General features: G+C 42.1%; 2 protein-coding genes and 1 long non-coding RNA gene across 10 annotated transcripts in view; 2 read left to right on the forward strand and 1 right to left on the reverse strand.

The window, feature by feature from the left end:
- LOC115586478 (uncharacterized) overlaps nucleotides 1–1,161 on the reverse strand; it is an 8,825-nt gene extending 7,664 nt beyond the window's left edge. The window contains exon 1 of the long non-coding RNA XR_003984882.1: nucleotides 1,085–1,161. This is a non-coding gene — a long non-coding RNA (uncharacterized LOC115586478). The remainder of the gene's footprint in view (nucleotides 1–1,084) is intronic.
- Nucleotides 1–14,297, forward strand: part of hipk2 (homeodomain interacting protein kinase 2) — a 75,399-nt gene extending 61,102 nt beyond the window's left edge. The window contains exons 8-15 of one of the 5 annotated variants that reach the window (XM_030425573.1): nucleotides 553–778; nucleotides 1,418–1,539; nucleotides 4,411–4,541; nucleotides 5,505–5,687; nucleotides 5,817–6,140; nucleotides 6,290–6,534; nucleotides 6,778–6,935; nucleotides 7,967–14,297. In XM_030425573.1, the coding sequence (XP_030281433.1) occupies nucleotides 553–778; nucleotides 1,418–1,539; nucleotides 4,411–4,541; nucleotides 5,505–5,687; nucleotides 5,817–6,140; nucleotides 6,290–6,534; nucleotides 6,778–6,935; nucleotides 7,967–8,431 (1,854 nt within the window). In that variant the 3' untranslated portion in view covers nucleotides 8,432–14,297. The remainder of the gene's footprint in view (nucleotides 1–552; nucleotides 779–1,417; nucleotides 1,540–4,410; nucleotides 4,542–5,504; nucleotides 5,688–5,816; nucleotides 6,141–6,289; nucleotides 6,535–6,777; nucleotides 6,936–7,966) is intronic. The other 4 variants (XM_030425576.1, XM_030425574.1, XM_030425577.1 and 1 more) reach the window with 4 other exon arrangements.
- A 2,895-nt stretch (nucleotides 14,298–17,192) lies between these two features.
- On the forward strand, nucleotides 17,193–59,146 carry si:ch211-1e14.1 (UPF0606 protein KIAA1549). 4 transcript variants are annotated; one of them, XM_030426289.1, is made up of 24 exons: nucleotides 17,193–17,211; nucleotides 17,836–18,126; nucleotides 32,908–35,058; nucleotides 35,173–35,261; nucleotides 35,890–36,049; nucleotides 36,151–36,281; nucleotides 37,555–37,747; nucleotides 37,889–37,948; nucleotides 38,049–38,194; nucleotides 42,571–42,748; nucleotides 43,665–43,849; nucleotides 45,591–45,767; nucleotides 46,399–46,671; nucleotides 47,759–47,994; nucleotides 48,978–49,114; nucleotides 50,051–50,065; nucleotides 50,495–50,700; nucleotides 51,889–52,118; nucleotides 52,230–52,374; nucleotides 52,474–52,797; nucleotides 54,506–54,558; nucleotides 55,110–55,258; nucleotides 55,897–56,051; nucleotides 56,806–59,146. In XM_030426289.1, the coding sequence occupies exons 2-24, from the start codon at nucleotides 17,994–17,996 to the stop codon at nucleotides 57,043–57,045; spliced, it is 5,766 nt and encodes a 1,921-aa protein (XP_030282149.1). In that variant the 5' UTR covers nucleotides 17,193–17,211; nucleotides 17,836–17,993; the 3' UTR covers nucleotides 57,046–59,146. The 4 variants fall into 4 exon arrangements, with proteins under 4 accessions (XP_030282149.1, XP_030282150.1, XP_030282151.1 ...); XM_030426290.1 differs by lacking the exon at nucleotides 45,591–45,767; XM_030426291.1 differs by lacking the exons at nucleotides 45,591–45,767; nucleotides 46,399–46,671.
- Nucleotides 59,147–62,688: the final 3,542 nt, after the last annotated feature.

Consider the following 62,688-nt stretch of genomic DNA (forward strand, 5'->3'; position numbering starts at 1 on the left):
AGATGTATCTGTTTAGTTTATTGTTGCTAAATTGTGTGCTAAGACGTGTAATGCATCAGTATATTCACGTAAAGGAAATTATTATACAATTATACCTCATTATAGTTGTCTAAATAATTTTGTCAGTAAATCTTATATATGGTACATATTTCCAAAATCTCAGTCTAAACGCGCTCTGGTGGCATTTTGTTCATTGCTGGTTGATTATACTAGGAATTGCATAATTGATTACATCTCTCCCTCACATTCTTTCTCTCCCTCTAATTAATCAAATCAACAGTCTGCATATTTCAAGACACTTTCGAATCAGTCGTCAGATTCCCTTATTCATCCATCGTCTCTCATGAATGATGGATGCCCCGCTATCCGTCTACCTTCTCTTGATCTGCATCTTTTCCGTGTGCATTATTTCGCAAGAGTATTTTTATCTTTCTGTTTTTACCATGCCTGTTGTTCAACCCCTTCCCCTCCTTGGAGCACTTCCACTTCCCTGTCATTCCCATCAGTACCTCCACTCTCATGATTTTTATTTTGGTCCCACCATTCCTTTAGGCCACCAACCTGGCTCCCTCCTCCACCAACAATGCCACCCTTTCCTTTGCAAGTCCTGATGTCTCCATACTAAACTACCAATCTGCACTCTACCAGCCCTCCGCTGCCTCCATGGCAGCCGTGGCCCAGAGGAGCATGCCCCTGCAGCCGGGTGCTCCTCAGCTCTGTGCCGCCCGGCCTGACCCCTTCCAGCAGGCTCTCATCGTCTGCCCACCTGGCTTCCAAGGTAAGGACGTCTGACCAGTCCAGTCAGTATGCATTAGTGTGAACGGAGAGAGCGGGATTTTGTGGTCATCTGTGCACAACACAAGTTCTCCTGCACCTGCACTAGAGCACAATTAAACAGCGGCACATGCAGCACTGGAGTGGGTCCAAGTTCCTACAGTCCTCCCGATTTTTTCCTAGCTTTTTTGTCTTTTCGTTTTGCAGCCACAGCCCCAGAGGCAGTGTCAATCGCAGCATAAAAACCGTGATTCAGAGATAGCTTGATGAGGCAATTAATCATTTGAATGGAAATTTGTGTAATACTTACTCACTTTTGTCTCCGCTTTTGTTTGCACTGGGAGGGCAGAAGAGCTCTAAGGCATAGCTCTGTTTGTTTATTTATTCTATCTGCGGAATGGGCGATAAAAAAGAACTTCCATTATTAGAAAAACTGTATTTATACCATTGCCATGACTACTGTTTTTGTTTTTCTAAGTAGCGTTGCCATGTTCGAAACATAGCAGCAAAGCTCTGACATCTGTTGAATGCAGATAAATCAGCGACATATTACACATTATCTGATGTCAGAATTCTGCAGATGGCATGATGTTGACTTAATTTGTTGATGTCCTCCGTGTGTGTGTGCGTTATCTGTGAACAGGGCTGCAGGCGTCCCCCTCCAAGCACACCAGTTACGCTGTGCGGATGGAGAATGCTGTTCCCATAGTGACCCAGGCCCCTGGTGCACAGCCTCTTCAGATCCAGCCTGGCCTGCTCACACAGGTAGGAAGACATTCAAGTATCATGGAGATTGAACTAATAGAGTTTCCTTGACAATAACACAGCCTGTCAGACTCGGAACTGTGTGCACTCAAACAAAGTTCTCTGCATCCCCCCCCTTTTTTTTTCATAAGCCTCAGCTAAGAATAGTGTCTATCGATGGAGGCTGGAAATCACTCAATGTTCGTGACCCTGCCCCTGCTGGCAGCTGTTTTTTATTTTTTTTTCCTGAGTGCATTCAGGCCAAGCTCTCCTGTGCATTACTCCCTGCCTCTCCGTCTCTCTCTCTCTCTCTCTCTTTCTCCTCTCACTCTCTCCCCTTGCTCGCTCTCTCTCTGCTGCCCCGCTCTCCTGGAGGCTGAGGCTGCCACGGTCTGATGCACACAAAGGCAGGAGCCTTTCACACAGAGAGGGCCTTCACTGGGGCCTGCACAGTGGAGCCGGGGCTTTAGTATACAGTTGTTGGAAGTAACAGAAAGTGACTGTGCATCACTCCCTCTGCACGCACACGCACATGCGCGCGCACACACACACACACACACACACACACTGTAGACCACTTCCATCGCCACACCACCTCGTTCCCTATGGAAATTTCCATGAAGGCTTTAAATATCCCTGAGAATCCAGGGAGTTTGAAGCACTCCCTTATCTCCAGTTAATCATGCAGTAGGCAGGCGTGCAGGCAGTAAAGCTCCGTGTGTGCGTATGCGTGTGTATTTGTGTGCGCGCGCCTGTGTTTCTATGGTGGGTTAATCTGTCAGATACCAAATGGTGATTAGCTCCAGGGCTGCTTCCAAGTCAGGCGCTCCAAATTACAGGCCTCAGAGGATCCTGGGAGGTCAGGGGAAGCTTGGATGAAGCTCTCTGCATGACCACAGAATTCACAACACCACCAGATCCATCGATATGATGGATCTATCAGAGGCAAAATAAGATAGAACATCTTTATGAATATAATATTTCTCTAGGTGTGACTCAAACATTGCTGCCATGCTCTGCAGGTATTCACCTCTGTGTGCACACATGTTAAACAAAGACAGGCAATAGTTAACACAAGCAGATGGTTTATATAGGCCAGCGAGCAGCACACCTAATAACTGGGTGTGTGGTGCGTGTGTGTTTATTCCTTTACTGTGGGAGGTCTCACTGGCTTGGCTTACTCGTTGTTTGCCTCCTGGTTGCATTCTTTCCACCTGCGTCTTCAACCCACCCACCGCTCACTATTGCCCGTCCACCTTTTGCCCACCTCGGACCCATGCGAGTTTAGCCCCGAGCTCCCTGGGCGTGCAGAGATGGGGGCAGAGTGAAGGAGGCTCCGAGCAGGGAGGCAGGCAAACCAGCAGGACCTTTATCTGGAGCAGGAATGCAGAAAATGTGGAAACAATTGGGGAGTGAGAGCTGGGGCTTTCAAAGCCCGGAGGTGACAAAGGGTTTTCACCCTGGGAGTGTAGGTCGAGGTGGGAGGCGGTGGGCCGCTGATAGTGATGGTAGGCTCAGAGTAGAAAGAAAACGGCCTCTTAACTGGGTTACCATTTCAGGGCAGACAGGCTGGTTACACAACGCAGACGCCTAGCGAGAGAGGCATGTAGAGTGCCAGGAATGGAGATAGAGCGAGCAGGAGGTGGAGGAGCAGGAGATGGATGGATGTATTAGAGTCCCTTAATGGCATGTTGATAAAAGGCCTTGGATGTGGTCTTAGATGTAAAGACCATCACCAGCACCACAATGTTCCATTAGAGATGTCAGTCATCAGCGGAGAGACAAGGCAGCTCTGCTGGCCTCCAGATGCCCCCCCTGCAGCACTTCAACCACAGGGGTGGCTGGTTTGGACTTTGCAATGTGCCTCAGACAAAAACGATTCAACTTCCACAAGCCTGCAGCCGGAATACAGAAGAGAACAGCTACTTTGTGTCAGAATATAATGGAAACAGACAGAGCAAAGCAAAGACGTGAATACAAAGAGAAAGGTTAAGATCAAGCTGAAAGATAAAGGTAAAGTAAAGTTACAGTACCACATACACAGACTATATGCTTGCATTCTCTCTCTCTCTCTCTCTCTCTCTCTCTCTCTCTCTCCCTCTCTCGCCCATCCTTCTCCCCTCCCTCTATTTAAACCTGTGTGCGCCGCAGCACATACTGATGCCGTTGTAAATAGATGTGCAAATGGTATTAAAGGAACAATTCATTAGCCCCGACATTAAAGTGCTAATCAATAGAGCTGCATTAAACTATTAGGGTTACACACACAGGAACACACAAACACGCTCGGGCATGCATGCGCGCACACTCATCCTGGCACATCTTGGGGCATATTATGCCTGATACTCCTCCTGTTCTGCATCAGACATACAAAGTAGCCTCTTTCACAGCAGACTGAATGGGCCTCACGGATTTAATTAGAACATAGGTTGATTTGACTCAAGTCGAACACATAATCGCACACACACACACAAATGCGCTCATGCACACACTCATACACACACAGATAAAGAAAGCAGCCCCTGTACATCTTTATTAAGTCCTGGTCTTATCTCTTTTGTCGATGGATGTCTCCTTGAAGCCGACGGAGTTTCATTTTTTTTCATGCCCACTATTACGCACTTTTGCAAACACACTGTAATTCATCACAACACCTTTAAAGTTATCAGCCGAGCTCGATGAGTTCCCCTGGTTCATGCATTCATAATGTTTCAGTTGGAAGACGCAAGAATGAATTCATCAGATTACTCACAAGTAACAGTGTTAATAAAATTCATGGTTTGGCTGCTTATAGCTCACTGTTTTTTCCCTCCTCTCTTTGTCCTTCCACCTCCACCCACCCCACCCCCCCCCCCCCCCCCCCCCCCCCCCCCCCGTGTCCTCCTTCCTCAGCAGGCCTGGCCCAGCGGCACCCAGCAGATCCTGCTGCCTCCAGCGTGGCAGCAGCTCACCCACACCTCAGTCCAGCACGCCACTGTCATCCCCGACTCCATGAGCAGCACGCAGCCTCTCGCCAACTGGAGGTGAACGACACTGCTCCCTTCATTGCACCTGCCCTCGTCGCCTATGTTTGCGGTTTTTCGAACCCACCTTTTCGTCGCACCGCAATATCGGCTGGATAAATAAATCTGATAGGCTGACATATTTCATTTTGGAAGCTTCAAAAATAAAGCACTTTGTGAAATGAAGTTTTCACACATAACATCGGGGGCAGGTCTATATTACAGCTGAGATAAATTGATTTCAAAGGCCAGCGGTGGTTTTATAGGTCAAAATGTGTTATAGGAAGATGGTCCCACATAAGACTGATTGACCGAGAAGCCTGTGCCTCCCTGACAGCTCGTCCTTTATCTCCAGTCAATCACGGTCCCCACGTGAGCGCTGCTGGTGCTCTTATAAGCAGATTCCCCAAAGGGAGACGGTATATATGTACATGTAGAGACATCATGTCGAGTCGAGGCTGTCACTGTGATGACATCGATAAATGGAAGGATAGATGGGAGAGGAGGGCGTTCTGCAGGGAGATGGGGAAGATGCAGGTATATAATGTGTATGTGAACGGCTGCCGGGGCCATGTTTGCTCAGACTCATTTTGAGATGTCCATCTGTGACCATACGCCCCCCGCCCCCCCTTCCTTTCCCTCCCTCCCTTCCCGTCCAGTGGCAGCCCTGTTGTCCTCTGAGAGACGATTGGGAAAGTGTCGCACTTCCTCTGCAGAGCTATCGCTCCGCAGCTGCTGGTGTCAGCTCCTCTGCCCTCCCTCTTTGCTCTCTCCCACACTTGTTCACTCTCCTCCTCTAGAAAAGTTAGATGCTGCCACCCGCTGGCCTCGGCGGGAAATACTTACCCTCGCTCTGTTCTTTTCTCACCAATGTTGGGTCTGATTATCCTGTCGTATCAGTGTATATATCAGTATCTCACGCTTTGCTTCTTCATGTGCAGGTTCCTTATTGCCTTGGTAACATTTGTCTGTGTTATATTACAGGAATTCCCATCCTCATGGCAGCCATTATAATCCCATCATGCAGCAGCCAGCCTTGTTGGCTGGCCACGTCACGCTCCCATCCAACCAGACGCTCAATGTGGGAGTGGCACATGTCATGAGGCAGCCCTCAACCAATAACAACTCCTCTTCCAAAAAGAACAAACAGCACCAGATGTCTGCAAGGTACTCCATCACTCTAGACTTACTATAAATCATTACAATGGCAGCTACAGATCATCCAAAAAAGATCAAGTTCATAGCATCTGTGTACTGCCTGTGTGACATTCACCTGTTTCTCTGTCCCTCTATAAGGAACATGTCAGCCTACGAGGTGTCGTCCTCGCAGGCGGTGCTGTCCCCGCAGCGCTCCAAGCGGGTGAAGGAAAACACGCCCCCGCGGTGCGCCGTGCTACAGAACGGCTCGGCCTCCAACTGCCCGCCCCTGCAAGGCTGCGGGGGCAGCGGGTGGGGGGCTGGCGAAGCAGAGCAGGCTTCCAGCACCACCCGCGACCATCAGCACCAGCACCACGTCCCCAGACAGACCATCATCATCCCAGACACGCCCAGCCCTGCGGTCAGCATCATCACCATCAGCAGCGACACGGACGAGGAAGAAGACCACAAGCAAAACAACAGGTCAGTTCAGGATGTAGACACTCATACTGACGACAACTGTGAAAACACTGTGCCAACAGGCCCGCGCATATAATACCACAACACTGATGGCCTTCACTGACTGGAGTTGATTTCTCTGTAATGTTTTTCCCTGTCCCATGTTTCCTTAGTTCATCTTCGAAGCAGCGGAAGAATGTCATCAGTTGTGTGACGGTCCATGACTCACCCGACTCTGACTGTTCGAGCAACAACAGCCCCTACACTGTGGAGTCCAGACCCCCCAACAACAACAGCTACGACACAAAGACCACCATCCTGGATAACTACAACAACGGGAACCCCCGCACCATCATCATTCCCCCTCTCAAAACACAGAACAGTGAGGTCCCGAGTGAGTGTGAGCGCCTGATGCCAGGTATTCTTTCCTATGCTGAAATACCTAAAACCTCCTGCTTTAACAAGTAGATGTCATCTACGCGCTGTATCATAGGCAACTGGACATGTTTCAGTCCAGTGAAACAAGTCCAGTTGCCTACGATACAGCACCTAGATTTACCATGACCTGGATGACTGAGAACCTTCATCAGCAAGTAGCTATCATGTTGCTAGGTATTCAATTTGCTACCTCCCAATTAACCATATTTGTATCCTCTCCTAGATGCAATGAACCATCAGAATTCAGCTTACAAGTTCAAATCCTCCAATGGAGTGGTGTCTGGCAATAATCACATACCAGGGGGCTTGACTGGAGGGTCCTACCGACAGCAGCGCTCAGGGCCGCACCCCCTCCAGCAGCAGCCTCTCAATCTCAGCCAGGTATAGTGAAGCACGTGTTATGCCGTCAGTGTGTCAATGTGTGTGCATAAAAGCTGTCAACTTTTTCAAATCAGGTTTTGGAGGCGGTGTTACTTAAGAAAATACACTTTTTTGCACGTTCTTTGTGACGACTTAGATGAGAAGATTGATACCAAGCTAATAACTCTACGTTAAAACAAGTGTTGAGAACAAGGTAACCAGGCGATCAACACCTTAAAATCTCAGTATTTAGCATGATCTGTCACATTTGTTTAATGCAAAACTGTAAAAAGGACGCAGCCTGGATGGGCTCAGTCAGTTCCTGGGATCTCTGCTGGTTGGATGACATCCTCATGTTTAAGCCATTAAGGTGCTGGTAGGTGCGACCCTAGGACAGAGCCAGGCTAGCTGTGGCCCTGTTTTCAGACTTTGATCTAAGCTAACTAGCTACAGGAAGTAGCTTTATATTAACCCTACAGACGTGAGAATGGCATCCTTGTCATCTAATTCTTCAAAGCACATCAAAAGAAATAGTAATTCCTTTAAAGGGACAGTAACAGTAATAAGTGAGAAGAAGTGAGGTTTTATGAGGTCCATAGTTAGGGTATTACCTACAGTATTTGGCAACTGGCAGGCGCCCAGTTCGGAGAAGCGGGGCAGGAAGCTAAGCACTGGACTGCTGCAGACCGACCAGCAGCAAAAAATATTTCAGCCAACAAAAAAGTCAATATCAACGTAAATATATGCTACCCGCTTAACCTTGCCATCAGACAGACCTTTGCAACAAACCAAAATACATTTAGCTGCTGCCCCTGTCCACAAACTGGATAAGAACCTAATACAGCACTACTTCAGAAAACCTGAACTATTCCTTTAATGTTGATAATGCATTTGTGATATTGTCCAATACATTTTTTGAAAGGATTTCTTACACTTCAGGAATGTTATTTTAAGCTATGACACTTCCTGTGAAGAGTTTTCAATATCCACTGAAAAAAAGTTCATGAGTTTATTGAATTGACGTCCAGCCGTTCTGCCCTCCTTTCTTCCAGGCCCAGCAGCACATGGTAGCCGAGCGAAATGGAGGTCATCGGCGCCAGCAGGCCTACATCACCCCCACCATCGCCACTCAGGCCCCGTACTCCTTCCATCACAACAGCCCCTCTCATTCGGGCAATGTCCACCCGCACCTGGCCGCCACGCACCTGCCCAGCCAGCCGCACCTCTACACCTACACAACCCCGGCTGCTCTGGGCTCCACCGGCACCGTGGCCCACCTGGTGGCATCGCAGGGCTCGGCGCGCCACGCAGTCCAGCACGGAAGCTACCCACCAAGCATCGTCCACCAGGTCCCAGTCAGCATGGGCCACCGCGTGCTGCCCTCGCCCACCCTGCACCACAGCCAGTACCAGGCCCAGTTTGCCCACCAGGCCTACATCAGCGCCTCGCCCGCCTCCACTGTCTACACTGGATACCCGCTGAGCCCCACCAAGGTCAACCAGTACCCTTACCTCTAGAGAAGACACTGACTGACACTGGAGAGCCTAACCCAGCTCTGCTGCTTCCCCCCAAACCCAACCGCCCTGAGCCCCATCGACATCCCAAACATCCTTTCCTCGACCTCAGACATAAACAGAGACAGAGGAACATGCAATCCTCATGAAACTGTCACGTATAACTTGAAGATGTAACGACAGAGAGAAAAAGAAAAAAAAGATTCACAGCCTCTCTCTAGAAGGGAAAGATGGGGTTGAATTTCAGAGGGGTACAGTTCAAGATGTTTCTTTCTTTCTTTTTTTTCCTGAAAGGGCCAGTTTTTGCTTTTTTTTTTTTTTTATTTGTCTCCTCCTCGCTTTACTTTATGAGGAAAGTGACGTCTCATTAGTTTTACTGGGAAGCTTGAAACAGGCCTTTTGGGACAGCGGAGGTTTTCTGGTTTGTTTTTATTATATTTTTTCCCCTCTTAAATTCGGGAAGTGACTGTTGAACAGGGGTTACTGACTGGAAGTTCGGAATCCCAAGGGATTTGGGAGAAGGTGAAATACGGAAACCTGCTGCTCTTCAAAGAAAAAAATATTGATGGCCTTGAACTGTCTTAATATTTCCAAATCATTCATGGTGTGGGGAGAAGAAGAGAGGCAACTCCCCCCCCCACTCCACCTTCTCGAGCCGAGGAGGCTTCTGGAAATATAACCAACAGAAGACAACAAACTTTTTAGTGTATTTATAGATATTTTTGTTTTTTCCTTTATGTTTCACCTTTATGACGATACTTCGGTTTTAGCTAGGTGTCTTAGCTGGGCCCCGTTCTTTAGAATGTAGCAGTCTGCACCTGTTTGTTTTAAGAAGAAAAACCTTTTCTTTTTTTTTTTCTCCCGATACCAATAGATTTATTTGTTCCTTCTTTTTTCAATGTGATTGCACAAAGTGGTTATAATAACATAGGCATGTACAACGTGATTGTCTGTGTGTGCTACTGTCGGCCATGCGTGTGTAGTCCACCTCCTCAAAAATTCTCCTCAGTCTTTAGGTTCTGACCATTGTTCCCTCGTAGTGCCTTACAGATATAACGACACAGTTTACTTGGCTCAGATTCCTGAAAGCCACAAGAGACTTTAGCTATACTTAGAGAGACATGTCCCCCCACCCCCCCACCCCCCCGGTTTGACATCCTAGTCGGGGCAGTTGTAGCTCTCTTCCAGGTGTAGGCTCAACCTCTGACTGTTTCCTGTCCCTAATGACAGCGTACTATAGGTGAGGAAGATTAATGTCAGAGTTGGTGACGCGCTGAGCTATTTTATTATGTGTGCATGGGATAACTTGCCTGGGGTACGTACCAAAGTCATAGATAAATTCTTGTTACATTTGCTCTGGATATTAATGTAAATACATTGAAAAATGTACAGTATAGACCTCGACCACGGTGGCGCCTGAAATGTGGCTTTAGTTTTGGGAATACATTTGTTGATGCTTTATCACGCAAGGGACTTCATGCATTGTGATAACGGACGCTCAGTTTTCATGTACAGAGAATGAGTTACAGTTGCAAAGTTTGAGACACAGTAGAGGTTTTCTTTCTTTTTTTTGTCTTTTTTTTTTTTTTGTAAGGTTAAAAGCTAGTCCGAGAGAAGGGCCTGACAGAAAGTGATGGTTGCCACGAGGGTGATTCTGTGAGGCTGGAGATAGCCAGGCTGCAGCGGAGAGACAGAGTATCGAGGGTCGTTCGAGAGAGATACTGTGTAGGCATGAGTGAGGGGGCTGGTTGAAAGAATGGGGTCAGTTTAGGTAGGGACTGTGGAGGGCAGGATGACACTCTCTATCTTAAACGGGACTTAAAAATGGTAGCAAGTTGGCACTGAGCAGGTTGATAGTAACACTGAGCCCGGGTGGTCAGTAGGAGCCGCAAAGGCGGGCACTACCTTTACCTGAATGCACACTGTTCGAATTCTGACGTGAATATTTTTTTTTTTTTATGCTGTTGTCATTTGTTGCTGTTGTTGTTGAGATTAAATTGGAAGTTATTTGTCGCGCTTGAGGGTTTGAGTAGCATCTCAGAGCTGCAGGAACGAAACAGAAGGGAAAGGCCACAGCATACACCTGGAAGGGCACCTTGTGGCCGATTTTTTGTCGTCACTGTCCATTTGTCTTCGAAACCAGGTACACCACAGACATCACCACGCCAGCCAGAACGGGATACCTGAACACTTAGAGAATCAATAGGGCTGTCGCTTCGTTGTGTGTGTTTGCTGCTTGATTTAACAGACGTCTTTTTTTTTTTTTTCTCCTCGTAGCCAATGATACAAATAATCTCCTCTGTTCATTTGTCCTCTTGAACGTGGGCACATCGGAACCGCTGGTGGTTTAGTGAAAGCCTTCCCCCCTCTCCTTCATGGTATGCCATAGTACTTGCATTTGAAGTGATTTTTTCTTTTTTTTTTTTCTAACTTAACTTTATCTTGAACTTTTTTGACATGGCTGTAGTACATGTTGTGTTTATTTTTTAGAGATTGTTGCAATAATTCTTATTGTGTGTGTGTGTGTGTTTTTATTATATGTCAGGCTCATTTCTATTTTGTAACCTAAGGGGGTTGATGTACAGAAATGTTTAGTATTCCGTGAAGGTGGGTTGCACCTGTGTAAAAGTGTTGCAACACTGCTGATGACAGCAAGTGTTGAGTTGATGATAATCCGGCAGGCGGCCCTTTCAGCGTGAGGGTGCCACACCCAGGCTTGAAATCAAACAATCTCTTACAAAGTCTCTCGATGGGCCCCTGAGCGGTTCGTCAACCCGGTACTCGTCTCCCAAAAGCTCTCCACTCCTCGTCAGCTCCAGCATGCAAGCCTAGGGCGCGGGCGGTTCAAGATGTGATTACACAGTACGTTGCTGGTTACATCAGTCTTCTCTGCTCTGTTGTTGTTGTTGTTCCTTTTTATTTTATTGTATCTACTTAATTTCCTCTAGGTCTTCGGGGCCTAAGCACACACGCATAAGGGAGATAATTTTCCATTGGCTCTACAGACTACTGAAACATTCCACTGTTGGCGGGAATTTGACATTACCCCGTGCCACACTGCTGTCCTGTCCCCCAACATCACACCCGGACTCTTTCGCTCCTCCCACCAAAGAATTCAACGGATCGATCGTGTACAGCACAGCACAGTTTAGCAGGAGCAATCCTCAATGGCGTCGCCACCAGAGCAGACAGGCAATAACTTCTGGTCTCATCCTTACAAGTGCTTTTGAGGACACGTCATTTTTACGCCCACGCGAACGCATGTGTGCATACCATGTACTAGTACACAAGGAGGATTTAACACACTTAATCCATACAGCACAGTCGTCCATTTTTAACCGCTTCTGTTGTACCGTCATCGCACTTGGCCCCTGTCTAGATTGATTGATCATGAATTATCTAATCTCTCTCCAAATTGTTAAGCCAGTTTTCTTTTTCTCTTTTTTTTTTATGTTGTGGATATTGTAGCTTTATTGGTGTGGTTTGGAAAATGAATTTGTGTACAAAAACAGTTGTTTTACATTAGCGTGCCATGGAATAGAATGACCTGTAAAAAAAAAAGAAAAAAAAAAGAGGAAAAAAAGGAATTAATCAAAAATGTACCAACTATACCTTTAAAAACCATGGTCACCTGCACAAAATGAATGTAATACGTGACCTGCGACATCTGAAAATGGCTTTAGATCTTTTTTCTCTGTGGGTGATCGCTCATTTAATTTTCCTAACACCGTTTGTGGCCACGCATGATGCAATAATTATACATCTGAACTCCAGCAAACTCCCATTTGAGAGATGTAAAAACTAAAACCATCCTCACGATTAGGGGATGTCGAATAATCGCTATTTTCTCAAACGAAAAACATCCAATTAAGAGTAGCCCTGTACGCGCAACGTTGTTGAAAATGACTTGATGTGTATGATACCTTTTTGTCTATTGCTCTGTTTCACATAACCAATGTTTTGTGTTTTATAAGAAAGGGGAATCAGAAATGTGAGCATTAACGTAGATCGAGTGACCTTACAATTACCAAAATGTGCTTAAGTAGAGTGTAAAAATTTGTTTTGTGTTGTTGAGGTGAGCGTAGCCTTTCCCAGCCGGCGACTTCATTGTTAGAGTACTGCCTTCCAAAAAAGACAACAATACCTCCACAAAGGTTTATGGTGACATTTTAAATTAGAGACAAGTAAATAAGGCAGTATCTCACTCTCCGGCATTCAAACCTCCAACTACTCTCGTGGTGTTATCGTGGATACTCCTCCTCCTGGTGCTTTGGGGACACTGGGAAACATTTCTGAGAGCACGATGGCGCACCGTGCTACGTCAGCCTGCTTCAGACAAACTCCTTCAAAGCACAGCGAGAAGGGAACGGACGAACCCGCACGCACTCGTACAGCGTAAACCGTTTGGCAAAGTCCGGCTGCTTTCCAAAGTACAAAGGGGGTTAGGAAGAGATGTTAGATGGATCAATCATGAGCTGATGTACTATCCGTCACCAGGAAATTCATAATCTAGCTACACAAGCATTCTTAAAGCCCTTTTTGGATGAGAGTGTATGTATTTTTTTTTTTATTATTATTATTTTTTTTAAAACCTTTGTTTAAAGGAGATCTGCTCCTTTTGCTGGCTATTCCTTGGGGGAATTCAGGGTGAGGTGGTCAAGGTTTGATGCCGTCACTGATAGAGGGTGTCGGAGATCAAAATGTGTGAATTTAAGAACCAAAACCGATTCAAGTACTACTACTATTTTCATTTATTCGAATTGGTGTTAAAAAAAACAAAAAACAGGCAAGGATATGGGTTTATACATCGTTACCAACGTAAATCCCTTATTTCTCCACATTTTATGATCCAACTTTACTGAAATGTAGCTTTTCCCATCTTACTTTTAGAGAGGGATTTCTGGCCAAACACAATTATTTTCATGGTGTCAATAAATGGAATCTAGAAGTGGTTGACCAAAGCTACGTTCAAAGCTCAGATTTGCCTGCAAAAAAAACATTCATTTGAGGATTAGAAGTCGCGTCGAAGTCAAAATTCCTTTTGGCACAAACTTCTAACAGTAAATGAGTGTATCTCATGTATAAGTGCGAGTTTTATATCAGTTATTCAAGTTTTCTAAAAACCTAAGAGTGCATCAAACCCTGACCCCCTTTTGTGTCCATTGCTGTATGGTTTTTTCAATGGTGTAAAATCTCATTCTTTGTCGATAAAGCTAATGTGTGCTGCAGTATTTCCTAGTATACTTCTCTGTTAACTGTCTTTTCTTATTTGCTCTTTGTTTCACTGGGGTGTGACGTCTCATGATTTCAATTTGTTGATGTAGCGTTCTATGTATACCCTATTCCTTAGCTTAATATTATTAAGTATGTTATGAGAATGGATATTTTACTGGCTTTATAGAATGTTTAAATAAATATAATAATGACAATAAGAAGAAGGATTAATTAAACCTCCTAACAAGTTGAGTACTTGCTACTAAGCGCTTGTGTTACCATTATGATGTTGTGTGCTTCTCTTAATCATTTTCGTTGTAGAAAAATGGAGTGAATTTATATTAGGCTTCGAAAAAACTAATGATAGCATTGTAAATTTTACAGGAGGATTTTAACAGACAAACAGCTTCATCAAATAGAAGAATATAGTTATTTTAATTGTCCTCTTAACTAACTGTAGGGTGAGAAGGGGCTCGCGTTGTGGTGAACTATGTTATAGCTTGTTATTCACTGTTACTTTTGATCATTTTTTCGGTCTCCGAGGTGAATCGAGTTATTAATGAGAATTTGTATGCTCACATATGCATATTGTATATGTGTAGAAAATGTAATCACACTTTGTCTTGGATTTACATTAAACTGTTAAGTCACGGCACCGGTCTCCTGTTTTTCTACTGTGGTGTTTATGTGCGTCTGTGCTTGAGGTCTGTTGTGAGGTGGCTGAGCGCATTAACTCAAGAGATTAAATATGTTATAAAAAGCATATATGAAACAGACGATTGTTCCGAAATGCCAAGATGGTTTGCATGCATGGAAAAACAAACATTTAAAGGCCACGCACACCCACACCACTTACTCTGTCTGATTAGACCTTACATTGACGTTGGGAGGCACCATCCTTGGAATTACATGAGGTCACCAGGTCATCAGGGCGGCTGTGGCTCCGGGGTAGAACAAATGTCTTGTTATCAGAAGGTCGCTGGTTTGATTCCCCTGGTCTGCATGTTGAAGTGTCCCTGGGCAAGATACTGAACCCCAAACTGCTCCTGATGTGCTGGTCAGCATCTTGCATTGCAGCCACCGGCATCAGTGTATGAATGTATGAAGTTGCTGTGGACAAAAGTGTCTGCTAAAATGCCCTAAATGTAAATGCAGCTATTACAGTGATTAAGATGTTGGTTGTCCCACAACAAAGATAACAGTTGAACAGGTACATTAAGTTATAACACCTGTGTTAGTAGACCATGGTTGTGTAGCAGCTTACGAGTGGAAGTTACTATACTTCGGGACCGAATTGGATTGATTTCACCGAGTCATCTGAAGGATGTTTTCCTCCTTGGTGAGAGATATTGTGGATCCAAGGTCGACGGAACCGTCCCTCAATGCTGATAAGCCTTCTTTAAGTGGCACTGAGCAAGAAACTGAATCCGGTAAAAGGAAGCAGTAAAAAAAAAAAAAATTAAAAATAGAAATTCTACTATGTTAAAAATGCTAATTAATAATACAGAACTACAAAGGACACATCCACAGACACAGCATTGTGTAAAGTATGAAAAGTAAATGTACTCATAATACAGATACATGGCAAATCTGATTACTATTATCACTACTAATACATTAAGTTGCATTGTATTGTAATTGTTGCTCAAGGTAGGGGTGTTATATCCATGTATAAACTCATAGGTAGTTTCTGAATCTGGAAGGTAATTAAGCCATGCAGTGGCTATAACTATGACTGTCAAATAAATGCACTGGGATTTAAAAAAACAAAACAAGAAAAACATTATTTGCCTTGTATCAGTATGGATAAAGAAGCATGAGCTAATAACTATAGAGTGTTAGTAGAAGCACCTCAACATTGTACCTAAATACAGTGGTTAGGTCATCATAATTAGTAGTTACATGACATTTATCATATTCTTCTTTGTGGAGAGATGTAGCCTATATTTTGTGTGAGACATAGCAACTTTCAACGCACATAAATACATTTTTATTTTCAGATTTGAATTCAAATTTAACGACTAGATAGAGGTCAAGGCATAAATTAAGCAAAATGTTGTTTACCTGCCACTGCAATGAAAAATAGAAACGACTAATTTCCTCTGAAATAAAATAAATAATACTTAGCTATATTCCAGGAAAGGCTAAATAGCTGGCAGCTCTTTTCATATGACATTATCCAGTCATGTTTAGAAAAAAATATATAGAATTTCTGGATTTAATTTCTTCATGACACAATACCTCTTAAATGTTTATAACGGGTTAATAATATAAATCAAACTTATCCAGCATCAGTAACATCAGTAACATCATCATATCACACTGCCACTAGGTGGCGGTGTGCACCAAAGTGTTGATGCATGCAAACTGGCACTGACGTGATTAGGTTATGCTGATCATGTCCATTTATTTTCAACCACACAGCGATGTTTAAATCATGCACCAGGGGAGCTCTATCTCCAGCTTTTAGTGTTTCGGAGCCTTTACTTCCTGAAATCATGCATTACGTATATAAACTAAGTGCACATTCTTTCTGTGTCTCGTCAGATGTTAAGTGTAAACATTGCGCTTAAATAGGCTTATATAATGTTGATGAGACTGCAAAAATAAAAAGGCAGAGGAGCACACCAGCCAGTAGCAAAGCCTAGACCAAAAAAAAAGCCCGGTGTCAGTTTGATAACTTGAATGATGTCCCTCAGCATGACAAGACGCTACAATGCACAGAGCCGATAAAACAGGCTGACGGTGATAAATCCATCCATGGCTATACCTTACTGAGTGCATCATCGCATGAGGCAACGTTGCCGTGGAAGCCGCAGACGCCAGCCGAGGAGGACCAACCTAATTTTTAAAACCCCACTTTGACGGAGGGGCGTTGCAGCCAATGAGAGCGGCTTTCGATACATTAGAAGCTAATCAGATCAGCCGGGGGGCGGGACTTACCCAATCCTCAGGACGAGAGAAGGTAACTGTTACCAAAAGAGTGTCAGATGGAGCCAGCTACCAGCTCGTGCACAGAGCGTTTACACTGAAATCACTTCAGACGCAGGCAGGTGGTTTCATGAAGGTTGAGGACGAAGCCTCGGACAGTGTTTTATTTCATCCGGGGATATGTTCTCGTCACCCAGACAAAGGAACTAATAGAGTCGGAGCTCCTTTTTTTTTTTTTTTTTTTTTGGTAAGTCTGAATGCGCAGCTATGAGCAGGCTGACAGGAATGGCTGAGGGGAAAAGGAGAGAAAAATGCCGTTATCTTTGCACTCAGAGCTAGCTTTGGGAAATGATACAAAAGTGTGTTAGCTAACCCGTTTTGAGTATGTTGCTGTGGCACTCAAATGAAAGGTGTAAAGTGCTTTGTCTCGCCGTGTGAAGAGCCACATGACCGTGAAACTTGAAAGTAACGGGACGGGATGTAGGACAAGAGACTGTACTGTATCATGATGAGACGCTTCGAGAGACAGCGACTGAGAGCTAGCCATACAGCCGGGGGATGAAGTCTGTGCTCGGCGTCCTATTATGCCTTATTCACCACGTTACACCTATTGTCCGCCGATGTGGAGTCATAGCTGGGTAGTTTATCTAGCTGTTGATGGGATCATGATGCCTCACATGTGTTAACACATTAACGTTAACTTCTAATGACCTGGTTAGCCATGTGCATGAAATGTTTCCTCTCACAGTATGAGAGCATTAGACGAGCATGTGTTCATGCCCCATGTGTTGTTATTTATTTCAACATGGGATGTGAAGTTGTTTTTCCCTATGATATCCTATTTCCTGTGGAGAGCTGTAGCCTTTATTGCGCGTCAGACATGGTGACATTGAACGCACCAAAACAAATTTTGTTTGCCTTTTTTAAAAATACAAAATAAACCAGATCCATATTAATAACATAGGTAGGTGCATAGATCAAGCCAAATGTAGTTGATACCCTAACAATAAAATTCCAAATAGAAACAGATTATTTCCAATGAAAAGTGACCCAATTTTCCTTTGCTCCAATCAGCCTTTCTTTCATTTAAGATGAAACATGTATTGTGTGTTTTGGAATAATATAAATAAATGTGCTTATGTGCTCTCAGTACAGTATTCCAGTGAATGGCTGATTAATGGAGTGATGGTCAAGTAGTGTCAGCAAATGCAAACAGTTGCTCTGTTTTGAGGGTCACAGTGTTGTTCTTTTGTGTTCAACAGCTATTCTTCATCACGAGCGCATGTTATGGAAGGAGGGGCTCTAAACTAAAGAAGACCAACACAGGCAACCTGAAATAACCCAAACCTCGAGTTTTCTCTTTGGAATGAATCCTTTCTCCTTAATTGGGTGAAATGCCTTGACCTAATACCACCGTACCATGGCAGGTTTAGTCTCCTCTGTGGGTTTGGTGGTGATGCTCAAGGCTCTTATGCATGCTCACGGCCAGCATGCAGTGTTCCTGGGGATGACGGTGTTGGTAACGGTGATAGCAGCGGAATCACCTGTTGCAGGTAAGAGAACACCTTTCGCTGACTCACACAACATGATCCACTAATTTGTACCTTGTGTTACGTAACTGAAACATTCTAGTATCTTGTTCAACGTTCACTCAGCTTTGAAGAGAGGTATTGACAAGTGATAGCCACCAAGTTCAGTTCAAGTGGCACTTATGATAAACCAAAACTATGGAGGTAATTTTGAAGGAAAAAATACCAATTCATTTGGTCAAATTTAGTATAAAAAAAGTGAATATAGTTCATGTAGAAGAGTAAGGTCAAAATATGGTAACTCAACCTAGCGTCTTTATGGTGTTTATCACTTAAGCATATTGAATAGGTGCAAAAATTGCACTTAACCAAATGTCAACATTAAAAACCTTGTATTTCACCGCAGACAAATGTCATAATGGCATCCAAGATCCACCCTAGGTTGTAATTAAGGTTATCATGATGCTTGTCTTGATGGATTACTCTGGTAATGGTTACCTTACTCTTGATGCCTGGGCTAGAGAGAAATCAGAAAAATCTAGAGCCATCTATCCAATGCCTATGCTGCTTGTGTACCAAACTTCCCCAAAAAGCCTCAACTGCCTCATTTTTTCCCTTCGACCTTTGACCTAGAGTAGGTTTTCTGAGCTTGAAACCACATTTTCAGCAACACTTCACACACAGTCACTTCAAGGAGATGCTCAGTACAACCACAGGCTTGTTTGTGAGCAAGCGAGCAGCTGCACGGGAGCATTTGGGGTCATGATATGCCTTGCTCAAGGCCAACCTAACCAGCGACCTTCCATCATAATCTTGCAGCCCTAAGTTTTAGGCAATAGTTGCCAACTCTTCTATTTAAAGCTGTTCATCTACTCAAAGGGACAAACTGATGTGATGGGTGACATTGATTAAAATAGTGCAACCTCTGTTTTGCCTTTAGTTTAGTTGTGTATGTAGTGTTGAAACCAGCGTGTCTCTATCTTATGAGCATTAACTTTGATGATTTTGATGCAAACAGAGTCATGGCTGCTGCGTGACCTTGAATAGTTGTGCTATTCATAATAATGATACTCAAATGTTTGATTCTGGATTTTCACAGGAGTGGAAGTGGCTCTATCCCTTCAGTACACAGACAGGAGCGGTAAACCAATTTCCAGTAATTAGAGAAAGAGAAAGGGTTTAAGTCCGTCCACTTGATGGGTGTTTTCCCCGGGCTTACTTTTATGGATAGTGACATGATCCCACACCAAGACCCCTCCCCCACACATTGCCCCGTGAAAAGAACATGTTTAAAGAGCAGCCAAAAAGTCATGATATTATGTTGTTATGGGATTATGGTGTAAATGTCGCACTTTAAGCATAAGTCGCACTTTAAGCATAAGATTCACAGCCTTTTATAGTTTGTTGAATAATAATGTGGGTTACCTACTTTCATCAGCTTTCCCCAATGCATGTGGGAGGTTGTAGAAAGAGAACCCAAGTCATATATTATATTTTGTCTGACTAGTGACCTGGTGTTGACAAAATACAGCGTAAGGAATACAGATAGCATATTATATACTCATGATTTATCAGGGTTCTTGGAAGATGTGTTCTGCCAAAGCAAAGATCATGGTTTGGTTGATATTTAATCATGGTTTTGATGATTACGCTCAGCTAAATGCAAGACAATATCTCATGGGCAGTAGTCCTGCGGTAGACTGCAAACTGCGAACATGATTATTTTCATAATGGGAGCATCAGGGAAAAGTATTGTTGTTGTTTTTTTAAGAAAAAGTATTGCATTATTAGTCAGTTATCAGTCAGTTCTTTGTAAAGTGTTACATATAACATCTGGACAAATGTCTACTGTAAGTCAGGTGTGCAACAGTAGTAATTAGTACAGTAAGCCTTGCCATGTAGACTTTTGCTACACTGCCATACATAAAAAGCCCTTCACATGATAAAGTTAGCACACTTTTTCCGCAGTTTGTTGGCCATTACACTTCAGCATACATTAAAATTACATATCATTGCAACACCAGTGTTAATTTTTACAAGCTAGATAAGCAAAGACAAATCCCATAACTTGTCATGTTGATACAATATTTAACCAGGCTTTGCTTATGTTACTAAATTGAAGCACTATTATAAGCTCCTTGACAGCAGACTGTTTAGTCTAAGGAATGTTTGAAACAAGTGGATGAGTGGAGGTTTTCATTTGTTCTAATTAGCTGATCATAACAACCGCTTTTGATGTAACAATTTGTAGCAATTTACATGTTTTACTTTTTTATTGGCCATATGTGAGCACATTGTAACATGACGTAGAGAATGAGACCATCTCTCTTGGTTGCCAGTAAAAGCCTGTGGACAATTTATTTGATGCTGCTGGACTGTGGATTGTTTATGCAGAACTCGGGTTTGATTTTCCGCGACCATCCAAAGGATGTGACTTTATACAAATTCCTGAGCGTCTCATCTCAGTGCCTCTCTCAGCGCTAATGTTAGTTTAGAAATGGAGGCCTCAAACAAACTAACGACCGGCTTCCAGCACAACACAGAAGTTCCACAGAGCCCCTTTAATGTCAGATTTACTGGGCCATCTTTGATCCTCGTTGAAACATTCAGGGGTAGAGTCAATGCTGCTCTGGTTATGATTTTTTGTTCATTCCTTTAAAAGAACAGAACTGAATTTTAGCAATTCTGACTTGTATTTTCAACTATCAGTTAGCTGTATTAAAACACAAAGTTATTTTATTTTAGATAATACATGTCAGGAAATAAAGTTCCAATATGACTGTTTAGGATTTATTAAGTATCTTCTAACATAAAGTGAAATAGAGGCATAAAGTAGTACCTGCTTGTATGACTTTTGAATCAAATAATGTACAGAGCTAAGTTAGGTTAAGCTAAGAAGAAACACTGTGTCAGCTTGGACATTATTGCCTGTTGCACAAGACGGCAGTTTTAAAGTAGTGTATTACTGTGTTGTCATAGCTAAATATTTAATTCTGTGAGGCTAAAACTCTTAATATTAAAACAAGAGGTAAACCTCTTGCTCCAAAATGTTTAGTTGTTGTATGGCAGGAGATGTTCGTCATATTTCCACATATACAGTTTAAATCAATGCTTAAATCACGGAATGACAGCTGTGTTTCCATGGTCTGTTTCAACAGTGAAATCACCAGTCACACAGCTTTCCTCTAACAGACTTAGAAAAGCACACTTTATAGTTTCTAGGTCAAATAGAGCATAGCGACCTACGTATAATTGTTCCTCCAGACCCGACATCATACAGTAATTTTCCTCTGTCTTTCTTTCCCGCTTTTCTCTGTATTTCTGGCTCTCTGCTCAGTATCTGTAGATGAAATACCTCCATCTATATACCCTAGATCTACAATGAACGATCTTTTCAAACATGGAGGATATAATTATAAACTTTATACGTGATATCATAAAGTGCCCTTTGCAATTTCACTTCAGCAGTTTTTCTCTCTGCACTGCAGTGGCTGGCAAGTTTAGCACAGCAAGCTGCAGGCCAGCAAAGTCCTGGCTAATTACCAGTGCAGTCCGTTGCCACGTGAAATGTGATCTGTGTGGGATGACAATATGGCCATTCATTATTCATTAGAGCTGGGAGCCAGTTGCAGATCAATGGGTAGAACCTATCAAGAGCCAAACAGTGGGTACTTTTGCTCTCACCAGGCCTGCAGCTTGACCAGAAAGATCTATTGGGAAGCAGCCAGTGACTGACCCTGCCTGTCTACTGACTGGCCTGTCCCCAGCGTTACTTGGTTGTGCTGGTCGAGCATGGGTCAGTGAGAGCAGATGGACATATTTAAAACAGCTTCTTTTCTTTTTTTTTGTACTTGTTATTCCTCCAATTTCTTATCAGTATCCATAATTATCTTTCACAATTTTATATTTACACATCTGCATTAGTAAACAGTCAGCTATTGTAATATAAGGTTTCATTTACCTAATTTTTTCCAGTTGCCTGCTATTACCTGGTCATACTGGTAGGTCGTGATGTAAAGGTACCACAGCGGGGGCTTGTTAATCTACATCTGTTAGTGATTTTGTGTACCCTTTTTCTTGTTTTACCAAGGCGATTTTCAGCTGCATTTTTAGCATCCTACAATAGTCCAAACCTAGATTGAATATTGTGTAGAACAACAGTCTTATTTGATCAAGGCCTGAAACAACTCGCCAGTTTTTCTTTTGGTTTGTTTGGTAATACTTAATAATAACCATCATTAATAAACAGTACATTTATAGTTAACTAAATCTTAGTTTAAATAACTTGATAATTCATAAACTGTTTATTAAGCAATTGTTTATTGGTAAGTTGAAACTGATGTTCATAATACTTTGTAGGTGGTTGATAAATGCTGTGTTATGTTATCTGCATGGTCATAACTGCTGTTAATAAACATAACATACAACTAAACATTAACATCAGTTAACCAGTGCTTAATAAATAGTTCATAAGGCGTTTTGTTGTTAGTTAACATTGAAACTGTTAACTAAAGTTTAATTAACTTTGAATTGACCATTTCTTAGTGATGGTTGTTATAAAGTGTTTCTGTTTGTTTAGTTTTTTTATCAGACAGAATTATTACTTAATCATAATTCCTGGTCTTGAGAACTGTTTACTACTTTTAACCGTGGTATATAAAACTCAATGGTTATAGTAAGCATGTTATTAGATTCAATAACTGCAAAATATAAATCTAGCTTTTAGCAACAAAGTTAATATTATCACCATATCATGTAGTGTTAGTCACTTAGAGAGAATTTGAGTTGGTGTTGTTAAAGAATCAATTTAAATCAGGTTAATCATTATTGTCTGTGTCTATAATCAAAGCTGTAAAACATTCTGACATCTCTTAAACTATGATAATAAACAATAGTTGCTGATGTACTTTTCTGGTTACAAATGAATTTCCCTGACTTACAGTGTCTCATGCCACCCTGTCAGTATTTGGAGCTTGAAATGAGCAACTCAAAGTTCATGATTTGACAGAAGGCAACACTGAGGCCATATTGTGCTGAGCCCAAATCACTTTGTGCTCTGATGAACTGCAGCTGATTATTTATATATTTATCAGAGCAGATGGTGCAGTTCAGCCCAGCGTCCTTTCAGCTACTCCAGGCTAAATCATATTGGTCTGAACATCAGAACTAGTTAATGAAAACAATCATTATTTAACCTAACCCTGCATCGATATTTCTGCTCACATAGTGACATCTGAAAAACAGCTTCCCTCTCAGAGAGCTTAACCTAACCCAGCACACAGTGTCAGTTCTCCCGGGACCTGAAGCCTGAGAGTGGCCTGTGCTGGGAGAACTGAGGCAAAGTAGAGGAAGGTGCTGAATGACACAGACCTTGGGGCTTCTCTGGTTACAAGTCTCTACCTTCCTGTCTTTCGAAGAAAATCAGGACTGCAGAAAGGGAAGAAGTGTACCCAAATTGTGTGTGTATATGCTTGTCCCTGTGTGCACAGTGGTGCCAGGCTTTTCTGAAAGAATGACACATTGGCATTGTACCATCAAAATCCACTCTTGAAATTGGACTTACCATCAAAGCCTTAAATTATGGGGAGACCTCTGTTAGTATGTCTGTCTTTTGTATAGCCTATACCAAAATCTGTTAAACAGTAGCCTGACAAAAAACAAATCCCTGAAGACTCACTAAAAAGTCAGCTGTCTCTGTAGCTAACTTTACCATAACTCAAATTCCCTCATTCTTTCTCTGTTACTTCTCTTCCTCTTTCTCAATTGGACTCTTGTACTACTCCCCTCCCCCTTATCCTGCTCCCCCTCTTTTTAAATTCCCCTTTCTCTTATCTTAGAGAAGTATTCCCGCTGGAAAACAAAACAAGGGTCCCATAAATAATAGATGAAGTGCAGGCATGACCTCATACAGGTCTCCATTTTCATTCTAATTTTTTGGCTAAATTAGTTAGCTGAATTAATTTACGATAGATCTGGAAACCTATCCAATTACAATTCTTTCTATCTATTCTGCTTTACCTTTACTGACCTATTAGAATATGGGCATATTTAGATTAGCTTTTAAACTTCAATTTTTTAAACTTTTTTTTAGAACCTTTGCTTCATTGATTTAAATAAGTTCTGTAATGGTTTACTGTTTGATGTAATCTAAATTCTGCTGTGCACCGGAAAGCAACTGGTGTAGGTTTATGATAGAAGCACCCCGTGTGAAGCCAAACTTCTATTTCTGTTGAGGGAACTGCTTGAGCTGTAGCCGAGAGCTTGATCTAATTGAACTCAACTGATAAAAACAATGGGATCTTTCCCATCTTAAAAGCTTCCCTGATAAACCAAACGTCAACACAGCCATATCTTGATTGTTCGACTGCACTCAGCATATGCAGCCCCTGCCAACTGAAAAGAGCCAGTCACGCAACAGGCTCAGCTGAAAACAGAACCATGTGTGGGGTTGTAGTTAGCTAGCATTAAAACTAAAAGACCCTTTCTTCCCTCTCCTCTTTTTTCTTTTTAAATTATAGAACCATTAAGTTACTTTTTTCTGCAATAAGGAGTCTGGCAAACATAGGAAATGATATAATTAGAGGGCTCTGGAATTGGTATCTCAGGTTTCTGAACACACAAGTATGCATGTGTGCGTTATTCCATGTTATGTGCATGCGCACACACAAGCACACATCTGTGTGTTTCACAGCTGCTGGTGCCTTCTATAGTCTAACCTTATTCTGATAATTAAATGTGCATTGGTTCTTATAAAGTGTGCTAAATACCAGAATTGCACAATCGAATTGGACCTGATATATTTGTGGTGTATGTTTCTCTATTCACTTGTTATTTGTTTATACCAAGACTTATACAGCTTGCCTTAAGCTTGGAAACAATGTCTCTTGCTCCTAGAAAATAAGAATACTCAACCTTTCACCATTCAAATCTTATTTGTGTTTCATTCAACCACTTTTATTAGAGCAGATGTAAGCAGAAACACATTTATTGTCCTTTTCATGCTCTGCAAATGCTGCTTCACCGTGTTACAGGACACAGATCAAGTCTAGTCAAGAGTATTGCCCTGTCTTCTTTTTCTACATATGTGAGAGCAGGCTCTGGTTGAGGGGAATGTTTTTTTATGATTACATTCTGCAGACAGGCATCATCAGGTTAACTCTTTTTCAGCCTTGGGATCAGTACACATGAGGGGACAGCAAAGCCGAAATCACATTTTATCTTACTCTGAGGATTTGGAGGATCTGTTTATGTTCATTGTTGCTGGCTTTATTCAAGTCTCCAATGTACTGTATGAATAAAGTAGAATTCTTATGTATTGTTAAAAACAGAGAAAACTGAATTAGAAAATATTGGATACATGTGTACCAATGCAAAATGGTTTAACTAATGATAAAAATACAAACGCAAAAGAGCTGCACTGCACTGCAAATAGACACAGCAAAGCATTTCTTGTCCTCTGCATTCTGAGATTTACCTAGGTATATTCTTTTTCATCCACTTGTTGCAGGAGGCTACCCATTAAGTGTTTCCCCACTGTGACTGCCCTTTAAGAAACAAACTGTTAGCATTCTATAAAGGTTAAATTTAACAAAAAACAAAGAAAATTGGGCAAGCAAAACAAAGATGCGCTGCCCATGAGAATACCGGAGTCATCTGCGGTCTTAATTTGTATGGGTAGTAACTGATTTATTCAGACACACTGGGCCTCTGTCGAGATATTCTAAACAGTCAGACACACGGGTTAGTCGAGGGCTGTGATGATCCAATACATGATCTGATAAGATTTTTGCCAATATCCATCCTGGGTAAATGGGTTAGTGCTATTTCCGACGCCTAAAGTTGTGACCGCCTTTAGCACGCTGTGCCCTGTTCCATCCCATTGTGGGGATTTTATAAAGGAACATCAGATCAGGCGACAGCAGTAATAATCCCCCTCTTGTCAGGATCCTTTTTCATGATTGCTGACAGAGATCCAAGCCTGTAACCGGATGTATGATGGAGGCAAAACAAACCAACCAAGCCACAAGAGGGGCATTATTTTTGCGTTAATTTCTGCTTGAATATGGACATATGGGTTTTCACTGAATCAGCAGTAATAGATAGACATTTATTAACATGTTTACAGCAAAAAAATACACTTAAAAACAACACGCAGGAAACAACAATGTTTTTTTTTTTTTATTGAAAACTACCCTCCATTATGCTTTCACTTACAGTCACTGCTGTGCATCATGTGAGTGATTAATTAATAAAGATAATACCACAAAAAAAAAAATAACTGTTTATAAGCCACATTATAGTAGAAGTTCCAGAGTAATAAGAAGAGACTTGTAGCAGTTGTTAACTTGTTAATTTGGTCAAATGCAAATTTGTTACAGCACACGTACAAGGCAGCTATTTATTAGACCAAGTCTAGGCGAAAAGATGCATCAAGGCCTGATGAATGGAAATGGAGTCTCATTAGCGTGGGATTTTTCATGTAATGAATAAATGAAAATTCACTGCATTAATTCTTTAGTGTTGCTAGAGTAATGATACTGTGACATATTTTTCAATTTGTCAATGTCTTTAACAAGGAGATTTCTTTTTTTATGAAGAATTAGGACATTATTTATTGAAGTTGCTTATGTGAGTATTTATAAACTAGACATATCATTTATCGATAGGACATTAACAACCTCACCCTGTTCCTGTGATGGACATTATTGGCAGTGGAACGATGATCTCTTGTGGAAATGACTCAGGTATTGCGGAAAGACAAAAGATGACAGACTGCAGGAGCAAGATTAAAAAGACAGAATAAAAACTGGACCACTCATTTTGAGCTGAGCACTTGATATTCTGCTCTCGTGAGCTGATATTTAAAGGTCTCCCCCTGCATGATTCTCAGTGCTATAGTTTTGTGGACAGGCCCAACAATGTGCGGCCAGCCAAGCGTGACACACTCGTGTTTCTTGGGACAGGTGGCAGCGCTGCCTGGTCTTGAAGGCCTTTGTCAATTTGTGCTTACTGTAATGTCAGCCCCAAGTCAGCCCAGTCTCACTTGCTCTTTGCCTGGCTGCTGTCTGTCGCACTGAGCTCTGACTGTCATTACGGAAGATAAGCCATCACATAGTAGGACCATGCCTGCTTAATTATTAAGAACAACCTGCCAGTTCTTTCTGTAATCATTATCCAGTTTTGACCTAGCACAGTTTCTGATTTTATTTTATGTTTTAATTTTTTGTGAAAATATTTTTGTTACTATTTTTGGTGACCCAATGAAGGTGAATTTAACTTCAGCATTGACTTGACACAGTGCTTTTTTGTAAAAGAGGGCATTGCTTTTTGGTTCCACTATGTATTGTGGTTGTAATTCTGTACAGTTAAGAGATGGATTGCCGGTATTGGTCGCCTAATATATGATACTCTTGTTTTAAGAGATTAAAATGAAGGCAAATTTACTGTTACAGTGCAATGGTGTCATTTTAGTTAAGTTACTGTAATGTCCTGCCTCCTTTAGATATCTTCGTCAAGTTTTTGATAACCAAAATTGAGGCATTATTGCAGAAGATGTGTGTATATCAGCCAATATTTCGAAATCTGAATTTTTGACATCCTAATATTTGCATCAGCATCGGCTCATAAAATCAGGTACCAGTCATTTTCAAGTACAATTATCAATATTAATCACCTGCCAATAGAAGTCTCTGTCTTAATTAACTGGATGCTTTTTCATCCATTCATGCGTGTTTAAATTGTCCTAAATGTGACTGTAAATGTATTAGGTTGTCACTGCAGGGGTGCGCTGACATGAGGTGACATTTTGGGGTCATGTACCATAGGATGACCTCAAACATCAGCATGTTTTTAAAAAAAAAACACGGTCTCCTACAGAGCTTGTCTGGACAGCCTTTGTTCTGTTATGTGTTTCTATATGGAGCTAAATCGGGGTCAAATGTTTCGTACTTGAAAAAGTAAAATTTGAAACTGAAATTTCAAGTTTTGATCTTGAATTTTGAAAAATATGTCAACATATTCAAAATGAAAATAAATGTACAAAAGGTTTTTTCAGGTTAAAAATAATTATGATCAACTCTGGAAATTCTTTTGAATAAATCATTTATTTTCATTTTTCACTTTCATATGTTTTGATATTTGGGATCCTACTTCTTTCAGTTGCATGTTTTATCTTTTCAGAATCAGATCTTATTTTTTTTTCACAGTTTCAAATCTTTTTTTTTTACAGTTTCAAATCTTTTTTCAGTATTAGGTCTTTCTTTTTCAGTTTCAGATCTTGCTTTTTCAGTTTCAGAGTTTTGACCCTGATCTAGCAGGGGGGCGTGGCATCAACGGAGAGGGGCGTGGTATCAACTGAGAGGGGCGTGGCATCATGACAGACAGCTCAACCAAAAGGCTACAGACCTCCCCCTGTCATGTTGCCTTCAGGGAACGTAGGATCTAAAACGATTTGGCTACGCCACATGAAACTGCTTTCGGTGCTATTTACATTTGATGCTTACATGCTATTCAGATCTACAATTCTTAATGCAGGAATATGCTTTACAAAGTAATATGTTTCCTGATTCCTTATGACATTTCCAACTTTCCATTTGCACACCATGCACGAATATCCTGCACGGCTAAAAGTATTTTAATTTCCAAGGCATTCACAGTGCTACGTGGAAATCGGACATTTAAGTACTTGAAATGTGGGTGTCTGTGCACAATCTGGCATGATTTTGTCGCTCCTGTACTACAACTGGTCCTCAGTACTGCTTAAAACAGCTTCCACATCTCACATCTAAACAGCCTTGGAAATTAAAACACTTTTAGCCGTGCAGGATATTCGTGCATGGGGTGCAAATGGAAGGTTGTCACCGACAGCAGTTTCATGTGGTGTTCCCTGAAGGCAACATGACAGGGGGAGGTCTGTAGCCTTTTGGTTGAACTGTCTGTCATGATGCCACGCCCCTCTCAGTTGATGCCACGCCCCCCACGCAAGATCAGGGTCAAAACTCTGCAACTGAAAAAGCAAGATCTAAAACTAAAAAAAGATTTGAAACTGTAAAAAAAAAAGATTTGAAACTGTAAAAAAAACTTAAGATCTGAATCTGAAAAGATAAAACATGCAACTGAAAGAAATAGGATCCCAAATATCAAAACATATGAAAGTGTAAAAATTAAAATGAATGATTTATTCAAAAGAATTACCAGAGTTGATCATAATTATTTTAAACTTGAAAAAACTATTTTTCAAAATTCAAGATCAAAACTTGAAATTTCAATTTCAAATTTTACTTTTTCAAGTACAAAACATTTGACCCCGATTTAGCTCCATATTTCTAGCATTCAAAATGTGCGTTTGTTCACAATTAGAGCTTGAATGCTACTTGATTTTTGGGGCAGATGCCAGTGCCAATATAAGGAAGTAAGAAATTCCAACATCTATATACATGTATGTATATGATATATGCTATTGCTGATGAGCACTCATTTTTTGCAATGAACCCAGTGTGGCCATCAGACATTTGTGACAAAGATAAATACAGTAACAGAGGCAGGACATCAGTAAACTTTATTGTCTAAAATGGCATCAGTGCACTGCAACCCTTACTGAGAATTTGATAATTAGAATTTATCACAAGCATCTTTTCCTGCATTACAATCTTGAAATTTATCTTAGTATCAGAGTGTACCGGCCAACATGTAAGTCAAGAGTTCTATATATTTGAGAGGCATATTGGTCGATAATATCGGTCATCTGATATATCGGTCGGGCTCCATTTACAGCAAAATGCAGAGTCTGAGTTGGTTAGTAGTATAAGGTTTCGGTTACAAGAGTTACCACAAACACATTCACTTTGGCCACTTTCTGTTTGTTAGATACTATGCTTGGACTGACAAAGCTGAGACTAACAATTAGCTGGAGAAGAGCACAGCAACCAGAGGCTATGGCTTCTCTTTTTTGTGTATCTTGGTTGTGATTATTTATATCTTAACCACCAAACTGAGAAATCGGGCCATCACTAAACAGCCTGTAAAGAACAGGCGACTTGATCCTCCGCTTAATGGTTAAGAGCAGTCTTCGGTCTGCCCAGAATGTGTGTTTGTGAGTGTATCAGCCCAGCTGTGATACATCCCCGGGGGTTCAAACACTTGGCTTAGCGGACAAGGAGCTGTGTGGTAGTTTGGAGAATGTGCAGCACAGACTTGCCTTCAGAGAAGAAAATCTTGGCTTTCCCTTTCCCAAGTCCTTTCCAATGGGTTCTGTTATAATAGCATGTTGACTCAATTAAGGTACCAGTGTAGGTTATAATTAAGTTGGGAGTTTTCTCCTGGGCCAAGCCAGAGGCAGTCTGCTTGTATGAAGCAATGCAGTAAATCGAAGATGACGCTCCAAAAGTATATTGTTTTTTGTTTATGCTTTTTATAAGTGATCTGTCTTGTGCTCCCTGTGTTAAAAATAGTCCTCTCCCTCGGCTGATACTGTGGCTATTTTCAAGTGCGTATGATTGTGCAGAACTGATGTTCACTACAAAGAGCAGCATCATTACCAACAGCTGCTGACTCACTATGTAGAGGCTGTTGGGTGCTTGCTTCTGGCAGTGGCAGTAATGGTGCCTTCAAAGTCCTGCTCTGTTCAAGACCTACTTTCAAGGACAGATTTAAGACATGTGGCCTATGTTGAACTTAACAGAATTATTGTGAATTTTCTTCTTGATGTGGTTTCTTTGTGTTTGTATACTCTCTATATGCGCATTATGGTTCAGTCTGATCATCTATAACCCGAAAAACCATAAGATAGAATCTCCTCTACTGTTAGCAAGCTCCCTAACTCATCTGTATCTTGTTCTGTTTATCTGCTACAGCTCCTGTGCTTCAGTACTTTGGAGGCAGCCATGTATATAGATTTTGTTCAGCAGAACCACAAAACTTTAGAACATTTTAGAATATAGAAAAGAAAAACTTTTACTGCGTGGAGATATTAAAGGAATATTACCATTAATAATTAATCACATTAGTGTGTTCCTTTCCTTTCTCAAACACGTTAGACCCTACTGACCATGTAGTGTAATCAAGACACTTGTTAAATCATACATAATGTGTTATGCAATATGGAAAGAAACGCCTTTGGCACTCAAATTAAGTTGCAAACATGTTGCATAAGCTGCATTTGCCATTTCTGAAATTTGGCTGGTCTAATTTCAGCCTTTAAGGATCTCAGTGTTGTGTGTAAGACGTAAAGTTGCATCCTGATGAGCTGAAAATTTCACCATCCATCACTCCAAGGTCAGGTACCATTAGAAAGGATATGAGATGTTCTCCCTAGAGTGCATCAGTAAAGCGCTTAGGAACCATCGAAATGCTGATCCAGGGTGACCACTAGTTCATTTTTGAACATATGGTCAGTGCATGTATGTCAGCATATTCCCTTGCTGTAGTTCAAAACTGGAAGTGAGGAAAACAGCCATTAACATTTTTTATTATGAGTCCACATAATCTTTAGCCTAGTGTGGTATTTATTATCAGATAGTATTAGCCTGTGTTTCCTCACGCCTTAATTGCATTTTCCTTAGGACTAATGGTTCCATTTTGTAAAAAGTCAGGAGCGATCAGGTCTATTCATTTTTTTCAGTAGTTAACAAACACCAAGCAATGTGATGAATGTCATTTGTTTGTTTTTTTTCAATTGTTGCATGCAGCTGATAACATGGAGTAGAATGAGCTGGTTGAATAGCTGGTGTCTGGTAAATCGACCACACTGTTTCATAGATCTCAAATTCCCCTTTGTATCAATACTCGCTGTTTAAAAATCCTCTGTCAATATAACATTGATTCCTTATAAATATAGGCCATGGTTACATATGACATACTATACACACTACAGCTTCCTCCTACAGATTCCATGAGTGTCTTACTGCACTATATAGTCTGTATATCAGTGTGAACTCTGCTCCAGAGAAGCCTCATTTCATGATGAATAGTAATCCAATGAAACGTCCTTGCGAAGCACATCCAGTATTTTTTATTATTTCCTCACAGAGCAATTTCCATTTTGGTCATGTAGGGCCAAATGAACCTGAAACTGTTTTTATTTCCAAATTAAAGTTATCCCACTGATGTAAGGTCATTGTTGTTCATGTCCGGTTATACATAATAGCTTGTTGCAGGGTGCCTGTCTGTCTGCCATGCAAAGTTGTTGTTAGTCTCATCCGGCCTCTCTGGTGAACAATTTAGCAACACTATTTTAGCCAAAAGTGATGAAATCATATTTGATTGAATCTTGAAGCTGATAAAAGATGAACAGCAGTGTTTCTTCTGCATTCATTCAGGAGTGGTGGACAACCACAGTAAAACATAGAAATATAACCACCACAGCTAGATAGAATGGGAAATTCATATTATAATCTAGATTACAAAGGGAAACATGCCCAGTGCATAGAAGTAGCCCTTTAGTGAGAATCAAATAACAACATTTAAACAACAGCGCTGCATTTACCAACAGCACTATAACCAAAACTACCCTGTGCCACTGCTGCTACAAATGATAACAGAGGAGACACTTAACAGGTTGTCATGTTTATAAAAACAGCTATTTATATAAATAAATTACATACAGTAGTTGTTGACTAAAGAGATATATGACTTTGAGTGAAAATTAAGTTATATTGATATGTATATTGGCAAGTAACAGAAATCAGATTTAATGTGATAATGATAACATTTAATAGAAGCAGCCTAATTTTGATAACACTCATAAAACACAGCCCTGAAGTCTGTTATTCAACATTAAACTGAAGCTTTGTCTTTTTTCCTCTGCAGATGAGGCTCTCTCGGACTTCACACATCACCCCATGGGATTTCTTGGAGGTGTTCCAAGTTCAACAGGGTCATCCCCATCAGCCTTACCCGCCTCACATAATACTGCCTTTCAGAGCCCATACTCACCTGGTGCCCTGCCATCCATTTCTGAACCAAACCATGAAGTCAGTACTGCTGATATCCCACATCTTCAGTGGGGACATGTCGCTTCTGATATCTCCAAATCCTTCACAGCTAGTGACCTCCTTGCAAAAGAAGAACCCCATTCTCTTTCCACTCCATCATTAAGCCCATCTGAACCTGTGTTGGAGTCCAGTCCACAATTTGAAGCACCAGCTAAACTCTCCACAGCCAAGCAATCTCCCTCTTCAACGCCTTCAAGATCCGCACTGCAGCCTCAATCAAATACATCCATAACATCATTAAGCCTCTCTGCTTTAACAAGGTCAACAACACCTCAGCTAGGTCTTAATTCTGAGCAGAAAGCAACTTTGGGCAAGCAGAAGGATGGTGCTTCAGAGCAAGCATTGGCAATCATGACCTCAATTGCTGGTCAGTCTCTTGAGCCTCATAAACTGGCTTTTGCTGACTCTCCAGCAGATGAATCTTACAGTGATATCCTGGATGTGAACCAGCTGCGCCCCAGCAGTGCCCCCTTAGTGGCTAAGAAACCAGCGCATGACATAAACATGCTATACAACCCAGATGAGGTTCTGGCCCCTGGCTACAATGTGCCTTTCATCGTCCCACACCCTACTTCACCCTCATCTGAACCCACTGATGTCTCTCCAGAGGACTTCTATCCCACCAACACCATGGAGTTTGACTGGGGGTCTGGGGATTACTTGGAGACAATGTCATTCTTAAATTCAGATGGAGACGACTACTCTTTTGTCACCAAGGTGCCCTCTGACTCGTATGATATGGAGGACTATACAGAAAGCTATGACACATCCTTTCCTTCTAGAGTGGGTATATACCCTTCATCCTTGCGTCCTCTTCATGTCTCACCTTCTCTCAGCCTCATGACAGCATACAGCACCATTGATCCACTAAAAACCACATATCCCTCCTCTCTTTCCTCGACAGCTCACTATACACTGGAACCTACTCCCTCAGATAACAGTGATATACCCGACGCATCAGACATAGATTGGCCTGATCCTTTTACAATTCACCCGACAGATGTCCTTTTACCTGACATGAACAGCTTGGAGTATTACACCACCCAGTTATCCAAGGAGAACAACAGTTCTGACACTGGAGCTGAACATAGAGGGAATGTGACTGTGGTGTCCATCAGTACTACAGACATAACACCCAACACCAGCGTAGCCAATGATACCAAATTAACTGAAGATGAGTTCTCTGGTGATCTTTCAGGGTTTGAGCCTCATGATGAATCAACCCCAGTAGTAACCACAGAGGAGAGTCCTCAGCTGGTGAATGGCTCTGAGCCTTTTCTGGATCCTTCCATAGTTCCAACCCACTTCTTTGATCCCTCTTCTCCCACCTTGGGTGGTCAGGTTCCCATCACAGATTGGTCTTCACCCACATTTACGGTTGGCCTTGGCAGCACTGCATTAATAGAGACCACACCTCTGCTGCCAGATGATGCAATGTCTCCATCCTCTCTGACAGATGTCCATTGGTTTTTAACAGAGTCATTCCCACAAAGTACCATACACATTACTCCTGTCTTAACTGCAACCATAGCCTTCTCCCCTGTTCCCACTGAACCTGCTGCCAATGCCACTGCTGGTGAAAATGAGTTAACTCTCCAGGACTCTACTTTTACAACGGAACAAACTCTTGATATCACTTTTATTTCAACTGAACCCATGTCCAATGTTACTTTGGTACCCCCGGATGTGTTGGGTGATCAGGCAGTGACTGAAGATGGAGTTGACATCCCAGCCACAATGACCTTGATCCCAACTAGCAGTGGACCTAATACTGTGTCTGCTGTACCCACAACTACAACTGCCACCACTACTTCTCATCAAGCCACAGCTAGAACTACTGCCACCACCGAAGCCTCAACTAGTGTCAACATCATCTCTACCACCAGTGAAAAGAGCACGACTACAGTGACAACATCAAGGCCATACCTCTGCAGCTATGACAGGCCTGCTTATTTAGTTAAAATTGGTAAATGAATATATTTAATGGGTTTTATGTAATCCACATGCATGATGTGTGCAAATTGACTTAAAGCTGTAAATTGAATTTAGAATACAACTACTCTTGTGCTTTCTTCTGAAGGTTTTCCTTCTGGGGCCACTGTTGGATATGCCAAATCTCAAGTGAGAGACATACTGAAAGCAGAATTCAACAAGTCCGTGGAGCTGCAGGTAAACTTATCTCAACTTGATGAATTTAGTTGCCCTGTAAACTCATCGATGAAGCAAACTCTATTTAAATTTGACAAAAACTGCATCAAACTCACCCAAACCACCTTCGTTTGTCTTTTCCACTGTCACAAGCTCTTATTTAGTCAAAATAAATATTTAATTTCCCAACCCATTCCCAAACTCATTTCCTGGCAATGGGAAAGGAGTCATTTAAATAAAAAATTCAAAAGACCTGCATATATGTGCACATTTTTGTGTAAAAGTGGTAATAGACTTGATCAGAGTGCTAATTCACCTTGATACTGTATTCTCTGTTGTGAAACTTGCCTTCATCAGTCTCAGAGTGTTCAGTCCTGATCTCTTCACCGCATAGTCCAGTTAAAGTCCTGCGGCACAACCCTGTGCGCATCACAGTGATGCAGATGAACCATGAAGACCAGACCACTTCTTGAGTTTTTTTAACCGTGGTGCTGTGATAAACAAACCCCAGAAGTAGTCACAAGTCACATCAAGTTCCACAAGACGAGATGACCTCTCAAAAATATCAGATGCTTATTTAACTCAAGCTGCTTAACTGAAAATGAATTACTGTAATGGGTGATTTTTCTATGACATATTCTGTCTGAAGGTTGCGGATCCTCCACCAAGGTTTGTGTTTCGGGTGGTGTCTGGTCCAGTCGTGTACACAGCCATATCTGTTATCAATGCTCTGCGAAGGTCTGGGCGCCGCTTCCTGTCTGTGTCTCCCAACTGGACAACACCAGACAGAAAATATCAAATCCACACAGGTAAATGACCTTTCAACAAGCTGTCTTCTTGTCAGTGTTTAAATTGTTTGTGTTGACCTTAAACTTTTAAACTTGACTCTTCTTGTTTTGACTCTGTGCAGTGCTGCAGTTTGTTCCCAATCACATTGATGTGCGTTTCTGCAACTTCAGTGAGAGCATCCAGAAAGGTTTGACCATGGCCTTTGCAGAAGTGTGTCGGCGCTCAAAAGAATCAACCAACTTCACAGTGCATGTGAGTGGGACCGGAAAGCAGGGAGGCATTGAGTAGTCTCACATGAGATGTTTTCATTAGGGTTTCATTGTGGCTTTGAACCACTAAGCTGAATGACCCAATGGTGATAAGTCTGAGCCTTCTGAATAATAGCCCGTATTTGGTGGAGCTGCTTACCTTCAGTGGAACCTATAGATTAACTAAATATATTGTATTATCTGTCCATCTGAAAAATTGTAAAGTTTAGTTTTTTGTCTTAAAAAGTACATGAAAAAAATTTATTGCTACACTGTGCAGGACCTTTTGTCTGTTTGCTGACTGTATTGTTACTGAACAAGGCTGTTCTGTTTAATCACAATTGTTGAGGTTTTTGGATTTCAGTTAATGATTGGTGCCAGAAATTGTTGCCTGGGGACTCAAACATAGTTTATTAAGATCACTGTTCGCTCTAAGACCTAAATTATAAGTTATAAGTTAAGTCTGTGGTGCTTTATCTATTCATCCATTTATTCTCCATGTATTTGGCCTAGGTGGCAATATAACCATGGTATACATAGTAGCAAAGAGATCACTATCCCCATCTGTAATTGTCTAATCCTGATAAGATGCCCAGAGCACCTCACCTGGCTCCTTCTAACACAAAAGACAGGCTATTCAACTATGAACTTCTTTTGTCTGTTCCCATGGAAGCATAGACACCCGACAAAGGATGCTCATTTGCTCAGCTATATCCACTTTTGGTCACAATGCTGAGGCAATGACCATAGGTGAAGGTTCAGACACCTTTCAGCTCAGCTCTCTGTCATTGTGGACAGTCCTGTTCATCGTACTCTCCATCTTGAAATCACTCAGGAACAGGACCCCAGGATACTTTACTTGGATACTTTTTGCTTGAAAGAGTTCATGCTCTAGTTGTTGAGTATCAAAGGAGCTTACTGTTTGTTAATAAAGAGCTTATTTGGCTATGTGGTTAGTTGGCTTCAGTAGAGTGTTGTGTAATCCTATTACAATGATGCCTGTATTATAGTCTTTTAGTTGGAATAAATGTAAGGATTTAATCAACCAATTATTGTAGCATGGAAATGTTTTATGGACATGGAGCAAATTGTGCCCCTGGCCACATTGCCCGATTTCGTGTTCTACTTTCCAATCACTAAAGCCAGTGGTTTTCAGGCTTATAACTCTTTAAGAGACAAACAAGCTTTGCTAGAAACTATATCAACAGCAGAATGGGAAATGTTTTATACATATTGTAGTCCTCTGAACAGTGCATCTCTGTCTTAATGTGTTCCAGATTATAAACATCACCATGGCTGCCCCTAAATATCAGGAGCAACGGCTAGTGAGGCAGCCGGTGGACATCACCTTCACTGTACGCGGTTCAAAAGGTTACGTGATGGGGTCAGAGGTCAGTAATGCTCTGATGAAGCTCACAATGGTGGAATTCAGCTATTACATGGGCTTTCCTGTGCTGCAGATTGCTGAGCGTGAGTACTACAAAGTTATATCTCCATATTCTAGATACATGCACTTACTCATACATCACCTTTACTGTTATAGCTGCAGTGTTTTATATGTCTGATCACCAACAATGAACTTAAGTTAACATAATTTTTACTTCCCAACAGCTTTCCATTATCCAGCTTTAAACACCAGCCAGGTGCTTCGGTCCTCATGGGTTAGAACAGGTATGACAGTTTCAGTTGTTTGCATGATGAAAAGTTGCTACAGCTGCTTACATTTGAGACCCTCTGTGTGGACTTTCTTTTCTGTTGTCTGTGTATGTAGTGCTCCTGGGTGTGCTTGACCAAAAAGTGAGTGAGAGGACCTTCCAAGCCAACATGGAGCGTCGGGTTGCCATGTTACTCGGGGAGGCGATGGGATCAGTCAGACGTGTCAAGAGAGCCACCACCATAGGCAACAGCAGTGTTCAGGTACTGTATCTATGGACAGATTTATTAAAAAATAAGAGAGTGTTTTTACATCTTTTTAGCCTTTAGAGAAGATTATACACACAGCACACACTTTATCAAGCCTCTGGTATTTAAAATTTTAATAATTTCACTTGTATCAAATAAAAGTTTGCAAAAGAATTTTGTTCGGGCAAGTTACATTAGTTTTGAAATGTTCAGCCGCTTTGGTTGTCTATTCTATTTCCTCATTTTCTATTTTAAAAATGTCACAAATGAATCAATTAGAAACAAGTCAAAATTGTCTCATCTTGAGAAACATAATTGTTCTTGTTTTGAAATAACATTTTAAATACACTTTAAAACTGAATACTAAGCTGTAAGTTCATGTTAAGCCACACATGGCAGTGTTTCTTCAAGATATATTTGCAATGCCTTTTTCTGTGAACAATAGACACCAAAGTTTAATTTCTTATTCATTACACAACAAAACTTTCAAAACTCTTTAAGAGGAAGTGTTAATGGATTACTTAAATCTTGAAAAAGCTTCCTTTCTTTTACCATTATATCACTATTCCCTGATGCAAGCTCTCTCTTAACTACCTTGCCTGAGTACTGAGGCCTCATTATGTTAGTGCTGCAGTGTTTGGAACCACTGAAAGGCCTTACTGCTTTACTAATCAGGCTCTCGCTTTTGTGGGTTCGCTTCGCACCTGCTCTGCTCATCTCAAAGGGGACAGGATAGGGCTCTGTCTCCATGGCAACAGCATCCCATTCAGCCCAGGGGCGAGCCACTCAAAGACCACAACCTCACGAGTCCTTGTTCTTTCTCCTCTTTCTCATTTCTCCGCTCCTGTTACTTGATGCGAGCTCCTATGAGCAGCAGAGCTCCTAAGAGCAGATCAATTATTAATTGTTTCTGTTATTCTGTCTGTATCCTGCAGTTGGGATGATTAAGAGAGTGTTTCTGTTGTCGAGAGGTTAGACATTAAGGAGGGAGAGATACAGAGACAGGTCGGGGTAAAAGATTCAGAAATCAGCAGAGCAGGATGAGCAGAAAAAACTCAGACAAAAGAGACTTGTTGTTGCAGACGAAAGATGCATATTTGATCTGACCTCATAAAGTCTGAGTGCATATGGTGGTCTTTAAACAGGGGACTGTCAGAGTGATAAATCCACGGAGAAGTACCTGCCTCACTCTTTCTGACCTTTCTGCCTCATGCAGTAGTCTACATAAAACCCACTGACCAGTTCAGAAAAATGTTGATGGTGAACCTTTAGTGTCAGTGCTAAGATTAGAGCTCTAATTTTAGGTTCTGGCATCCTTTCTACCTTTCAAAATGATTTTTTCACAGTCATGTTTTAAACATGGATGGGAGGCTAGATTATTATATTTTTTTAGGTTTCAGAGTGTGTCTGTTTGATATAATGAGAGTTATGTGACTCAGACTGAGCTTCTGAATTTCAGAAATACTTTTGTCTTACTGGTTTGCACACACACACACACACACACACACACACACACACAAACAGATGCCCTAGACCGTCGTGACAGAATCAGCATGGTGTTGTCACCTATGAGAATACCTTATGAGTCTGCCTAGACAGATAAAAGAGGAGGTTGAATTGGGGTCGTGCGATAACACACACATTGACGCTGCCATCTTTCCACTCTAATAACCGTGCATGGGCTGGATTAAACCCTGGATGAGGGAGCCTGCCCAGTCGTTTTTCTGTGTCAACCCAGGCATGACCTGCGCTTTACTCTTTCCAGTAATGCAGACAGCAGACTGCACTATGCCTCAGGGCACCCAGAGGGAGACTGCACACACACACAGGCATATTAGACAACATGGAGAAATATTTAAACAATGAAATCTCTAATGGGAATAGAAGAATGTCTGTTGATATATCAGTAGTGTGCTATCATTATATATTTGAGTGTGTATCAGTGTATGTAGACTTTTTGTGTATATAAAAACTACACAAAAGAGACGAAATAATGGTCATGTAAAAGGCAGTTACACATGTATCATGTTAGGTTAAATACCAATACATACAGTACAATTAAAATATTTTCATATAAAGTTCGACTCCAGCATGTGGTAACAAAAGAGGCCACATAGTTGGTGCCTGAAATGTGGTTTCAGCAAATGCAAAAGTCAAAAGTGATTCATGTCCTAGGGTTTTATCAAAATTAGGTACCACACTCTCCATTAAGAAGTCATCTTTATTACTGAAATTGTGTCACATTGCTCATTAGGGCATTCATTAGACATTCCAGTTTTAATATAGAGAGTGTAGTACCTCATCTTCCATGGACCCTGTGTTTATTTTTGGAAGCACTTCTTTTCCAGTTGTTTGAGTCTATTAGCCAAAAATCTTGCAGCGGAAATATTTACAGATGGGCAATCCAAATAGAAACATGTCAGCATAACTAGTATTCATTCTGATGGACTTAAATTGAAGATAATAGTAGTCCACGCATTGTTATGTGTTCATTTAGAAACAAATGGTAACAAGCAAAGAAATGATAGCTCATCAACAGAAACATAAATGGCCCTATCTTAACAATCTGAAACACAAGTATCAAACGCAGAGCGCAAGTAGCTTTGTGGGCGGATCTCAGGCGCTGTTGCTATTATGCCGGCAGGATAAATGACTCTTGCGCCCAGCGCAAATCTAAAATGGGTTGGTCTGAAGTAGCTACATTATTCATAGGTGTGGTTTGGGCGTAACGTGCAATAAACCAATCAGAGCGTCATCTCACACTCCCTTTAAGAGCAGGCGCGCTTGTTCCATGGCGCATTGCTATTATAATGGCGAATTTGCCAGGCGCACGCCAGGAGCGGTTCACAGCCGAGGATACCAACGTTCTCGTCAGGGCAGTAAAAGACCGAGAAGTGGCCTTGTATGGGGATAAGAGAAATCCATCCAAATTATCTTTGGTTAAACGGGCGTGGGAGGAAATTGCAACAATTGTTTCTACGGCTGGCATCCCCAGGACATCGCACCTGGCCTCGGGAGCAGTGCGCACGGGCCGAGCAGTGCGCAACGGCCAGCTCATGAGGGAGCAGCGCAAACACCAAGGTGCAGAGGATCCAGACCCACTACACGCCGTGGCAGCATTGTCAGACCGAACCGCACTGTCCGGGATGCGGCAAGGTATTAATGCCCGTCTTGACCGGGTGGCGATGTTGCTGCGGCCTCTCAGGCGCATCGCCTCAAGTCTCCAAACGCACCACCTGCTCCTGTTGTGCCCCTTCCTCCTCCTCCCCCAACTCCATCTCCGTCCACCCGCTCCACTAGGAGCACATCGTGCATTGCCACTCCAAGACCCTCACGGCTACGGTGGGCGCGTCGCATATCAGAGGGAAAAAGAATGAGTTCTTCTGTTTAAATCTTTTCAACTTTTTTTTTTGTATGGTTTGCAAAACGGGAACTGCTTCCTTGTAGATGAGAGAAGCAAAGTGTATGCACGTTAAGCACACGCTACATTATGGCCAAGCATGCGCCCTTAAAATAGCATCTGAATAAGCGCCACTGACTTTAGACTAGGTTTTTCCTGGTCTGTGGCGCAAGTGTTTTCTGAAACGGCAAAATAGCACCAGTGAACGTTTGCGCCGGAACACGCCTCCTCTTTTCGCTGAACCGCCCCGGGAGCGCAAAGTCATTCCCTAATTTAAGGACGTGCGTCTGCGGAGGGAAAATTCCAATGTGTGCCGAATGCAAAATAGGAATTACAAAAGTGCCAGTGTACAAAGTCAATTGCGCTGAGTGCAAGATAGAGCCCAAAGACTTTTAACAAGATCATTGCTAGGAACCACAAAAGTGACAGTTTGGAGCCTGTGACCCTGAGCAATCAGTTATACAGTTTAATGAGTGTCCTTCAGCTGTTTTCCTCCATCTGGACATGTTTATCTTTGGAAAAAAGCATGAGATGCCATGATGTCTGCCAACTATGGACAGTACAGGCAGCCATACTGTAGAATTCAGTCTTGTGATTGCTTTGTGTAACTGTACAACAGCCAAGGAATATAGGGCTCTGCAGCAATAAATGTTTCACTTTTATTCCAACATACTTATCCCCCCAAAGACATGGGTAAACAAGTCAAGTCAAAGATGCAGTCAGGGTCTCCTATGATCTCTCCAATCGTCGGGTTTAAACTTCCTGTACTTTCATGGGAAACAGAGTTCTCTTTTAGCTTGACTTGGATCACATTGTTTAGACATAGATTAAAGTTGCTCTGTTGAAAAATGGTTGTCTTACATCTAATTAAGTACTAGAAATTTGTATAGAAACCTATTTTTTGCATCTGCATTAACTCACATACTACATGATTTCATGGAGATTGGGTTGGGTTAATAAAAGTACCCCCTTCCTTTTTTACCCCTCCCAGGTTGTAAGTGCAAGCCGATTGGTGGGTACTGACCATCCCTTGGAGATAGTGTATTTCGTGGAGGGTCCCGGTGGTCAGAGGATGCCTGCAGTTCAAGCAGCCAACCTCCTCAACAGCATGGACGTTCAAAGGGCTGCCATCGTCTTGGGATATCGTGTTCAGGGCATTTTGGCACAGCGTGAGTACCTCTGGCATAGTAGTTAACTGACCTTCAAGAACAGCATATGATGGTCTTCCACGTCTACAAACTAAAATGAAGCTGCTATGTCCGCAGGACTTCACATTGCTGAATTGTACAGCAGGGCACTGAGTCACTGCCATTTTTCTAGATGCTGGCATGGAGTTGTAATAATGTTTTCACCCATATCTGTAAACAAAAAAGAATGGACTTTACTATGGATTCAAAAAAGTAATTTAACTTTATTGTTGTTACTGTTACCATTGTTTTCTTTAACTGATATTTAACTTGAAATACAGTGTAATACATACTGTTTTGCTGGCACAGTTCAAAGTAGCACCACAAGGTCTAGTTGTACTTAACTAAGGAGAGCTAAACAAGTGCGAGAACAGATTGATACAGGAAGAAAGAGAAAGGTATCATTATTAGGAAAATTGTTCTTGAACACCTAATAAGAAAAAGGATACAAGCTAACTCCTGGCTCTGTGTGGTCCTTTGGATGTTTATAGTAACATTGAGCTAATTACCTCCTCCTGTACACATTGTACCAAAAGCCTGTCTTGCTCATTAAGAATCTAAACAAGGGATGAAGGTCTAATGAGAGCCCCTCAAGGGAGTTCTGTGTCTGTGCTGACTGTGTTCTCTTTTGGTACTTTCCCAGGGGAAGAAGTGAGTTTTAATTAAAACTAATGAAGGTCTGCATTGAAAATTAGAGCAGTGAGACAAGAGCCAGCACTCCAGTGATATGTTTAGCTTTGCATTCTCAACGTATTTGTGAATTTCCTTAAAGGGAATTAAAGGATATGCTTGAAATATTCGCCCACATACACAAATGAAATAGGTCAATATGGATGGTATGTGCATATTTGTGCCTGAAGCTAAAAACTAAAAACGCTCTCGATCTATTCCACTTTAGCTGTTGAGAAGGTGACATCCTCACCCTCTGATGGTGAGAACACCAACCTGTGGATCGTCATCGGGGTGGTGATCCCCCTCCTCGTGGTCATCGTCATCATTTCTATCCTGTACTGGAAACTGTGTCGGACAGACAAGCTGGAGTTCCAGCCAGATGCCATGACCTCCATTCAGCAGAGACAAAAGGTAAAGCCCCATCATTGTTTGACTCCATGTCCAACTTTGTTTTGTCAGTGTTTAAAATTGGCACCACAGTCAGGGTTGTTAAATCAGTCACCAGGAAGAGAAAACAATCAGCAGGTGTTGGTATGTCACATTATAAGAATGGTTTGACATTTTAGGAGCAAAATTGTTCCATCATGTAACTGCTCATAAAACAACTGCAAGTGGTTTTAAAATGGAGATTGTACAGATGAAACAAACAAGATGTTACATGTTTAATTTTGAGATGCTTATGAGAGAGGTATCTTTCCTCTATTCCAACTCTTAGCAGGAAAGCGAATCAGTTTATCTCCCAAAATCACTGGACCATCTATTTTAAGCACAGTCCAAAACTGAAAGGCCGGTGGTGGCTGACAGTCACTGTTCATTAACAACTTGCTGCTTTATGTATTTAATGTTATATTATCCTAAATTATGTTAATGCTCAAACCAGTTATCCAAGCATTACTGTATCCTGCATAGAAAGATTCAAGGGAGCTAATGTGGAAAGCCGGAAAAATGAGATGCCTTTTATATCCAGATGAACAGATAATTAATTAGGTGTATCAGTCATTGCCATGAATGGGCTGTAAGACTGTACAGAGTCTGGCGTTCATTCCGTCTTTTAGATGGCCTGAGTAAAACTTTAATGATCCCAGAAGAGAGACTTATTAGAGGACATGAGCGAAATTAGAAGTCATGATGCTGCTAGTACATAAAAAGAGCTGCTCTTTTACTTTATTTAAAACTGTTTTGATGTTTTCTTACATCCTCTTTTGCTTAATGCACGAACAACACTGCCCTTCAGTTCCCCTTTGTCTCATTTTATTTTCATTTTATGACATTTGAATAGCTTGTCCTTCCCGTCTGCCATCACTTGAAATAGAAATAAGGGCATGTGGCTGCGATGGGGCTGTTTCATCCCTTCGTAATGCCTCTTTCACTTTAAAGCACTTCTTGCCCTGAAGTTAATTGACACAAGAGAAATGTATTCTGCTCTTTGAGGTCCCTTATTTGAGTTAATGTACATCCTGATGAATGAAATGTTTTGATATATAATGATAAAATGGCTGTATAGTCAGACAAATCATAAATTCACTTTAAAAGGGTCAAGTATATGATATAATATATAGTAATGCTAATTTATTGTGATAACTGAAAGCAATACCGAAGCTTAAATCAAGCCAAACATGTAAAAGCCCAGCTGTAGTTTTTTGGCCTTTTTTTGTTGAGACTAACTTTTGTTCCAGTCCCAAGGTCATCATGTGTGATGCAATTTCAATGTGGCTTTTATTTATGATCGTTAAATCAGTGTGAAGGAAGCATGTAGAACACATGCACAGGTGTGTTGCATCTCTACAGTGCTGCCCAGACAAACAACAATAGCAGAGCTTTGAAATCTCCGTGGTTCAGCAATAACTGATCTCTGTCTGATTACCACACACCTGCAGTGTTCTTCCTCAGCTGCCATCATTAGTTCCAGAATTTAGATTTTTTATTGCATGTTTCCTGTTTTGATGCTTTGTGTTTTTTTCCATCCTACTGACGTATCGTTGATCTTTTTCTCCCCACTTGCATTTTTTCTCGGTTGAGCTGAGCTTCAAGCTAAGCGCCTCCACGTTGGTTTGATGCAATAAATCTAATGTGCAGAAGTAACACTCACTCAGCCTGCTCTCTCTGCTTAACACAATGATCTGTCACTGAACACCGCTCCCCTCTCTCTCAGTCCACTACCTCATTCAGAGAATCAACGACCTCCCTTCTCCAGACTCTCCCTCCGACTAGAAAGGATATAGATTTTAGTGAGGGGGAGTATGAGGAAGAAGAAGAGGAGTATGAGGAAGAGGAGGAGGAGGAGGAGGAAGAAGAGGAGGAGGAGGAGAAGGAGGTTAAAAGAGGGAAGGTACAGAGCAATGTCTGGTGGTTTCTAGCAGATGTAGATGAGACCTAGTTCATGTGTTTGCTGTCTGAACAGTGGTTGTTGAAATCCTGCACAGTTATGTAAAGTAGTCAATAGTTAATCGTGGAGCTTTTGATTTTCTTTTTCATGTGTTGCATACAGAGACAATAGCATCATTACTCAATAGCAGTGTTCCGCAGAATATACTTTTTCTTTTTACTGTAAGAAAGTTCTGCATCTGCCCTTATAAAATAGATACTGCTACATGCAGAATGCATAAAACTGGGACTCACTACTTCAAAATAAAAATGTGCCTTGAACTTTGACTAGCTTGCTCATGAATAAAGATTTAAAGTAAAAAGAAAAAGAATGCAAATTTCACAACAGCTGTCATCTGTAGCTGGCTCAGTCTTTGTCTGCGCAGAGTATTGTGGGTCAGAATGGCCAGAAAAGCATGCTGGCTTGCATACTGAAAAATCTGACTGGATGCTGCAGGACTTCCTGGTATTTTTGGCATACCACATTTGATTCACTATTTCTTGGGACGTCTTTTATGGCACACTAAGTAGTATGGTAGTATGGGTACTGGAGCACAGCCCAAACATTTATGCTATTCATCATTACTTCTACTTAGAGTCCAGTAGCTCTATCCAAGAGCAAAGAGAGTATGAGCAGTGAGGAGGAAGAAGAGGAGGAGGACGAAGAGGAGGAGGAGGAAGAAGAGGAAGAGGAAGAAGAGGAGGAAGAAGAAGAAGACGAGGACAAAGATAAGGCAAAGGAGAGCTTCAAAAAGAAACCAGAAGAGCAAAGAAGACAAGGGAGCAAGTCAGTCATAATGAAAACAGGGGAGATGAAGAAAGAAGACAGAACTAAAGTGATAACTAAAGGGAGAAGAGCCAAGGATGAGGTATACGTTGTTCAGTAGCCATAGCAACTAGTGCGTCCCGGTTGTGATGTCCAGAAACAGGAAATCCAGTATGACACATAATATTGGATTTCCCCCACGGACCGAAGTATTGGTGTGTTAATAGTATTTAGATCCTGAGGAATCTGTGTTGTGAAGTCAATTTGTGTGCATCAACTGTTTGTTGTGATTCCCCAGTTTTACTATTAAACCAGGCTAAATAGTAATTAGCAAGTGTAATGTGTGGGAGATACCAGTAGCTGTGTGTTTTCTTTCATTCAGTTTTAATTATAATGACACAGCTTTTCCTGTTTCAGCTGCAGCTTTTTTCAATGGCTGGCCTTGTTTGTATGCCGTGGAGAGCAGCACAAACAAACATCCACACACACACACACACACTCTCTCTTTCTCTCTCTCTGTGTGTTTGGATTAGCAGTTTCATACTGGCAAGCATCACACTGGATTAGCAGTTTTATACCAACAAGCTCTTCCTAAGCCAGTTTTGCATCGGTAAAGTCCGCAAGTGCACGTATAATTGAGAGATTTAACAGGAACATGTCATGTCACTCCTACCCTCTCTTGTATACACATTTCAGTGTCACAGGACCAGAGTTTGAGTAGAGATCTGACATCCTCTGTTTACTTCTTTTGCTGTCTGAAAGTCCCGGGGGCTTTTCGCTCAGTCTCACTGCTTCCATCCCCCGCCACTGCAAAGGGAAGGAAGCAGCTCAGTGTTTCCCCACATCTCTCTTTGCCCCTGTTCCTCATATATATGGCTCTTTATTCGTTGATGCCTGTCCGTCTGAATCTCCCTCATGGACACCCATCTATCGGTCATCAACTTAATTATGTACTCAAAACCCGTCTGTCTATCAATCTGGATGTCACTTCACTCACTCACAACTCTTGGTCCAGAGAGAATTCAAACTGCCACTGTGGTTTAAACCACAGATTAATGATTCCACTTTAAATTGATGATTATCATATTATTGAATATGTCACTGTCATTAAATAGCTTCTGCCACTTGGCTTTCCACCTTTCTTTCCATTCCTTATTTCCTCCCCCCTTTGCGTCTCTTCTGCCCCTCAGTTGCAGGCTCCCAGTGTGAAAGGTTTTGACTTTGCCAAGCTGCACCTTGGCCAGCAGGGTAAGGATGACGTAATGGTGATTCAGGAACCCGTCCCGCCAGGGCCTGGCCCTGGACCACTGCCCATGTCTATTAAAGATGGCTTCAGTCCATCTGAGAACGGGGAGATTCCAACTCCAATATCCAAAAACTCTGCCTCCTCCACTAAGGCGTCCCGCAGCAGTCGAAGACGAGACAGGTCAGTGCTCCTTTTCAGTGTGCTGCAAAAGAAACTGTTTGCGATGATTTCAAATGAATATGGAAAAATGAGAACATTAAATTGCATCAGTTGTCTATGTAGGTTAAGCTGTCACGGGTTATGTAACAGAAAACAAAGAAGAATTTGCACTAGCACTTCATTGTAGACTAGTGTTTCACTCAGTGACAGACACTAGGTTCTGATCATATCTTGTCTCTCTTGATGCAGAACTTTGTCAAAAATCTGCTAACTCACAGTTGGTTTAAACCCTTTTACCTGATTAAGACATTTCGAAATGGATTTAGATGTTTAACAGGACTTGTTTTGTAGCCCATTGCTTAGATTTTTCGCTCACCTCATCTGGGACAGTCAGTCAACCAGACAAAAAAGCTTTTGGCAGATCCTCTTATCAATTATTTATACACTTGACAGTGAAGGACCTTCACTCTTGCATTCTGACAGTTGGTCTATATAATTTATCTTAAGTCGTGATAAAATGCACACGATATAGTTACTATTGGATTTCGTAGAGATCTCCCATTTGACATTAAAAAAAACCTTTCTGTTACCAATGCTATCTATGCCTGTTGATTTTAACCCTCACTTGTTAGTTGTATCAGAGAAGTAATTGGGAATTTAATTATTCTGCCAGTGGAAATACTAAATACTGCATTTACCACAATAAGCTTTGAATTGTATGATCACTTCTTAGAAGTCTCCCCCCGGCTTTTACCTTTTTTTTTGGCATAGACACCTTTTATTAAGCAGTAGACAGATAGGAAATATGGGAGAGAGAGGGGGATGTGACATGCAGCAAAGGACCTCCAGCCGGAATCGAACCGGGGTCAGCTGCGTTTATGGCATGCGCTCTAACCACTCGACCACCTGCGCGCCTTTGCCTTTCTTTTTCAATCATGCATGGCAATTTAGTATGTTAGTGTGTTCTTGGGCTTCTATTATTCATACGTGTCTTCTCTCGGTAGGATCACGCCGTCTGACGGTGACTCGGTGGTAAGTGACCATTCCAGCGAGCGGGAATCAACCGAGGAGAACCTGAGAGCCCACGCCACGCCCAGCGACAGCAAGCAGACCCGTAAAGTCCCCATCAATGTTTTAAATGGCAAGTGGCCTTGGCAACGCTCACATCACTCCTCCAAACACAGAGAGTGAATACTAAGGGGGAGGGGAAGGAGGAAACTGAAGGGATTGGGCAGACATAAAGAGATAAAGAGAGAGCAACTAAAGCTTGTGTGATTTGATTGACAAGAGGGCCAGATTGAGAGCAGGGGAGACTGAAGTGGTGAAAAAAGACAAGGGCTGGGGAAAAGTGCTGCCTCAGCCTAATCAGTGACATGGAGATTAGAGAGGGGGACAGTGAAGGTAAAAGAAACACCTGGTTGGAACTCTTTACTGTGGTGGAAAGAAGTCCAGACAGAGGAGGAAGTAGGGAATAGGGGGGGAAAAATAGCTGAAGTTACTTCATCTGACAGCTTGTTGATAGATTCAAGCCTGCAATGTCACTCAGAGAGTACGTGCTGGAGCCAGAGGCAGTCAGGCACACAGACTGCAGCCTGACTCACCCACACAGGAATGGTCTCTGTTTTGTTTTTGATAAGTCTCTCCATGGGACTGTATATGCTTTGCCACAATGTTTAGAGGTGGGTTGTATATGAGACAAGCTCAGTATTATGTAATGTAGCGTCTGTCTTTTTGCTCATTCAGCCTGTGTTTTTGATCAGCGTGTGTTTTCTGCTCATCAGAACCTTCCTTTCTTGTCCCTGATTAGTGAACCTCACAAAAAGAATCTTTTATCAGCTTTAGAAGTGCATCATCCCACATGACTCACTTTCCTCTCCTTCTCCCTGTTTGCTACTCCCTTTTAGATTTCTTTTCATTTCTAAAAGTTTAAAAAACCCTCACGGTGGCCAGACCTCAGTTCACTAGGCTGTTTTTTGTTTTGTTATCTACATAAAAGTAACTTCTTCTACAACAGGTTCTTCTATTTGGTCTCCTTCGCCTTAATGAAACTCTTTTCCCTTTCTGTTGTGGTTTGCAGGGAAGAATAGAATTGGTAAGAGTTTGTCCTCTTTCCGTCTGTGCCTCCTGAGGCTTGACCTCCAGCAGCTATGTGTTTGTTTCTGTGGTAGTTTTGTGCAGAGCTTGTTCTCACCATCCATCACTGTCTGCTGAGCTGTCAGTCAGAGTGTAGAGACAATCAACTTCACAAACAAAGGCAGTGCCATTGAATGAAATTAAGTTTGCATATAGAATTCAGTGTTCATTTCACTTTACCACTGGAAACATTTACTCCATGCCTTTTGTTGTGACTCATAGCCTGAGCATAGTCATGTCAATTGAATAAAAAGGTAGATGTTTAGCAGTAGTCGTCTGTGCTTTGTCCCCTGGTTTAAGTCAGCATTAGCTTTTAGACTTGCATTGTCTACACTGCGCTGACGGAGTTCTGAACTTTGTTTTTCTGCTTTCTTGCCTCCTTCCTCAGGTCCTCCTCCTTTGAATGGTACAAATGAGCAGTTGTCCTCAGCCGCCATCTTTGAACATGTTGACCGGATGTCTCGTGCCGCAGATGCAAGCAGGAGACTCCCTAACAAAGTCCAGCTCATCGCCATGCAACCCATGCCTGTCCCACCACTGCACAGTCCTCCAATCAATGGCAAACTGTCTGACACCAACCAAATCAACAAAGAGGTTTGCTCCTCTAAAATTCTTGCTTGGCATATCTTTTTTTTAGCAAATGAATGAATCTGAATGTTTTCGAGTCAAAGGACTGTTAATTGATACTGGTGGAGCATGCTGGCACTAATGGCACTCTATGCTAGAAAATCTGTCAGTGCATCCATGTTGTTTTAGATCAAAAAGGGGACTAATTTACTCATGATTCTCTCAGAGAACTGGCAACACTGTTATCTGCTCCTGTGAAATTTGAGTTAAGTACAGCCTTCCAAGCCAAAATTGCCTTCTACTCAAGTAAAGAAGCATCAAAGACTCAAATTATTCTATCAGTGTAATACAGGAAACCTAGTAGGAGCAGATGAAAGTGTCGCAAGTCCTTTGAAAAATATAATTCACGAACTTACTGGTTGAAATAGACACGATGTAATTTATTCACTAGTGCTGCTGTAGTTCCTGAAATTCGTTACGCATTAATTATTGGTATCTTGCTTGTTGAAGTCTTAACTCACTGCGGGTCCTGACCCCTATCAGCCAAAGCTTTATGGGCAGCCAGGAAGTCTTCTTGGTTTTAAGAGGCATAAGAAACTTTTCATATAGATACACTATAGGCCTATATCTCCGCATTTATTAATTTAGGTTATTAAGTTATTATTTAAGATATGAATTGTAAAAACAAATCTCGCAGGATAAGGGCATGGTGAAGACCTTAACACAGGCTATATTCACTGAACATTCACTCTCTGCTAAACCAGCTTTCATGTTGGACAACGCACGCAGTAAAAACAACTTCAGTGCTAGTAGTGCCATGGCCAAGTGTCAGGAATAAGAAAACACAGAATTCGTCAAATGAAGAACCCCAGTAAATATGTATGATTGTTTAAAATAAAAAAAATACATGATGCAGATAGAGAATTGCAAAAAAATGTTCCTGAAAACATCAGGAAAAGTCATCATCAATGATATTCACAGCAAATAATTTTGCTTATTTTACACAAAATTCCTGCAGTTATATTACAGATAATCATATGTTAAGAACTGGTGGTTATGAACTGAATATTATGTGAAAAATGCTAAATTAAATATTTCACTTAGTCATGGATTGTCAGTTTACTCAATGATAGAAAAGGGGTCGCTGAGGGAACAAGTTTGGAAACCACTGCAGTTAGTGGGAGTTGTCGTCTAATTAAGCAATTTTCTCCTCAGATACAGGTAGCTTTGAGGCATAAGTCAGAGATCGAGCACCATCGTAACAAGATACGTCTGCGTGCCAAGAGGAAAGGCCACTACGACTTCCCTGCCATGGATGACGTGACTAGCAGCCATGCAGATGCGAAGGAGCAGGATCGCATCTATCAAAAAGCACAGACTCAGATTGATAAGATCCTGGATCCAGATGCCCAGATGTCCTCCATCTTGATGGGATCCAAGAAAAGGTTAGGGCTAGGATGAACTTGTATGGACAAGTTAATCTTTGTATATGGGTGTGACTTTAAGTAGATAAAAAATACTCAGATTAATTAACATTTTTCCCTTTTTTTTCTCAGTTGTCGAGGGAGGCGCTCTCCCAAACAGAGGATGAAGGACCAGCTAAATGGAGGCATGATGGAAGCAGACAAAGACCACCTCATCACTGAAGACGGTGATGCTGCTTACAGAAAATGTCCTGGGGTCAACAATGTGGCCTACGTGGTGAGTAGAGCAGAAGAATCATGACATTTTTACCATTTTAAATATAGAATATAACCCATATGTCTCTAACTCTCCATAAATGTGTCATGTTTAATCCAGTCGGACCCTGACCAAGGCCCAGGATCCCCTCACAGGAGCCCTTCCCCCACTGATGACGTCTTCTTAGGTCCAGCTTCCTCTCCTCCTGGCCATGCCCCTCCCCCACCCCCTTACATGCCCCCACAGCCCTCTATCGAGGAGGCACGGCAGCAAATGCACTCCCTGCTGGACGATGCCTTCGCCCTAGTGTCGCCCACCTCTCAGGGCAGCACCGCAGGAATCACTCTCCCTGGGGTCAACTCTAACCCTCCTGCCTCCAGTCCCCCGGGCCGGGGGCCCAGACCATGGGGTCCATCATTCCCAGCTCTTAGCCCTTTCCCAAGTGTAAGTATCAGTCCCTGGTAGAGCCTGACTGACGCTGATATAAGGGAATTAAAAATTCCGTTATAGATAAATCAGCCGATACACACACATTTTTTGGAGTGATCCCTCAAACATTGTTATCAAAACCTATGGGGGGGAACTTGGGGGAATGTGTAAAGTAAACAGCATGTAGGGATTTTTATAAACATGCAAGATAATTGTCCAAAAAATTGGTCATCTATGCTATCAAAGCTTTTGTTAATTCAATAACCTGTAACCTGTTTTCTGTCATTACATTTGCTCATTTTACTAATCTGGTGATGGCCTTAGTGAAATGCACTCCTTGTTTGAGTTTGTAACAGCAAAAAAGCAAATAGACACATGTAAAATCCTTTGTATTCACTATCTCCTCGCTTTCTCAAGTTTTTTCCGCTCATTCCCAGCATGAAGCCTATAGCTTCCAGTTTAATCGTGTCCTCTTAGCAAACTAATCAGTTAAGTATTCCTCCATCTGTCACCCCCATGGAGCTGTGACCTTGCAGCCCCTGTTGGCTATCTACAGCTCCTAAGACTCTACAGTAATATACCCTGCATATACATATACTAGATCTGCATTAGCTCCTGTCAGTGTTTGCTGGTTTCAAAGACGGTACAGACATATCACGGCTCTGAATAATAAGCTCAGTGTTTGCTTCTTCATTTACATTTATTTAGAACATATACATTTAGGAGGGAAGACATTTCATATTTAGACTATTTGTTGAAGAGAGGTCTGTGCAAACCAGCACCATACAAAGGCCGGTTTATGCAGTGCCAGTTTGTCAACACATGTAGTGGGGTGCCTGGAGTCCATAATACAGTGCATGTGTGGCACACTTGTTCGTGGTGCTTTGTGTGATGTTGGGGACTGCCAAGAGACAGGGTTATGTATAGCATATCCTCTCCTTTGAAGTGCAAGCTGAAGAGTAGAGCTGAGCCAAAAATTAAATAAAACTTCAGTGCCCATGGGTGTAGTATGAGAATAAAAGTTTTGTGTTGTTTAGAGATTGCAGAGCGTTGTAATAGGGTTACAGGAAGCTGTAAAGTGTTTTGACCATTAAATCCATCAGATGAGATCAGCAGTGAGGCCTCATCAGTGCTGTATTTTAGAGACACAACCTTGTGTTCTAGTCTCACTGGCAAAATACAAGTATATTAATTAGTTGTTTAGTTGTTTTATGGTATTTAAACTATCTATTCCTATCTTGATTTTAGCTTAATTACCACTGTGGCAATTGAATATCTCATTTGCGTTCCTTCACATTCATAATAAAGGCATTTTACAGCTTAACACTGCCAACAGCAGTCATCTCCCCAGGTGACAAACACAGAGAGAGACTTAACAGTGAGCCGTGGAGCTGTAAAAAGCTGTTTGCTGGTATTACCTTTGCAGGTTCAGTGCTTTTAATATGCTGTTAAAGGTCAGCTGTAAAAAACGAAGGCTATCCAAGAAAACCATGCTACAGTATATGAAGTGAGCTCCACTTTCTCAACATACTGTATATAACTGTAGGCAAAGTACTGCTGTCTGGAAACAGTATGAAAGCCATGTCTTGTAGAGTTTTTTGAATATTGTATAAGTTGATCTTACCTGAGAGCCACAAATTTAAATGGTCATGAAGTTTAGTATCCCTCATTCTGTCTATTTCATTGCTTTGTCACTCACAATCTCCTTCCTTGTTTTCTCCAGAGGTTTTCTGAGCTGGCCTTGTCCCCTCCTTCTGTCCAAGGCCTGATACCAAGGTTAGTATATCGGACAATTAAAATTGAGTATTCTTGTATACATTGATAAATGATATGCTCATTTGCCATCCACTTCTTCCGACACCAAAGGATTTCCTATTGATTGGTACAGCCTGATTTCCACCACTTTACCAGGAGAAATGTTTTCCCTTTAGATGCATCAAGTGAGTTGGGGCCTCATTAATAATGAAAGAAAAGTCATATTTATTTTATTGGTTTAATGGATCAGGTCCAAGTCAGTGGTCCCTTAACTTGCTCCAATACACTCACACACACATTCATGTCATAAAACAGCAAATGTTTTTCATGAAGTCAATTCATTTTGTGGATAGCAGAGCAGCCAAAAGGAAATCATTTATTTGCGGTCAAACAAGTTATCACCACCGGACATTTGAGCAGCAGCTGTCCGCCACCTGTTTGTTCTTTGTGGGTGGACATTTTTATGAAACGTGTCAGACTATATTAACAGTTTGAGACCATTTTTATGTTCCACACAACACATTTGTCATTAAATCACTAAGTGAGTGAAAATGCGTTTCTTTGTGTTTCAGGCAGGGTCTTGGCTCGAGCTACCTGCCACCAGGAGAAACAGCGGGGCAATGTGAGCAGCTCCAGCCAGACAGCCTGTACTCCAGCAGGGGCCTGTACGCTGATGAGCTCCCCTCATCAGCCAGACCGCGACCAGTGGGGGGAACTACAGGTACACATGCAGACACACACAAACATTGACCTGTTTTCATGCCTGCTAATGCAAGTGGATTCAGATGTTGTACTTAGGAATTTCCTCTGACATGTGTTCAAGTACATGAGATGAAAACAATAAATAAGTGGGCCTGTAATAGGTCGATGTGAAGCTCCGGTATAGCTGCTGTATAGCTCCCTGTTTGCCCCCCTATTTAAGTACAGAACATTAACAAATGAAAAGACAAAAACACTCAACTTCTACGGATTAACAATACATAGTCTTCATACAAAGTGTTTGTCTGTTTGTGGAGTTTAGTTTCATTCACTTTTGGATGTGGGCCACGGCACGCTTTCTTAGTACAGACACACACACCTCCTTCCCATAAACCTGTGAAACTGAAAGAGCCTTGTCTCTCTCTTGAATTATTGAAGGGGCTGGCGTGAAACTGCTGCCATCATGTGACTTACACTAATAGAAATGGATTCTGGCATTTAGTATACAGAGTGCAGCACAGCAGAGAGACAGACAGAGTGCTTTCTTAGAATGGACTGATTGCATCAAAGTATATTAAAGGGGCTGCATGGGGATTGAGTCAGGCACTGTAGCTCTGGTGTGATATGTCTGTGTGTATGTCTGTGTGTGTGTGTGTGTAGGCGCCCAGCTTCATCATCTTACACAGGTGGGATTGTCCAGTCGGATGAATGGTTACCCAGCAGGGGTCAGAGCCACTCCAGGCCACAATGGAGGCATTGGCTGGAACCACTACCATGACGACAATTTCTCCAGGACAGAGCCTGAAAAAGATGCAGTGAGTGAATCACAGATTTCATTTTATTAGGACCAACATCTCATCAGCAAGGATAAAACACATTGAAATGAAAAGGAAGGCAGGAATTGTGGAATTTGTTAGGTTGCATTTCATTTTTTGTCTTTTAAAGGGATATTTGTTTCTTTCAATCATCAACAAATCCCACGAACAGACCAAAGATCCTCCTAAGAACCTTGATGAAGTAGTAGTTGAAGTAGTATGTATCCAAAACCTGATATCTTATTCCTCTGTGTCATATAACTTCATTGTTATTGTATATTGTAAAAGACATAAATGGGACATACCGTGGTAGTGTATGTCACCGCTGCACTGCTATAAATACTCGCCGAGTACTAAATGTTTATCAATCCGCTGCAAATGCACTTTTTCAATCTGGTTTGAGTAACATATTCATATAGCTACAATTAAATTGTATACGTGTGACCTGATTTTAAAGATGAATATTGTCAGTATGAACAAATGTTCTTGGGTTTATTGAAAGTGGAAAGCATTGAGCAGGAGACAGACATTTTTTATTTTTGATCTTTCTCCAGATTAATGTCAGCTTTATTCCCTAAGCTCTCTCTGTTTTCTGCATGACTTATTCAAAGCGCTATGCTGCTCTTAAAATCTTGTCTAGTTCTCTGCTCTCATTCTCTAGTTCTGTCACTTTATACTACACTTCACATTTTCCCTCTATCTTCTTTTCACCATCTTTCCTCCTTCTCTCCCTGTCTCTCCGTCCTGCCTTCAGTTCCTGGACTGTCCTGACTACTCGTCCTCCTCTATCTTCCAGACGCCCAGAAGTGGTATCAGGGAGCCCTCAGCACCCCCTGTCCACCTGGACACCTCGGGGATGGGCTATCTGTCAGCCCCGCCACCCCTGGATACGTCTCCTCCTACCCACTCCTCCGCCTCCCTGATCAAGGCCATCAGGGAGGAGCTGTTGCGTCTCTCCCAGAAACAGGTGGCTGTGCCAAGCTACCACAGCTGAAGCCCCGGCCTCCGCTCTGTAGCTCTCACCAGTCATGCCACTGACCCTGCCTGCCTGCTTCGCCTAATCTGACAATACTTCCCATGGAAGTCCCTGACAGAGAGAGAGTCCTGCTAAAGTGAAATGATGAGGTGGCTGATAGAGATTTTTGAAGAGGAAAAACTGATGATGCACTTCCGAGTACAGTATCAGATCAGCTGCAGTTTGTCAAGTTAGAGACAGTATAATGAAATGTAGAACAATATGAACAGTATATGCTGGACCTTTTGAAATGAGATGACACGACATGTCTGGACTGTCCGTGTGTCTGTCCTGCACTTCACTGTGGATCAGGGAAGGAACACCCCGAGTAAGGGCCAATGCGGATCCACATTCTGGACTTGTTGCTGCATTTCTCCAGACTCTGTGTGTCATGGTTTCATTCTCATGCTGCCTTCACTGAACACCCCATAAGACAAAAGTCTTTTTTTTGTTTTCTACATTACTTTAATTACCATACAGGTATTTGTTGTTTTCCGATGCAGGCCCTTAACCTCTTTATCACTACCGGGTGCTACTCTCCTGTTTTCTGCCATGATGAGCCATGCTATGCCTTGACACTGTGATGTAGTTCACCCGACCCAATCTACTGCACGGGCCTACAGTGAGGTCATAGATCACAGCCAGCGAGCCAGTTCAGACGGTAGGCAGTAGACAGGGGCATCCATAGAGACTAATACCACTTATAAACACTACCTATCCTTTCCGTACTTATTGCAGTAGCCCAGTTAGTCTGAGTTGATATTTTTTGACCTCTTGACTTACAGTACATACTCGTTATTTGAGGACCTTCTCACAATCCTGTGTCCTGTGGTTTTATTTATGTTTAGTAGCTAATGGATGGATGAAGAAATGGCCTTGAAATCAACCATTAGAGATACAGGCGCAATAGTGTTACAAGTACAAAATGAAATACTTGAGTATGTACTTTGACGGTTATACGTGCGTAATATATGGTTGTAATTTGATGCACTGTATGCAGACTACTCGGTACAGCTCAGGTCATTCAAAGAGATTCTTGTGGACAAATCAGTGTTTAGACAGTTTGATTGATCACGTGGAAGAACAGTCGATGAGTGCATCTGTTTTCGCATTATTGACTTTGTATTGAACAACCATCTCTGTTTCATGCAGTATTCAAGGTTTGCTTTGCCTTTTTGTTAGCACAGGAAGGAAAAAAAAAGTGTACTGTACATGTTTTCATTTGTGATTTACTTCAACCAGTTATGCTTATGTGCTTTTTTGTAAGTTCTTTGTTTTATCTTGCCTCATGTAATTTGGCTCACCTTACATGTCTCTTAGTCATCATACTGGTTGGAAATTATTCTAGGTTACCTTTTTTTTTTTTTTACATGACCCTTCCCCGACATGTTGTGATGTTTTGGGGCCTGAAGTGATATTATATTTAAATGAAATAAAAGAGAAAACTGTGGATTTTGAAAGCAGGGCTTGAAATATGTTTCATAGTGCTTACCATTGTTATGTGGCGGATTGTAAATCTTCCCTACACCAGCACCAGCGTTTGGCAGTGACTCGAACAATTCTGCAGATGTTACCAGAGTGTACTTCCCATTCTTATTTGTTTGCGACGTGACGTGCCTTTTGGACTCACCTGAGCAGATTCTCTGTGCATCCTGTTTTACTGTCATTCATCCTGTCACATAGTATTCAAGGTTGCGATTACAGAAGTATTTAGTACCATAAAAAATGTAAATATGACATCATGGCTGTTGAGGTCGTTCTGGTTTTCCATTTCAACTCACATGTTCATGTGCTGTGTCACCGATCTCACACTGTTTGCCTCCACCTGCTGGTTCTGTACTGTAACAACAGCCCCATCCACTCTTGTTCATCCTCAGTTCTTTTTTTGTTATTATGACATTTTTTGGGTGTTGTTGTTTTGAGCATCAATTTCTATGTCTTGTACTTTGTGAAAATCATCCGTTGGCTGGCCCAACTTTATGCTTGATTGATGTTGCATGCTTAATTATTGTATTTCTTTTGCTTGTTTTTTTTTGCGCGTGCTGTTCTAAAATCCTTGAAATACAAAAAAGAAATTGTCGCTGGCCTTGTCCTTGGATTTTAACTTAAGAAGCATGGGTACGTTTTGGACGTGTTGACACCAGTTGTCAAACTTTTAATTACCTTTTGAGTTCCTCTGACACATTATCACCATTACATTGATAGACTAGACAGTGGCACCAGTATATTTTTATACTCCATACTGTGGTGTAAATCATTTTAGACATTCTTATTTGGAGTTGAAAATGCTCAAACTTATCATATCACATTGCATTCATTCAATATCAAAAGTGCTCTTGTGGGTGTTGTACATACCACAAACAGCCAGAGGGTGTCAGTACAGCGCAAGAAAATCACATGTGCCTTTTCTTTTTCACAACAAAGACTGCACCCTGCCTGTGGATGATGTAATCAAAGCCTGAGGATGTCTCTATCAGTCTCTGAAAAGAGTGTTGTTATGTGAGGAGAAACTGTGTCGTGAAAAAATCTAGTGGAATGTGTATGATTTTGTGATGAATGTAATCACTGGGGCTTCTCATGTTCACTGGCATCCGGTCACAGTGAGAAAAAAGTTGGTGGTTAACATTTTTGCAAACCACTGGTATATTTCACATTTGTACATGTGTACACGTACCACACTGACATTCAACAAAGTCTGTCTTAGACATTCACATCACACGCTTATGACTTGACTTTTATATCGAGAAGTGAAGGGGATGCTGGTTGAGTTCTCACGAGCCAGTGACCACAGTTCAAGACTGTGTTTCAACATTTGCAAGCGTGACACCACGGGCTGTTTTTAGGGAGACAAAAAAAGAATATTGAGATACATAGTAGGCAAGAACATACAATGTAAATAGAAATCAGCATGTGTGCCACAACAAAATTTGCCGGAAGCAGGGCAGTATTTACCCCATCCTGATGAAGTGGCTCATTCATCGCTCACTTTGGTGTCAATCAATGTCATTGGCTATGAGTTGTATTGTGAGCTCCTTTGTTGTGAGGGAACGCTTCCTGCTCTTGTATTGAGTTCTGTCTCATCATCAGACGCTTCTCCAACTTAATCCCATCACAGGATCTAAAGCCATTGAGTGGAGCAGCTAAATGGTCGGCAAAGCTCCTGATGTCAAGCTGCGAGGGGGTGGACGGTGCAGGAGAGTGGCCGTGCTGATCTTTTCACAGCCTCATTGTATTCACGTAGCACTCGGATCCGTAGGAAATTATCTGGTATCTGTTCAAGCAGTGAGCATTGTTGACTTTTGACTCTTCAGGTGATCACTTCCTGTGGTCTCTTTTAGTCTGATCTCCCGCTGGTCTTAGGCTGTTTAACTCTGGTCTCTTTCATGACTCCCAGCGCTTTTTTTGTTCTTATATTCAGTGCCTTTCTCTCGTTCTGTCCGTCTGTTGGCCAGTAAGGGAGTGTGCCGTCTGTCTGCACCTGGCCCTCCTTGTGGGGTCTGACAAACCCCACCCCCTGTCCTCATACACACAGTAATCCTGTCAGTGTGTTTTCCTGTCCTGGCTCAGCTAGCCAGGTCTAGTCCGGCCCGGCGTAGCACCACAAGAGCACACCCAGGAGTTAATCTGGATCATGACGGTAATTACTGCCCGGGTGTCCAAGCCTGTAGGAGGGTATGAGTGTGTGTGTGTGTGTGTGTGTGTGTAGGAAGGGGGAGCATGGGGAGGAAAGCAATTGTCCACTAAGGGAGGAGTCAAATAAGCACTTCTACCCACTGACCTTGGAGAAAACTCTGAGGTAGGGAGGGAGGGAGGAGAGCAACAGAGAGGGAGGCAGCGCAGATCCAGGCATTAGCACAGTGACAGAGTTCCAGCACTGCAGATCTCTCTCTCTCTCTGTCTTCAGCTGCTCACTCTTGCTTTTTTAATTTTTTTTTTAGTCTGCCTGTTGAAAGACAGAAAGACGCTCAGCAGGGCAGGGAGGAGGACACTTGTGAGACAAATCCTCTGACAGATGAGACAAAGAGGATATCTGACTGTTCTCTGATCCCAGCACAGGATTCAGAAGTGAGTAGACTGCTATCAGCTTGCTGTTCGCTGTGTGTGTGTGTGTGTGTGTGTGTGTGTGTGTGTGTGTGTGTGTTCCCTGTATGGAGTCACATCTCAGGAATGTATGGATCCATTAGGAAGAGTTTCTCAATGATGTCTTTCCTCACTGTTTGTTGTTGTAACCAAAGTGCATGTTTGTGGACTCAGCTTGATGCCGACATGCGTGTGCTGTACGTACAGTGCCTGTGCACACTCAGACAGCACAGCACATGTCGTTTTCTCCAGCTGGCTGTCAGAAACACACATTCCTGCGGTCTGATGGCGAGGATTATGGAACAGTTGCAGTGGTGTTGCAGTGGGAGGATGTGGTCCTCGCCCTCCTTGTTTACCAGCAGCGTGGCTTTTTTTTTTTTATTATGCAAAGCTGTGCATGCTGCGTCGATACACAGCATCAAGTCAGAGTCGCTGCCTGCGAATCGATTCGCAGGCAGCAGGATCGGTTGGCGAGCGGAGGCACTGCAGCAGCCAGGCATCTTCTGCAGCGTCCAGCTGTGTGCCAGCTGGCACTGCTGTCACCGCGGGATGTCACTGTTTCCACTCCGAGTCTCACTTGTGTGCATGAATTTTCACAGGGGAACGGAGAAGTCACAGTTTACTCCAACATTACACATTTCCTCACACATTTCTGCCGCGTCTGTCATCTTTTTTATCACCACAAGTCCAGTGGTGATGATGTCACTGCAGCTGTTTTTCCTGCCTAAGTGCTGACCCCCTCTCCTCCAGTCCCATCATCATCCTCCTCTGCTCCCTCTCACTCCCACTGAAGGTTATCTCTGCTCTGTAATTGGGTCATTTTCTCATTTCTCTGTCTGATGTTGGCGTCAGGAAACACAGCAAAAGGGGGAGGCTGGGTTGTGAGAGGCTGATTTCAAAGCAGACACAAAAGGTTGTACGGAAGAGGTTAGATTTTGCGCACATGTGTGCCATGAGCGGACACATGTGATATAACAGAGAGGAGGCATGGACCCCCGGCATCGTCTGCTTTTAGAACAGATGAGCAAGCAGCTGTGAGAGAGAGGAGTGAAGGTTAGAGAAAGAGTGAGGATGATGTTTGCCTTTTGCCAGTGGCTGGTGCTGCCCTACTTGCTGCTGCGTGACACAGAACTATATTTTCTCTGAGGTCGGAGCCAAAAGTAGCTGCTTTCACTGCACCGGTGTCAGGTCAGGTAACCGTCGTTGACACAAACTGTTTGTCGCCAGTGGTCCCCTCTCCGTCCTCAAGGTCACAGCGCAGGTTATCTCCATCGCCCTCCCCACCAGGCTCTACTGTATCAGAAGACACAATGTGATATTGTGCTGCGCTGTGCTGAGTAGGAGGCAGCGCTCATGTGATGTTCGAGGGGGGTGAATAGCTGTCATTCATAAGAGAGCGCCCCGCTTGCTCGGCAGCTGACTTCAGACACCGATCCTGCCCGTCAGCTGCTCTCCGGCTTCTTCCACAGCTGAACTGTTGTCCCCTCGGCCAGAGAGTTTGACACATTCAGCATGTTTGTTGTGGCTGATAAGAAGTGTGGT

This window comes from Sparus aurata, chromosome 8, assembly GCF_900880675.1.
Source record: "Sparus aurata chromosome 8, fSpaAur1.1, whole genome shotgun sequence".
Lineage (NCBI taxonomy): Eukaryota > Metazoa > Chordata > Actinopteri > Spariformes > Sparidae > Sparus > Sparus aurata.

Excerpts from the sequence above, each read along its gene's own strand:
- si:ch211-1e14.1 (XM_030426289.1), top strand. The coding sequence starts at position 17,994 with ATGGCAGGTTTAGTCTCCTCTGTGGGTTTGGTGGTGATGCTCAAGGCT. Across the intron at positions 36,282-37,554 it reads CAACCAACTTCACAGTGCAT|ATTATAAACATCACCATGGC; the intron begins GTGAGTGGGACC and ends AATGTGTTCCAG. Across the intron at positions 37,949-38,048 it reads GTCCTCATGGGTTAGAACAG|TGCTCCTGGGTGTGCTTGAC; the intron begins GTATGACAGTTT and ends CTGTGTATGTAG.